The following is a 72,089-nucleotide window of genomic DNA, read 5'->3' on the forward strand; positions in this document are numbered from 1 at the left end:
GTTCTACGTGAAAGTTGTACTCTTGCAGTACTAAACTCCACCGCAGAACTCTGCTGTTGAGGTGTTTTGCTCGAGATAAGTACTGCAACGGTTGGTGATCTGTTTGAACCGTGAAATACGTCCCATATAAAAATATGTGGAACTTTTCCACTGCCCACACCAACGCGAGACACTCCCGCTCGATTGTTGAGTAGTTCTGTTCTCGAGGCAGTAGCTGACGACTGGCGTATTTTACCGGGTATAAAACACCGTCGTTCTCTTGCATAAGGACTGCACCGATGCAAGAATCGGAGGCGTCACTGCGGAGTACAAATCCACGTTTGAGATCCGGAGCCTTTAAAATAGGTCCAGACGCCAGGGCTTGCTTTAGTGTTTCGAAAGCTGTCTCTTCCTCTTCCACTACAATGAAAGATGCGGACTGGGGTGATATTTCTGGAGGACGCTCTTCGTAGCGTTTTAACATGTTTATATGGAACAGCTTGGTAGTATGTCCCATATCCAGCCAGTAGTCAGAGTCACCCTTCTTTCCTGTGACCCTGAAAGGTCCTTTCCAATGCATCATAAGCTTGTTTTCCGTCGTGGGAAGTAGTACGAGGGCGCGGTCTCCAACCTTTAGCCGACGCATCCGACTTCCCCGGTCATAGTATTTCTTCTGCGTTGTTTTAGCTCGTGACAGGTTTTCTTGTGCCAACTGCAATGTTTTTTCTAGGCGATCTCTGAGATCCAGGACATACCCATATGTTGTCTTCACTTCCTCGCTTTGATTGTCTCCGGTCCATAATTCTTTAAGTAGACTGAGAGGTCCTCGAACATTTCTACCGTAGATCAGCTCAAAAGGCGAAAATCCCAAGCTGGCTTGCGGGACTTCCCGGTACGCAAACAGGAGTGGGGCTAATAGTCGGTCCCATGTCTTGGGCTCCTCTTGGCACAATTTACGCAACATTTGCTTTAGTGTGCCATTAAATCTCTCCACTAAGCCATTACACATGGGATGATAGGGTGTGGAGCTGAGATGCTTGATCGCCAACAAGTCATTGACCTCTCTCATTAGCTCCGATGTAAAGCATGATGCCTGATCACAAAGTACCTCACGCGGGAACCCGATTCGAGAAAACATCTCTACCAGTGCCTCGGCTACTGTGGCTGAATCGATGGATGGCAGGGCTATTGCATCTGGGTATCTAGTAGCGAAGTCCACTAGTGTTAGTATATATCGATTACCCATGTGTGATATTGGCTTTAAAGGCCCGATAATGTCCACTGCCACTCTTTCGAATGGGGTGTCTATCAAAGGCATTCGACCTAGTGGTGCCTTACCAACTCTGCTCTTGGGGTAGGTTCGTTGGCATGCGTCACAAGAGCGCACGTATCTCCTCACTGCCTCTTGAACTCCTGGCCAGTAAAATGATTGTAGAACACGATCAATCGTTCTTTTTATTCCTTGATGCCCCGACATCAGGGTTTCGTGCGCCAAAGTAAGCACTTGGCTGCGCAATCTTTGGGGCACTACTACTTGTTGAATCACCTTACCAGATGGTAGGTGATAGTAGCGGTATAGCAGCCCCTTTTCTATCTCGAACGAATAGGACTTTGATCCTCCCTGTAGCCCTTGACCTACTTTACTCCTGCAAGAATCTAGGGTCTTGTCCTGTTTTTGAGCGGCACTAAGATCCTTTCGGGTCGTCTTCAAGGTGGGTACATCGATTTCAGATGAGATTGACCGTTGCTCTCGGATTTTGATACCAACCACTGAAGACTTCAGGGTACCATCCTCTCTATCTGCTCCTTTTCCACTCGCTATATAGTTGGGGTAGGTTTTTACCGGAATCCTTTCCTCCCACTTGGTATCGGGGTCATGGACTTCACGTGAACCTGGTACATTTCCGACGATAAGGTCGTAGAGTGGGTTTGTCATGCATTTGACAATAGATGTACCAGAAAAATAAGGTGAATGAATTTCCACCTCCGCCTCAGGAACGATGATGCTACTGCCATCGGCTAAGAATAGCGTAGCGGTAGTACCTATGAGGGCTTCATCGGGTACCAGAGAACGACGCACCACCAGTGTATTGCTACCCGTATCCCGCAACACTGAGACGGTTCGGCCAAAGATTCGGCCCTGTAACACGGGCATTTTGTGTGTGGCAAACTTCGGGTGAGTATTCACGGCGCCCGCCATGTCCTCTTCTTTGTCCGGTGAAAGCTTCACTTCCGTTGAGTGCTCCTCTGGCGACAAAAGACATGACGTCTTGTTGGCTGAACCGTTCTTCTTTGAGCAAGTTTTGGAATCATGCCCCGCCTTCTGACAATATCCACAGAAAGGTTGTTTTGGCCTTGATCGGCACTCCGATGCCCTGTGACCCATTTTGCCACATACAAAACAACGTACTGCTCCTCTCTCCGAGTAACTACCACTTTTTTCCGTATTGCTTTTAGATTCCACTTTTTCTCGGAAAACTAACAGGTTGACTTGCCTCTGAGCTTCTAAAAAGTTATCTGAGGCCTCGGCCATGTCCTCTAGCTTGTTGAAGTTCTTTTCTCGCAGGAAAAGTGCCAAACGGTGATGACAGTTTCTTAAGAACTGTTCTGTAACTATCAAGTTACGAAGAGCCGAATATTCTTTTCCGGTCCTCGACATTTCGACCCAACGATCGAAAAAACTCAGTAGCCTAGTTGCGTACTGCTTGCCTGTTTCGCCGTCCTGTGGCTTGCTTTGTCGGAACTTTTCCCGATACCCTTCGGCCGTAAAACGGAAACGCTGGAGCAACGCCAACTTGGCTTTATCATAATCGAGTGAATCCTCCGGCGAAAGTCTTCCAAACACCTTTAAGGCTTCTCCGCTCAAACATAAACTTAAAGCTGTGGCCCATTTGTCCCTAGGCCATTCTTGACCGATGGCGACTCTCTCGAACCTTTTTAAATAGGCGTCCAAGTCGTCCCGGCTTTCATTAAATCCCGGTATCAACTTATGAGGATTCACGCTGCATGAAACACTCCTTTCTTGTGCTGAGCCTGGTGCTGAGTCAACAGTTCTTGTCTCTACACGGCTATTCTCAGCTTCGGCAAGTCTAAGACGCAGTTGCAGGTTTTGGTTCTCTAATTCCAGCTGCTCCTTCTTTGCGCGTGTCTCCAGTTCGAGCTGTTTTTCTTTTTCGCGCGTCTCGAGCTCAAGCTGCTCCTTCTTGGCCTGCGTCTCCCGTTCCAACTGTTCCTTTCGAGCTTCTCGTTCCGCAGCCCGTTCCTCTCGTGCTCGTGCCTCCTTCTCCTCGTACCATGCTTTAAAATCCGCCCCATCAATTCCCATGCGATCCGCCAAGGCCATTAGCTCTCGCATATTCGACATGATGTCAACCGCGTCAATAAATGAAGGTGTCAAACCAACGGCTTTGTCCTGTCGCGGACGCCAGTTTGTGATGCGGGTTCTTGTTGCTGATTTGTTTCTCCTGGTTGAGCCCCGGAGAGTTTTTCTAATAAGGACAAAGCCGTTTGCTTAACAAACAACACCTAAACATTTACTGCAGAACTGAAGCAAAACTCAAACACAAACTACAAGAAATGAGTAGCTGGCTAAAAGCGGGTTTTAGAAGGAAAACAAACATCTAAAGTCCCGAAACTGCCGACGGAAAGTCACAGCTACATGATGCAGTTCTGACGCGGTGATTCGGCGGTGCAGGGAAGAGAGCAAGTTCGATCTCACCAAAACGTTGCTGCTGTAATGGTGGCGACGGCGTGTACCGATGCTCGCTGGCGGCGACGATGGAACGGGACTCGCTCGGTGATGCCTGTGGCGGCCCAGATTCGCCCGATGAGGTGGCTGGTTGCAAGGCTCAGGCCCGTGACCCGAACTGCCGTTGCTGCACCCGCACCGGAATCTGCAGGCCTTGGTCTCGACCGTTGAGGCAGCTCGCCGTCCTTGGAAGGCGTTGTCCGGAGGTCCAGACCGGGTGAAGTCCAGAAGGCTCAGGTCTGCCACCCGACTGCCTGTCTTCAGCTCCCAGCTGTGACCTTCCTCTTGCCTCGTTCACCTCGAACTCCTAGCTCTTTTGCCCTTCAGGATTGGCTTCCTCTGGGGCACACTTGTCTCGTCCCGATTGGCCTTTCAAAACTCCGTGGTGATCAGCCATTGGCCCTTGTTTGCTTTATGGTCTTGGATGCTTGCGCTCCACGCTCTCACGTGTACCGGTCCTCGGCGTCGTCGTTGTTCAGGCGACCCAGCACGTGCACTCGGTCATCCTTTAATTTCGCGCACTTTTCAATCATTCACAATTACGCGCACCAGTCGCATCACCATCGCATCACAATGCGTGTGTATGTATGTATGTGTGTATGTATGTATGTATGTATGTATGTATATATGTATGTATGTATGTATGTATGCATGCATGTGTGCGTGTGTATGTATGAATGGATGCATGCATGTATGCGTGTGTATGTATTTATGTATGTAATGTATGTGCACTCGGGTGAAGATAAGGACACACAACGCACACGCACGAAGAAAGAAAGAGAGAAGGAAGCGAATTATTCTAGGTTTTGCGTGCCACAAATGCGATCATTGACGCCTCAGTGGAAGGCTCTGGAAATTTCGTACATCTTGCGTTCTTAACCCTGCTCTGTTGTCGCTCAGTACACCGCCCTTTGCCATTTAGCCTCTGTCTTAAACGCGACCGCCGCGGCTGGCATGGAAATCACGTCCTTTGTAGCAGAAGTCGAGCGTCGTATAACGGACCACCGTAAATGAACAAGAAAGGAACAAGGAAATTCTCTCCTGTGCACCAAGTACGCGTTTACCTATTACTGACCTTGTTAATTCGAGAACAGGCTCTTTCGCGCGTTCGTTAGCATCGGACAGCAATTGCATGTCTTGATTGTTACAGTTTTCCCAGCCTTTGTAAAGAAAATAAAAAACTACTACAAACGAATGAAAAAAAAAAAACCTTGCTTGGCTGAACCTTCGGCACGCAATTCCTTGCTTCGGTTGAACGCAGGTTGCAGTAATGACGTGGTCGCTGGTCTGTATGCATCGCTTTTTCATTTGGCAAAAGTAGATTGGAATCAGCGTTGTGGGATATGCGCCGAAATCGCTAGCGTCCACGTGTTTATAGTTAATTCGCCTGTACACTTTTTTCATAGACACATTTCACCCCGCCTTGGTGGTCTAGTGGCTAAGGTACTCGGCTGCTGACCCGCAGGTCGCGGGATCGAATCCCGCCTGCGGCGGCTGCATTTACGATGGAGGCGGAAACGGTGTAGGCCCGTGTGCTCAGAGTCGGGTGTATATTAAAGAACCCCAGGTGGTCAAAATTTCCGGAGCCCTCCACTACGGCATCTTATTACGACAGATTAGATTCCCGAGGACATATGATGGAACGTAAAACACTAGGGCCTTACATAGGGCAATGTAGCTCGAAAAGCGCTGTACACGGTTGGTTGTTCGCTTTGTTTTGAACACTCCTGGAGATGTGAGTTACTTGCGCTTTTGTTTCTGACGCTCTCTATCGCGCTTGTAAGGCTTAAAATATGATTACAAGTATGTGAGCGTCGTTTTACATTGGTTATAACGACGGTTTCTCAGTGCTCGAAAACTATTTGATTCAACATGCTTCTTGGCTCTCTTTCCATTCGAATTTAGTTCGGCCTCGAAGATTAGTATTCAGAGCTATATATGTTTTACTCGCCATAACCACAGTTTCACTGTAACAGCAAAAAAAAAAAAACCAATTTAGTACGTGAAGCAAGTTTTTCTTTTGTCTAGGCACGGTCCCCCTTTTAATGGTAAAACGAAATAAAACTAAAAGAAAACAAATCTTATGCCACACGTCACACCGAAAAAGCCGATAACGCAGAAAAGAGACACGGGCTTAATTGTTGTTTTTCGAACAACGAACGCAATACTTGTGCTAAAAAACAACAAAACAAGCGTACAAACAATTTACTGTGTATACACATGCCATCCCCGGCCTACGCACTGAGATTGGCTGGGTGTGTGGGCTTCCATATTTACTCGGCACTCGGTAGACTTCTCTGCTAACTTGAGCGTCCCCGGTAAGATGAACTGATCTTGAAGGAAAAGAAAACAACAAAAATAAACAACAACAACAACAACAACAACAACAACAACAACAAAAAGACCAAGGAAAAATAAATAAACGGGAAGCCCTCGCGGTGCCGCTGCTGTCGAGTTCTCTCGTGTCGCTCGCCATTCCGTTGTCCGGGCCTTTCGCGGAATCGTCGTTGTGGAAACGACGCTACCGGACGCCGACATCCCGTAACGGGAGATTGGTGATTTAGGGATTGGCGCGGGAGCATGTGATAATATGAAGCCGCTGTGACACTCGCTTGGGCGGACAGTTATAAGGCTCGGGAACATGTGCTTGCGGCTCTTTTGAGAATGCGTATTTGCAGCAGCTAAGTTGTGTTCGTCTTCCAGGATGTTTACATATGTATGCATCGTCGGCGCCCTGATTCCGCAGTGTCTGCATGACTGCTGACGTCTCTACTGAATCGAATGCCGTCTCGTAATCTACGAAGGCTATGTGTAGTGTCTGGGGGTATTCTGAGCGTTTCTCTATCACCTGATTGATGCCATGAATGTGGTCGATTGTTGAGCAGCCTGTTCGAAATCCCGTTTGATCCGCGCCTTTTTTTTTCGACACACTAACTTCCGGACACGGTTGAGTGGCTCAGTGTAAGCGGTCGATCAATCAATCAGTTTATTATTATCATGTCATAAAAGGATGTTACAGGGAGTAAAATATACAGACGAGGGTCTCAAAGTACAAGACTGCAACGGGACCCTCGTTGCAGTCTTGTACTTTGCAGTTTTGTACTTGCAAAAGGGTCTCAACCGACGGCAACACGGCAGCGGATTCGGACAAGAGGAACTAACACTGCCACTGTAAGAACGATAACGCGTGGGAATATACACAAAGCTGGAACGGATCGCGCGTATATAAAAAGAAAGGCAAGCACCGGAAGGAGTTCTCTTGTGGAGTGTTCTCTTTTGAGAACGGGGCAAAGGGCGAGCGCTGAGGTTCTGTCGTTGGGAGACCATTGTGTGAGTTTTGCGCTCTTTAATCGATGCGACTGCCGAGTGCGCCTCCCATGTATACATTACCCTCGGCCCAGGAAGACCCATTAACGCTGCCGTATGGTCAACACTTTGGTCTCGTTTATTGTTCTCTTTTTCTGACTCGTTTCGGCCACCTTTCGGTCCATTCATTCTGCCCCACTTTGTGAGGTTCCCAACCAAAACGACACTCCTGTTAATCTTCTTGAAGGGAAGCTGCAGCACTGAAAAAAAAGACTTAGGAGCGTGTAAGGACAGTTTGATCCCTGCTGATTTCGAAAAGCAATGTGATAATTCTCAAACGTGAACGCCAAGACCACTTTTTGGTGAAAAAGCAGTGGCTGTGGCCGCCGGGCTTCTTGATTCGCCTATGAACACGGTGACGTCATTTTCGGTATGCCGTGTCGTCTGCAACAGCACAACTGCTTAAGTGTGGCCTCTTCGATTAGTTCCGACAACGGCACGTCATGGGTTAGTCACGGAGGCCGTGGTAGAAGACAAGAAAGAACACTTGCTCCGGGCCAGAGGAAACGAAGATGACGTATGTTTCCACGCCCACACTTTCAGCGCACTCGTGGGGGCGGAGCAAGGCAAGCTTTTATTTCGCCTGTTCTAAAGCTCCTGCTGCCCCTCCGCGATGGTCTAGTGGCTAAAGTACTGGGTTGCTGACCTGCAGGTCGCGGGATCGAATCCCGGCTGCAGCGGCTGCATTTACGATGGAGGCGGAAATGTTGTAGGCCTGTGTGCTCAGATTTGGGTGCACGTTAAAGAACCCCAGGTGGTCACAATATCCGGAGCCCTCCACTACGGCGTCTCTCATACTCATATGGTGGTTTTGGGACGTTTAACACCACATATCAATAATCAAATAAAGCTCCTGCTGCTACAACCGTGAAACCAATTATGACACCGTCAACAATAATGATGCTCCTTCCTAAATACGAAGTTTGATTCAACTATAGAATCCCTTCAGCTTCCCTTTAAGGCAGTCTCCCTTATTGCAAGGCTTACTCCACAGATCAGATCATCGGCAGGGTGCTGTGTTTGACGGCGACGACGTTCCGTTGGTGCACTTTTTGAGGAGTCGAATATCTTAATTAAATCGAGTATACCGATCTCACAATGTAGGTACGTAGGTGTCCCGAACACCTGCTGCCCTTAACGCGTTCTCATTCATTGACTGAATTGAATGAGCAGACGGTAAACCCCGATTCAGAAACGATAAAGCCCAGTTCAGTATGACGTTTAACATACATCTGTATAAGTGCTCAAATTTTTTTGACACGAGGCTTTCACGACTCGCGGATTTCGGTGGCGGCGTCAGACACGCGAAAACCCGGGCTCCGGCGATCGCACAGAAATGCGGCCTTCGAAGGTGCGCCGGTCGCGCGCGCACTTGTATGCGCCGTTTTCCGATGATTGGTGCTGTATCGATTGACGGCCTGATGGAAATCAGTCGTTTCTACTACGGAAATCTGACCATTTAACGAGGTGATCTGTAATTCACGTTGCCGGAATGCGTTGTTGTCTGGATATGAATGCGTGTCCTTGTTGGCTTGAAGTATATAGGGAAAGTATACGGGATTATGGGAAGGTAGGCTACGTTAGAACCCGGAATCCCAACATTGTGGTAGTAACGTACAAAATACACGCACAGGTACAAAAAAATAAAAATAAGAGAAGAGAAAAAGAATTCGGCATATCCCACGTACCATGGGGAATCAGTGTTATGCGAAGCGTGTGGAGGGAGCGTGACTGTGTGTGTTTTTTTTTTATTGCGCGGAAGGTTAGGAAATGACGCCAACGACATGTACAAATCCTTTACGCACAAACATATGTTAAACAGTCGCATGTTTACTGTTGCGTAACGATGCCCACAGCGACATGGGTATTAGCAACACCAGAAGCGGTAAGCCGGTGTGTAGCTCTTGTGCCAGCGAGGATGGCGGCCCTGGACTCTGCTAGATAAGTGAACTTCAGTGGATGGCACTTCACTACTATATGTTAACTCGGCGTGATGACCGTACGATATGGGTACGTATCCACTGTTCGTAAAATTGGAGAGCCAGCACTGCAACCACAACTGACGTCTCGCGAACATCATGGTCTACTTGAAAAGCAGTTCCGAGACCTGACGTGGCAGAACTTCTGATTGACACTCGGCTCCTGCGTTGGTCCTGATATTTATTCTACGCGTTCATTGGATCAATGCTGCCGATATCAGCTTTTTCCTAACGCTCACGCGTTAAAATTAACCATGTGTGTTCTCGCCGTTACTGCGCCGATCACACCTGGGTGTGAGTCACCTGTGGCCCATACCCGCGTGCCAGGGACACATACCCACCCGCGGGTATGTGTCACTTTCTGCCGGAAACTGCTTTTGACAACGTACGTGACGGGATTGGGACAATATTCATGCCATGACCAGCGATTCGTGTTCTTCAAAGCATCTTACTCTCGCATACTAATAAAGAGTTGAATGCGATAGCGATATTCGCGATCGCCACACACACGCACGCACGCACGCACGCACACACACACACACACACACGCACGCACGCACCACACACACACACACACGCACACACACACGCACACACACACACACACACGTACACACACACACACACACGCACGCACCACACACGCACACACGCACGCACGCACGCACACACACACGCACACGCACACACACACACACACACACCTGTCTCCGCCAAGGCTCAGTTATGGGGAAGAAGCGCTCCCTCTTCCCCCCGCCTCCCCCGGTTCGTTCTCCTAGATTCAATAGCGATGACCGCAAGTAAACACATTTGGTCCGGAAAAGCGGAGTTGATACGGCATTGAATTGACATTGGTGGGCGCGGTGATATTGTCCGTGACATTGCGGCAGCAGCGATGGTCATCATTATGTTCGTCATTCTACGCACGTTTGATCTGCAGGACCGCTTGCTTTGTTAGTCTTGGGCACGGAGCGCGGGGCACGGCGACCATTCGTAAACAATGCGCTCTTCAGTAGCGAGGATGCGCTTTGCGATTGCTGCATTGGGTGAGTGCGGTCTTTCGTAGCTGAGTAATCGGCCATCGCCCATACCGCCGTCTTTCCATCGCTTGCGTGCTTCATACAGAGCATCGGGTGTGTCCTTCCGAACTCGGCTTTCGGCATAGTACACATTCAGGACTGACAACGAGACCGCAGAGTCTCGCTTTGTGCCGTATTTGCACTCCAGGCAGCGGAGCTAACGACGGCGCGGATCAGTTGGTGATCTTAGAACAACACCACGGTGCGGCGACAGTGATGACGTCTGTTGGCGTTTGACGTCCCAAAACACCGATACGATTAGGAAATAAGCCGCAGTGGAAGGTTCCGGAAAATTCGAACACCTGCGGTTCTTTAACGTAAACGGGCCTTAACATTTCGCCTCAATCGAAATGCAGTCGCCATGACCGTTGTTCGATCCTGCAACCTCAGGGTCAGGTGACTACTACTACTACTACTACTACTACTACTACTACTACTACTACTACTACTACTACTACTACTACTACTACTACTACTACTACTAATAATAATAATAATAATAATACTTTATTGTACACATCCATAAGAAATACAAAGAAACGGGCCTGTCTAAGTCCCCAAAACTTGTGTGACTAGGCCCGGCAGAGTACAGCGATGTGGATACAAGGTAACAAAACTATTGTTGTTTCAACGAACAGACAAACGATTGACACCATTACTTTTTTACAGGCAGTAAATAAATAAAAGGAACAAAGGAGGTACACAGAGCATACGTGACATACAAATAGACCATGTTATTTTACAGCTCAGCGAGTAATTTCTTTAATTGCTTTTTGAATTTGCCGAAAAAATTTCGGCATAAAAAATTTTTGGAATGTACACACTTCTAACGCTTTTCCATATCTGGTAGAGAACCGGGGCATTATAAAACGCTTTTTGTCTCTCAGGGGTCGACGCGTTACATATGGCACTTTAATGTCATCACACCAATTGTATCTTAGAACAACTGTCTTAATAAACAAATCCTGGAATACACAAAAGCCCAAATCCCAAAAAATAGTACTGGCATCTATCTTACTACCGTAATAATAATAATAATAATAATAATAATAATAATAATAATAATAATAATAATAATAATAATAATAATAATAATAATAATAATAATAATAATAATAATAATAATAATAATAATAATAATAATAATAATAATAATGCTATATTTTATATGCCGTGCAGGATGATGGCCTCTCTGAGCGATCTCAAATACACCCTGTCTTGTGCGGGTTTAATTTATTTTATTTGTGGGGACTTCTTAATTTCAGCACACCACTTAATCATATATGCCCCAACACAATGTTGAATATGGAACTTCAATAGCGCTGGCGCACCTTGCTACAAATGCGGATCAATGAAAACGTATTCTTTAAACATACCCACCCTACAGGTATGCACGTAGTAAAGTGGTACAAGCAGACACGGCGTTTTAAAGCGAGACTTGTCATAACTCACAGATATTGGTGGCAGAGTCGCGCTCTTAAAGACCGGGCGCATCGAGCTTAACGAAACGCTCCGCAGGTGCACCGGTCACCTACGTATTTGTGTAGGCCGTTCCCTATACTAATAGAGGCTCTCTCGATATAGAGATTGTCGGAGCTTAGCCGTTGCGGATACGGCAGTCTGTTTCTTTTTTTGACCGCGCTGAATTGGCCATTGTGCTTTGCCGCGTTTTAATCTTGCCTAGCGTTGAACGCATGGCTGTCGGTTGTTGCTTTAGCAACTGAAGTGTCGCGCTGCCAAGCACGCGGATGAAGGGCCAATTCACGACGCGGAGGAGGAGTACAGTTGGGAAGGAGCATTGCACAGTACTAAGAAAAGAAGGAAGGAAAGGAGAAATAGGGAAGGAAATAAACAAAGAAAAAGAGAAGAAAGAAGAAAATAAAGAAAGAGATAAGAACCTAAAGAAAAAGATAAAAAGAAAGAGTGAAAGGACATCAAGAAAGAAAAAGAGAAGATAAGAAGGAAAGAGAAAAAAATGTAAGAAAAAAAGAAAGAAAAGAAAAGAAGGTAAGAAGGAAAAAGAGAAATAAAAAAGTAACTAGAAGGAGTAAAAGAAAGTAGCAGAGAAAGAAGAAAGAAAGAAAGTAAAAAGAAATAGAGAAAAAAAGAGAGAAGACAGAGAGAAAGAATGAAAGAGGGAGAAAGGGAAGTGCTACGCCAGACAAGCACACGCCATGCTCCGCTCTTTCTCATTGTCCCGATTCGGTTGGGGGCTTCTTAATTTTTCAGAGCCCTCGCGATAGGGTTGCGTGAATAGTAAATATTAAAACCGAATCGAATAGTGATGACTACGAATCTAGCACGAATACAAATTGAATGCCATTTGTAGTGGTTTTCGAATATCGGGAGAGCAGTTTTCAGAACTTTTCTACAATCCGTGAACGATATTTTATTTGAGAAAAAAAATGGTCACAAAAATGAACGGAGGAACATTGCGATGGACCTTAACCGTCAAGAACGTCACAGCACTATAAGCTGTGGCAAGCTCTCATAAAAAATGACGGCGAGGCATTCTGTAACACTACAATCCTTTGGAATTCTAAAGTGACTTCATAATTCAAGGCTACTTTGGAATTCAAGGCGGCACTTCGCCATCAGCTTTTGAATAAAGCCGCGGCGCAGCTGGCCTGGAGGCGCTCGCTGGCTCTTTCTCCTTAATAGTAATAATGAAAAAAAGCAATCCGTTTCATAAATCAACTTCATGAGTTTCATGACAAACGTGGCGCGGTACGCTTTCGCCTCGGTGACACTATACTTTTAAATAGAAGCACCTCTATCAGTGACCAGCACAGCGTCGATAGTACCGCAAAAGGTTGGGCTGTTTCTATTTTGGCAATACAATCAATAAAACAAGAAAACCACTCCTTCGATTTCCTGATTTTTTTTTTTTTGGTACCCATCAGGGGTTTTCGTCGGCAATGATAAATAATCGAAAAGTTTTCAAATAATATTCCGTATTTCGAATATGTGCTATTTGGTTCGAGTGCCACGTTGAATGGAACGCTGTTCGATTCACTATTTGAGATCTTCGAACATTCAAGCACTCGTGCTTTCACGCTCTTTCGCGTGTTATGTTCAAGGACGAACACGGACTCGAAGAGAACGATAAAATCTACAGCAAAGAACAGGCAGCTCGAGGGAGAGAGATGTATAGATACAAGTAATATGGACAGATGTACGGGCGAAAGGACAAGCATACGGACCTGCAATGCCGAATCGGCGTGCTTGCAAACGGAGGGTAAACGGAAGGAGGACAGACAGATGGAAGAACAGACATAGAACACACAATCTGTGCTGCTGCTTTTGTATAGTGTTAATTGGTGGGGTTTATTCGGGTTCAATAACCACGATACAATTATCAGAGACTGGTCGGCACAGTGCCGGCGCTCTGAAATTTCGACTACTTGAAGATCTTTCACGTGCACTTAAACTGAATTGTGGTTTTGTCACTCACGAAATAAAAACAGACGTGCATACAGAAGGACAAACGTGCCTGTAAACAGACGTGCAGATTGACGGGTTGACGCCGTGGTGTACGCTTTTTTGACGGCTTGGTGTACAAATAGTCGAAAGAAAGAAACAAATAGATATAAAAAACAGAGCGCACAAACTCGAATAACGTAGAGAACAAGAAAGAAAGAAAGTTTATTTTTACCCCTGCCGTAGAGGTGTCTCGTCGGGCGTACTAACGAGTGTACGTGATAAACGCCTGACAAACCTAGTTTGACATCAGTGTGTGTGCGGGCAACTTGACAGACTCAGGGTGCGGAGAACCACAAAAGTATTCGGTGTGCGGCTTGGAGTTGCGTCGTGTTCTGCCATACATGTCGCATCATCCATTCGCTTGTCTGGCTCTGGTGTATTTGCAGCGAACATTCACCTTTATTCGCGGATCGCGTCGCCATTGTATGTTCACCGCAGTGGTGACTGTTCTGATTAAGCTGAAAATACCGAGACTGCGCTGGGAAGAGTTTCGTTGAAGCGCTGCAATTTTTCGAGGCACCGACTCGGGTCGTATCTCTTGAATGCCTCGGGACGTTTACTGATGTAATAATGGTCTGGAAGACCGTGTTTTTACTGTAACGAAACAATTTATTTATTTGATTTATTGTATCCTATGAGTGAACTTCTAGGTATAACGTGATTTGACCACACATGGACATGGAGAATGTCTTAGAATGATTGAGAACTTCGAAACTAACTTAAAACTCCAGGTGTTTGATTGTTAGCTTGTAAGCATGAAAACATGTTTGTGTAGAGGGATATAGCATGAAAAAAAAAACAACTAAATGCATAGCTGCATTAAAATTTCTTTATCTGTTTTATCATGACAACATTAACATCAACAAACACGAGTACTTGAAACCACCATATCAACGCTCCGCCAGAACAAACCACGACAAGAGTATCAGGCCTTTCATCTCCCGTTGCAATTCATTTAAGTATTCCTGCTTTCCGTCAGTAATAGAAATATGGAATAACCTGCCACGTGAAATAGTGTCCTCAGAATCTCTCGAATCATTCACTACCAATCTTGAAAAGTTTTTGGATCAGTAAGTTGCTGCGTTGTAGAATAATGGCGCAACTTTTCATTGAATGTACGTTTTCATTTGTATGCCACTCGATGTTTCAATTCTCAGATCTGTGTCTAATATGAACTCTTCCCTGTTAGCCTGTGGTGTTTTTATTCTGTTTTAATTCTTGGTTCTTCGACTAGATGCACAGTTGTAATTTGTAATTGTTTAGAGTAGTCTGTACTGTTCATTCTTATTTTTTTCCCGTGTTCATTTTTTTTACTATTTTTTGTTCTGTGGTCTAATGTGAAGATGACAATCTGTATAATTTCTTCCCACTCCTGTATGAGCCTGTTAAGGCTTACAGTATCAATGAAATAAAATAAATAAAATAAAATAAATCGCAGTCGTCCGCACGCATTTTCGTAAGCACCTTGGTACATGTGCGACACACACTTACCTGGGCTAATGCGCACATACACTAAACATTCAGAACACGACAAATCATGTGTGTGTGCGTCCGAGCATACATACATATACATACATACGTACATACATGTAATAATACAGCTGCAGATTCTGGCTTTGACTAGTTTGTCTGGAGCCTGCCATTTATTAGATCTAAAGCCTCATTCTGTATGTTTTACCAATCAATCAATCAATCAGTCAATCAATCTTTAGTCGTAACACAACCCATAGAATCCACCTACACAACACTCAATACGTAAGCCAATTATGTGCGGATTGCAATAGCTATCTTTGGTAGTCTTTGCGAACGTTCTTCTGTTTTTAAACTTGGTGCAGTGGGGACTCTTATGAGGATCACCTCGCATGCCAAAAACAACACCAAAGAGAACAATCATTTCAATCGCTAACTTACCGCGAAATACGCCTTGACAGTAATGGCCTGAATCGCAGTACCAGTCATCATCATCATCATCATCATCATCATCATCATCATCATCATCATCATCATCATCATCATCATCATCATCATCAGCCTGACTACGTCCACTGCAGGACAAAGGCCCCTCCCATGTTTTGCCAGTTAACCCGGCCCTGTACTTGCTGCTGCCAATTTATACCCGCAAACTTCTTAATCTCATCTGCCCACCTAACCTTCTGTCTGCTCCTGACCCGCTTGCCTTCTCTGGGAATCCAGTTAGTTACCCTTAATGACCAGCGGTTATCCTGTCTACGCGCTACATGCCCGGCCCATGTCCATTTCTTCTTCTTGATTTCAGCTATGATATCCTTAACCCCCGTTTGTTCCCTAATCCACTCTGCTCTCTTCTTGTCTCTTAAGGTTACACCTACCATTTTTCTTTCCATTGCTCTCTGCGTCGTCCTCAGTTTAAGCTGAACCCTCTTTGCAAGTCTCCAGGTTTCTGCTCCATAGCTAAGTACTGGCAAGGTACAGCTGTTATATACCTTCCTCTTGAGGGATAGTGGCAATCTAGCTGTCATAATTTGAGAGTGCTTGCCAAATGTGCTCCACCCCATTCTTATTTTTCTAGTTACTTCAATCTCATGGTTCGGCTCCGCGGTTATTACCTGCCCTAAGTAGACATAGTCTTTTACAACTTGAAGTGCAGTATTACCTATCTCGAAGCGCTGCTCTTTTCCGAGGTTGCTACTTTCGTTTTCTGCAGATTCATTTTAAGACCCACCTTTCTGCTGTCCTTGTCTAACTCCGTAATCATGAGTTGCAATTCGTCCCCTGAGTTACTCACCAATGCAATGTAATCGGCGAAGCGCAGGTTACTAAGGTACTCTCCATTAATTCTTATCCCTAACTGTTCCCATTCTAGGCTTCTGAAAACCTTCTGTAAGCATGCGGTAAATAGCATTGGGGAGATTGTGTTCCCCTGCCTTACACCCTTCTTGATTGGTATTCTGTTGCTTTCATTATGAAGCACTATGGTAGCAGTTGATCCCCTGTAGATTTCTTCCAGGATATTTATATATACTTCAGGGCAGTACCAGCATATCACTCTTAAACCACATGCTTATAACAGAAAAACGTTAAATGTGAACCTTTCTTAGTCCCTGAGCTCGCTTTTTTTAATGATGCGCGAGTTTGTCTTGTATCTTTATTTGCGTTGTTTTGTTTTATAACTCTCGTTTTCAAGATCACTCGGCTTCGTGTTACTTTATTTTCTCCTCTTCTGTTTTTCTCAGCGAGCAGTAGCCTGTTATTATCTCTCCTTACCGCAATGAATGATCCTTTAGGAAGAAAACGATGATGGTGTATAAGAAACAGGCGTCATCTTTCTATGGATATACCACAGAGACCGCGCCCGTTCCCGGTCCTCTTTACGATTCTCCTTTTGCCCCTGTAGAGGGTGCATTGCTGCAGTTTGCTTGTTTATGCGGCGAAGCAAACTTTTTCGCAATGCACGCGCAAATTTGTGGCAGCACGCCGGAAGAGGGCACTCATGAGTGCAAACGTCCTCCAGGCAGGAATTTACGCGCAGCATAATCACGTACACACCAAAATCAAAGCACGTACGTGTAAGGACAGACGCAAATCTCACGTAGCAGGATCGGGCGGTCCGTTTTAAAACTTGTGAGAAATTATGGACCACGTCTCCGAAGGGAACCCTGATGGGATGCGAAGCAACAACGGTGCGTACGGTGTTGACCCGATGTAAACGGGCGTCGACGCAGGTGCTGGAAGAACGGTTTTAATCGAAACTCTGTGTAGCGTTTACTCGAGTAAACGTTTGCTTGAAACGCGAAGACACGGGAGGCGGGTTGGGTTTCATGTAAGTTAAATTAAAGCGTTCGGCAAGACTCCGTAGTCGTCATTTCTTCAGAGTAGAGACACAGGTACTGGACCGGAGCAGGCACACGTTTTGCCTTGATCTCCACAGCCTTGTGATCGGTGAAATGCACGCTGAGAGGTTCCTGCAGACACGTGACGTCGAAGTAGCAGCAGCGGCCGCTGCGGCGAGCGTGCTGCGATTGAGGAAGAGAGTGAAGTTAGCGCCCACCTGCGAGAGGAAAAGTGCGAGGGGAGTGTTACGTCAACGCGCAGTGGTGGCGTGACCTACTTGGCACTGCTCCAACACCTGCGGCGAGGGGAACGTGTTGTGGAACGTTTGTAGGACGTTACATACGTGAGTCAGAGCTACTTCGCATTGACAAGAGGGAGACTGTTTCTTTTTGCATACAACAACGAGCTATGAAAAACAACTGGAGTAGATAGCAAGCATGTGCCTGTCTCATTCTCACAAGAGAATAAACAAACGAATCCAGAGGGAGGGGAAACAAATGTCGGAAAGTTTGCGACCTTGGAAAACGAGTGCACACACACACACACACACACACACACACACACACACACACACACACACACACACACACACACACACACACACACACATATATATATATATATATATATATATATATATATATATATATATATATATATATATATATATATATATATATATATATATATATATTGTGAGCGCTGATTGTGTTGCTTATCATTTTCACTTTCACCTGCGCATACAAAGCACCGTGATCATCATCATCGTAGCGGCTCGCTGCTTGTTCGGTTGCTGGCTCGCGCGTCTGGGTTGACAATAAAACGGTCGCTCCTTCGTACCTGACGTCGTCTCACAAGTGGTGGAGCGTGCTGTGATTCCCAAGTCCTGGTGCACTACCGGTCACCCCTGGAGCTCCGATCAGGTCGACGGCTGTGCTTGCCAACAGTGATGGCGCAAAACGACCCACCCCCTACCGCCTTCTTCGCACCACCCGCTCAGCCTGCTGGGCCTCACCACACCGTGAGTACCTCGCAACGAGACCCTCCAGTGTTTTCTGGCCTTCGCGGTGAGGACGTAGAAGAATGGCTGGACAGTTACGACCGTACCAGTGCTTGCAATTACTGGGATGAGGCACATAAGCTGCGCTATGTACCCTTTTATCTGAAGGAGGTTGCTAAGACGTGGTATCATAACCACGAACGCGACTTTCCTGATTGGTCAGCATTCACGGTGCAGCTGCGTCAAATATTCGGCACTTCTACAGGACGCTCTGAGGTAGCTAAACAGAAGCTCGCTACCCGCATCCAGGGGCCTGACGAATCGTACACATCGTACATTGAAGACGTTCTGGCCCTCTGCCGCCGCGCCCAAAAGGACATGCCGGAGGCCGATCGTATTCGGCAAGTAATGAAAGGCATCAACTCCGTCGCCTTTAATGCTCTTGTCATGCAGAGCCCGACAACAGTTCAGGACATTATTACCACCTGCCAGCGCCTGGACGCACTTTACTCAATGCGCCTTCCACACGCCTCCTATGACACTCGTCTTACTGGCGAGCATGAGCTGCGAGCTCTAATTCGCACCATAGTGAGAGAGGAACTTCACAGCCTTGTTCCTGCCAGCGCACCGACTTCACCTGCCCGCTCACCCCCTCCTAACCTGCGGGAAATTATAAAGGACGAATTGGCGTCGATGACGAGCGTCGCACGTGCCCCGCCGCCTGTGCCCTTACATGTGCCTACGTATGCCGAAGTCGTGTCACGGCCTCCTCCACCTACTCCACCTGTAACTACGGACGTCGTATACGACCATTTGGCTGCGATGGCAGCCAAGGCACCACCACAACCACACTTCCCTGCCTGGCGCCCTACGCGCCCCGTCTGTTACTACTGTGGCATAAGAGGACATATCTCCCGCTTTTGCCGTCGGCGCCAGCAAGATGAACGACGAGGTTATTCTTCGTACGAGAGTGACCGGGCTGCGCGGTCTGACCCCTACGTTCCAGGAACCTACATTCCCTCGTCACGACGTTCGCCTTCGCCTCCTTTGTCCCACGGTGAACCTCGTTCTTCCCGCTCACCCCGCCGTCGTTCACCATCGCCCTTCCGCCGTACTACTTCGCCTTTACGTTCTGCCCTGATGCCCCTCGACAGCCACTCGGAAAACTAGCAGCTGCAGTTTTTGGAGGAGAAACTGCCTGTCGTCGAATTGTCCCAATTCCTCCTGCGCGCCCTGCAAATTTACTAACTGTTTGTGTAGAAGGCATTTCGGTTGACGCACTCGTGGACACTGGAGCAGCCATTTCGGTCATTGATCGCGAACTATGTCATCGTCTACGAAAAGTGCAAACTCCATATGTTGGTCCGGTGTTATGTGGTGCTAATGAAAATAGAATTTACCCTATTGGACAATGCACTGTTCGTGTTCTGATCGACGGAATTCGTCACCATATACAATTGGCTGTGCTTTCTTCATGTGCTCATCCGATTATATTGGGCTGGGACTTCCTGTCAGCCGCTTCCGCTGTCATTTCGTGTGGTCCGCCCGTTATTCGCATTACGGACACTGAAAATTCTAGTGCTTACGATTTTTCGTCGCCTCACCTTGTTGCAGCTGCAGACTTTGTACTGCCCCCGGCCCAAGAACGTATCCTCACCATTAGATCCAGCGATACCATTGACGGTGACGCAGTGGTTGTCCCCGATCAGCGCTGCATTTTCCGAGGAATCGCCATCGCATGTTGTCTAGTGCGGTTTTCGCGTGGTCATGCCAGTCTCACCGCCTACAACACGACAACAGAGCCACAACTACTGCCAGAGGGGTCCACTGTTGCCAGCCTTATCGACATAGCACCGGTATGTGTCGTCACTGTATCGTCTCCGCCATCAGTCGCTAAGTGTACGCCACCAGGAGGCTCATCTAATGCGCTTAAAGCCACTTTGAGTCCATATCTCACTCCAACGCAAACTAATGACTTAATGGCCCTTTTAACAAAACACAAGACTTGTTTTGACGTTTGTTCGGATGGCTTAGGTCAAACTACGGTGACCTCTCATCACATCGCCACAGACGGTTCTCGTATTATCCGCCGTCGCCCTTACCGCGTGTCGTCTTCAGAACGCAAGGTCATCGAGGAACAAGTCAATGACATGCTCGCACGCAACGTTATCAGACCTTCCACAAGCCCTTGGTCTTCTCCTGTTGTCCTAGTTAAGAAAAGGGACGGATCAGTGCGATTTTGCGTTGATTACAGGGCACTAAACAAAATTACGCGCAAGGATGTATATCCTATGCCTCGAATTGACGATGCACTTGACACCTTACAGGGTGCAGAATATTTCTCAAGTCTCGACCTACGATCTGGGTATTGGCAGATCCCGATGCATGAGTCTGATAAAGAGAAGACAGCGTTTGCTACTCCTGATGGTCTCTTCGAATTCAATGTGATGCCTTTTGGGCTCTGCAATGCCCCAGCCACATTTGAGCGGAGGATCGATACGGTGCTGCGTGGCCTAAAATGGAAGACCTGTCTTTGTTACCTGGATGACATCGTCATCTTTTCATCCAGCTTCTCGCAACACCTAGAACGTCTAGACGAGGTGCTCACATGTCTAGCCAAAGCCGGTCTCCAGCTAAATACCAAGAAGTGTCGGTTTGCGAGCCGCAGCATCAAAGTGTTAGGCCACGTTGTCAGCAAGCTTGGCATCGAACCTGATCCCGACAAAGTGGCCGCTGTGCTGCACTTTCCTAAGCCCATCACGCTCAAAGACCTTCGCAGCTTCCTCGGCTTAGCCTCTTACTTCCGCCGTTTTGTCCGTGATTTTGCCACTATCGCGGCTCCTCTTCACAAACTCCTGACCACAAGTGCATCATTTCTTTGGACAGATGACTGTGAAGCTGCTTTCCAGACCCTGAAGCGATGCCTCACGTCAGGGCCAGTTCTTCGCCATTTTGATCCCACAGCCCCTACTATATTACACACTGACGCAAGTGGGCACGGAATCGGCGCTGTTCTGCTGCAGCGTGACCAGGCTTCACAAGAGCAAGTCGTGGCTTACGCGAGCCGTACTCTCTCCCCAGCGGAACGCAATTACAGCATCACTGAACAGGAATGTCTCGCTATCGTATGGTCCGTGCAAAAATTTCGCCCCTATTTGTATGGCCGCCGCTTCACGATCGTCACGGATCATCATGCGCTCTGTTGGTTGTCATCATTAAAAAACTTGTCAGGACGCCTCGGTCGTTGGGTGCTCCGACTGCAGGAGTATGACTACAGTGTCACATACCGGTCGGGCCGCAAACACCAAGATGCCGACGCTTTGTCACGCTGTCCGCTGTTGCAAAATCATGACGCATCTACCTGCTGCGCAGCACCTCCCAGCCAAGAGACCACGCAGATGACCAGTCTTAGTCCCATCGAGCCCACTGCACCGGATGACTTCCTTCAATCCGCAGACCTCACCTCGCTCCAACGTGCAGACACATACTGCCGTACAATCATCGATCGGCTCACCGGCTCATCTCGTGCTCCCAACAGCCGCTTGCGACGACAACTCACGCGTTTCAAACTTCATGACGGAACGCTACTTCGACAAACTTACCATCCTCTCGGTAGCCGATGGGTCCCGGTCATACCTCGCTCACTTCGACTCCAAGTCTTAGAAGCCTTTCATGACGACCCGACGGCTGGCCACTTGGGTTTTCATAAAACCTACGATCGCATTAAGACTCGCTGCTTCTGGCCTGGCCTCTCCACTAGTGTTTCCAGGTACGTCACTTCCTGTTCATCATGTCAGCACCGAAAACGTTCGACATCTCTTCCCGCCGGCCCTCTACAGCCTCTCCCGTGCCCATCCGCTCCCTTCGAGTTCGTCGGCATAGACTTATACGGACCCCTTCCGCTTACCGCCGCCGGTCACCGCTGGATTGTTACTGCCGTAGACCATCTTACTCGCTACGCTGAGACGGCAGCTCTTCCTACTGGAGCTGCCAGCGAAGTAGCCGACTTTGTTCTGCGTGCCATTATCCTGCGCCACGGCGCCCCTCGTGTTCTCCTGAGTGACCGTGGCAAGACATTTCTTTCTCGTGTGCTCGCTGAAGTTTTACAGGCCTCTGACACAATCCATAAGACCACCTCGGCATATCATCCGCAAACCAATGGTCTTACTGAGCGTTTTCATAGAACCTTGTCAGACATGATCTCTATGTATGTCCAACCCGATCACAAGAACTGGGACACAATACTACCTTTCGTCACGTTTGCCTATAACACTGCCATACAACGCACTACAAGTTACAGCCCGTTTTTTCTTGTGTATGGCCGTGCACCATCTTTTGTTCTAGACACCAGCTTTTTGTCCACGCCTTCTGTCCCATCTGCGTCCCTTCCGGAAGAATTCGCTGCCCGTGTCAACCACTGCCGCACAATCGCCCGCGCCAACACCTCTACCATTCAGGCCCAGCGAAAAGTTCGTTGTGATGCGACACGTCGAGTTGTGTCATTCTACCCAGGCGACGAAGTGCTCCTCTGGACACCTGTTCGCACACCCGGCCTCTGTGAAAAATTCATTCACAGATACCTGGGTCCTTACACCGTGCTTGAACGAACATCGGCCGTAAATTATCGCGTCGCGCCGGTTACTTCGGCTTCTGATCGCCGTCGTCGCGGGACCGAGATCGTCCATGTGTCTCGCCTGAAACCTTATATCCAGCGCTCATACACTTACTAAATGAACGTCTTGCAGACCGCTTTCGTGTAGGGGGGAAATAGTGTGAGCGCTGATTGTGTTGCTTATCATTTTCACTTTCACCTGCGCATACAAAGCACCGTGATCATCATCATCGTAGCGGCTCGCTGCTTGTTCGGTTGCTGGCTCGCGCGTCTGGGTTGACAATAAAACGGTCGCTCCTTCGTACCTGACGTCGTCTCACAATATATATATATATATATATATATATATATATTGCTCTGAATGTTTACACACAGGCTGGTGGACATGAAGTGTGTAGCCGGAATTTTGTGCAGAAGAATATGAAATAAAGAAAGAAATTAAAATAGTGCACGTGACAGAGCTCCCATGGAGCCGTGCTGGTTTGTCTTTCGGCGTCGCCCCGTTTGTAGCGCAATTTCTTCTCAAACCCTCTGCAGCTGTGGCATACATAGTGAAAATCTCTCAACAATGGTTGCTATACGCACACTATATAAAAATGCATTTCACCTGCGGATGTGGACCAAAGGCGCTTTGTGCCGGAAATGGGTATGCGTTGCACACGAAGCTGTGGCAGGCAATGGTTGTATTTTGTCAATATTGGATTGAGCAGACAACAAAGCTGTTTCACAGACGCGCCATGCTTCGACGCCTTTCCGTTTATTCGTCAGCAATGCGCATCAATAACACATTCTAACAAAAAGTAAAGGAACCTGATCGAACCCTCCACTGCTCGCGTTATTTCAGCTGCAGACTTACGGCGAGCTCGATTTTCTGTGATCGTAGTTGTCAGCTTTGGTGGCAGTTTTGTGCATCCCTAGAACATTTAAGCTTTTAAGACTGCAGGTTTTCTTGTTTTTTATTGATATATGATATATAAAGATATGGTTAGCGCACAATTAAGGCGTCGGCTACTCCTTAGCCTTTGATCGAATGTTTAACACAATCATCTTATAGCCAAAAATGAAGAGCAGTACATGGAAAATAGAACACGCGAGCACACATATGCAAAAACACACTGATATGCATATATAACTACACCAACACAAAGACAAGGGAATGTTCGAAAGTCGATGAGTAATGTATCTGATAATGTCTCCAGTTAACATTCAATCCATACAGCACGAAATACCAGTGTGCACGTCTGGTTTTCATGAGGACGTATTCGTTTATGTGTACATAACCGTCGACACGTCATGCACTTCAGCACACACATACGAGTATGATGGGTGTCATACGAGTGGGATTCGTACCACGCATAATAAGTAGGGCATGTGTTATGCACATGAAAGTTATTTATTTCTTAGTACTTGTCAGCGACTCCGCTGTCTTCTAAAAACTCTTTAACGCTTTTAAAGCAAACGTCTACAAAGCTCCGGTTGTACATGTGCCCGAAAGTTTCTCGATACTTAACTGTGTGCGTTCTAATGCCAGCGGTTTCGACTTAAGGTGGCGTCTCATGATGTAGGCAGTCTAGAAAAATTAGACACACGTCTTCACCTACAAGTCCACGTTTTAATAGGTAGTTTCTACTACTCGATGCCACCCTCGGCCGTTTCTATGTAAAAAAAAATCACTGCATTTCAAGCTGCTTGAAGATAACTATGGGGCGAAGTTTTCGGAGGTGATTATTGTGATTAAAGTTGAGACAGTACTGAGACTGATTGTGGTTGTGATACTTATAATTTTTTTTATTCAAAGAGATAGTGCTGAGACCGATTGTGATACAGCGGTGATTCTTCTTTATAGCTGATATGAGGTTCCGAGTTCCGGGTTACGTTTTGACTTCATAATCACATCTTCATTAGCTGTCGTCTCTGGTGTAGAAGTTTCTTGTCGGTATTGCCGCCTTGCATCCGCTTCAAGTTGTCTCAACTGCGCGTCAGCTCGGCGTTCTTCCCGCTTAGCCTTTGCTTCCATAGCCCTAGTCTGTGGTGTAGAACTTGGTTGTCGCCGTCGCCGCTTTGCATCCGCTTCCTTCTCTTTTGTCTCCGCGGTAGCTTGCCATCGACGGCGACGCTGGTACTCAGCACGTCGCGCTTTCCTGCGTTCGTCTTCGTCCACATGAGAGAAGAGAATGTGTGGTATGGAACGTGGTTCTAGATATACTGCGTTGACAGCAGCGCCATCACATCTACAATTAACCACAGCGCCTTCTGTTGCTTATAAGTTGAAGGTTACATGGTGTTACGGACAGACGGGAAACGGCGGACATCGTGAGGTCTTAAGGAGCTTCGCCCCTAAAAATGATTTGTGCATGTGGTGCCTAGCCATAAGTGGCGAATAAGTGTATGTGTTTCCATGCTTCTATCTAGTGCTAGCGTAATTTTCAATTCAATGAATGAATCAATATATTATAAATCACAGCTCTTTGTACTTTGGTCAAACCAATCATTTTTTTTTCTTATTCGGAAAGTTGTAGCCTTTATAACACTACGCAATTCATTTTTCGAGATTGGTAAAGAAAGAGTAACATATTTACCATGTGCTTGTCGTGCCGCTTCAACGGCAGCTGTGTTACCAGGAATTCTGCAATGGCCAAGTATCCACTGGAATTCGATCTCATGTTGCGCCTGCCTTGCTTTGGTGAGCTCTTTAAGCCTTTAGTATGTCACACTATCATTAATTACGCTTCTGTTTGTACTGAAGAGTGAAGCACATGAATCGCTTAAAAGTACCCATTTTTGCGTCTGCTGCGAGTTTATAAACTTGATAACATGCAGAATAGCGAAAAATTCGGAAGATCCCACGTACCTGAGAATAGACGTTATGCGAAGCATGCGGAGTGAAGGTGACCGTGTTGCAGTTTTATTATGGAGCGACAGGCCATGATATGACGCTAAATATATGCACAAATGTTGCACGGACAGACATACGCTGAAGAGTTGCAGGTGTTTAAATAACCATTTGTTTGCACTCGCGCAACGGTGTCAACTGGAACATGCGTATTAGCAACACCAGAAGCTGATATGAAGTGCTGATGCTCGCGAAGATGCTTGCCCTGGACACTGCTACATGAATCAATTTCAGCGCATGACAACTAACCACAATTGACGTTGACCCGAAGTGACGGCTCTATTAAAGGAGTACATTGGTAATGTTTATAAAATTGGGCAGGCAGTACTACAACCACTACTGACGTTTCACGAAGATTAGCGTCCATTTGAAAAGTAATTCCGAGACCTGGCGTATCTCTGTGGTAAATTGCTTTATTGCCATGCAGAATGCTTGAATTTGATTCCAGCTGGAACCCGGGCATTTATTCTTTGCATTCGTCGGGTAGACGCTACCGACATCGGGTATTTCTTAATGCTCGCGCATTAAAATTGCCCATGTGTGTTCTCATTGTTCCTGGCTAGGTACCGAGTTCAATCACCTGTGGCACATACCCGCCATTTGGAATGTGCTGCTGTCTGACGGGAACTGGGAAGATAGATAGATAGATAGATAGATAGATAGATAGATAGATAGATAGATAGATAGATAGATAGATAGATAGATAGATAGATAGATAGATAGATAGATAGATAGATAGATAGATAGATAGATAGATAGATAGATAGATAGATAGATAGATAGATAGATAGATAGATAGATAGATAGATAGATAGATAGATAGATAGATAGATAGATAGATAGATAGATAGATATGCTCAAAGTCGCCGAAGTTCGTTAAGAAATGCTTCGCATTTAAAAACTCAGATGTTCCAGATGATGCCGTGCAACAGAATTTAAACGATTCCTGAGTATTATGTTGTCGTGTAATAAATGCTGATGTTGAAGACTATGGAATACTTGAGCCCTCTGTGTAAACATGTATGTATCCTGAATACCACCTGTGTACGTGATAAAGAGCTAGTTGTTGAGTGACTTAAATGAACATGTCTCTCCTTCTGATCATACCATGTAGCGACAATTCGATGATTTGTATTCTAAGCAGCGACAGAGGATAGTCAACATCAAAGCTCCAAAATTTATTGCTTGGTAATATATGGAGATTATTCTGTATTTTTTCATTAGCATTGCTTATTTTACATAATTGGGACGCGGGTGATGTGCCTTTGTCTTGAATGTCGGCACTCGCAAATGCTTTCCCGCGATATTGTTATTGCTTCTAAATGTGCTCGAGAAACTAACTCCTTTCCAGACCTTCTCTCAGAATGTCTAGAATGTCGAGAGAAGTTTACTTCAAGAACAGGGAGTAATACTGCTATAGCAGAGGAATAAAAAATGAATTTGGTCAGCCAGTGAGACAAAATTTACAATGTTCGGATAGCGCGAAGTATTTAGGAACATTATAATTTGCGAAGCACTGCAAAATGCGCTTTTATATCGTGTGGTGTATTATGCAGTGAGTCGCTGTATAAGGACCTCAGACGTCAACTGTAAACCTAATTACATTTCAGAAAAAGAAAATATCTCGACGAAATTTACGAGCCTGAGCATCGCTCGCACTTTAGAAGCTTACTAAAAAGGATCAGGTTAAGTCTCGTTTGCGTTGTGAGCGAGACTCACTATTGTTCGCGTTGGCTGCTTTTTTCGGTAGTTATTTAGCGTTGTGTAATTGTATCTAGAATGAATGCCAGTTGGGAATCTAGGTATGAGTTCTTGATGAAACAAGCGCCAAAAAGTACAAACACTCAGAAAGAACACAGGACGAGCGCTTACTAGCAACTGAAAATTTTCATTTCGAAACGAACACTTATGTATGCATAACACACATATACTGCCGTGAGTGCCTTTAACTTGAACGCTCTGACGCGTGGCCTCGGCTCGCTTGGACTGAGGCCTGCGCCACCAAGCGTTGAAAATTATACGCTTGCTATAGTTAAGGATAGACGTAGCATGCGTCGGTTTCCTGAGTAAATTTCTGTTTCCAGCAGGTTACAGAACCCGGGGAGGTCGAAATTTCCGGAGCCCTCCTCTACGGCGTCTCTCATGATCATGTGGTGGTTTTTGGGACGTTAAACCCCGCATATCAATCACATTTCTGTTTTCGGTCTGCCTGAACCGCCGGTCGGATACACTTTCTTCGCATCCCGTTTTTGCCGCGTTTCGCTCGTGGCTACAATATCGCGCGCGTCTATGGCGTTCGTTGTTGTATGCTTATCTGGACAATGAACCGTTGCGTGCGAGCGCTTACGCACCTTTCGTGTTTGAATTCGCAGCTGCAGCTCAAAACAAATCACACGTATAAGAAGCAGAGCAAACGCACGTTCGAGGCGTTTGTAAAAGTGGCACAATAAATCTGAAATGCAGCGGCGTTTTTCACGTTCTGATTGAATAATTTTCGGACAGCGTGAATCAAAATGTTTACGCAATTAGGTGTGCGCCTCTCTGCTCGGCTCGTGCTTCACGGAATTCGTGTGAGGCTTCGAAACGGTTAAATACCGGAGGTAACTGATCGTATTGGGTATGGGGTGTTTTCTAAGTGATATTTACAGAAACACACAGTACAATTTTATGCATCGTTTTATACAGCAATACTGTAACATGTTAATCAATGCAGATTTTCACAGGAAGGATATTAAGTAATGGGTATGCCCCTGTAATTGAATCGGTCCGTTTCGGGAAGAGAATCGCTCGCAGCGCTGTGTTCTGTGCTCCGATAATTGACTGCAGTAAAGTGGTTGGGTATGCGTGTCTGTATCTAGTAATGGCGTATGTAAATCGTGAATGTATGAAGCTGATACAAAAAGTGCGAAGGGTGTGCACAAAAAAAAAACGTAACGCAATTTATACAATATTGGTATTTTATTATAGATAGCTACTGTTGTTTCATGTATATGTTTATGCGAGTTTAACTGACTGTCGAGATAGGTGAACACCAAGAAATTCCGTGTGGTTAACTCGTTGCGAAGAAAGGCCATTGAAGTTCAACAATGTAGCGTTGATTAGTCGGGGATTCTTGCAATGAATTCATCGCCAAAATTCAAAAAGAAAATATCAGAGTAGGTAGGCATGGAACTCCTCCTCTTCGTCATTATTGATTGACTCTGCTGCCAAAAAAATCATTACAGCAAGAGCAATTGCGGCTCTCTTCGTTCCACTCATCACGCAACATTGTATAAACATTTGAAAAAAAAAATGTTAGTTGGTGACCAGCCATGCTTTGTTCGATCTTACGTGGAATCACCCATGGGATTCTCCTACGTGATGAACCGTAAGATAAAAAAAAGAGAAAAAGAAAGAAAAAATCACAAAAGGAAGAGAAATGACGCGAATAGAGCACAGTTAATTCCGTCCCGTCAGTGCGCTTCAGCTGCCTTGACGAAACTTATTTTTATGTTGCACATTGGACGACGTGGTCGAAAACCAGCCGCACTCGGCATCGGAGCGACCGCGTCGGTCACGTCCGGTGGTCTCACAGGCAAGTTGCAAAAACGAAGCTGGAACTTGATTCTGAGGATCTCGACGACCTCCAATGATTGCGAAGAGCCTTTATTGAAGTTCGAAGTTCGAAGTTTATTCAACATCGACAATATTAGTTCACGGAAAAATGTGTACGAGATTGGTAATACTCAAGGAGCCTCAAAGTTAAAAACTGTCGGGGGGCCCCAATGCATGATGTGAACGAAAAAAAAAGATATACATAATTCAGTGGTTATAGTATTTCAGTGATAAAAGAAACGAACAGTGCAAAACTAAATACAAAAGCAAAAATATTTATATCTTTAATAGACAAAAATGAAAAGGTGACACGAAAAAAAGCAGAAAATTACAATACAAAACAAAAGAGTAATATACAGTGTACCAAAAAATAAATTGCTAGGATGAAGATAGTTGTTGCAAAACGTATTTTTTTACCTGGTTTTTGAATGCGTGTTCCCTGTCTGATGATCTTCTTTCCTCTTTCTCCCCTCTAACCTTTGTTTCCTCCCTCCTCCCGAAAGAGTGAGCTGGCGTTGTGCCCCTCCAGGTGGCAGTTGCCAGCTTGCTCTCTCCCTCTTTCCTCTGTATCTTTGTGTATCTGTGTATGCAAATTAAATAATAATAATAATTTAATGATTTAAAGAAGGGAATCCCACAGCTTGATTCCCATAAAGGTGGTGGTGAACTTGCCTCACTTCGTGCGAATCTCAGGCAGAAGACGATTATCCAGCTCAGAGAACCTGGTAACGTTGTTAGTTACGACGTCATCTACGATAATGTCATAAATATGTACAAGACCACGAAAAAGTCAGTACATAACGATGTATAACTTCAGCTGAAATAGTTCATGAAGAGGATGGACATTTAAATTTCGATAAAGTGGCGCTGCATTGGTTGAAAAATGGCTAAATATCATGAGACGAAGTGCTCGATTTTGCATGCGTTGTAGTTTGTTGAGGTGGGCGATGTGTTTCCCCAGGCGGATATGTGATAAGATGGATGGCTGTGAATATGTGCGTGACAAAGGGAATGGATACTATGTGGTTGAAATTATGCACGAGTTTTGATTATGGCGTGCATTCCGAAGGTTACAATCTTGCGAATGAGTGATTTCGCATGAGGATTCAACCTCATATGCCTGTCGAGGACTATACCCCAAGAAACTTTGTGCGATCAGACATTAATATTAGGTTATCATCCAAACATACAGATATAGATTTTGAAAGTACTGTCGGCAGGGAATGGGAAGCCATAAAAACCGTTTTGGGTGGATTACTGTTTGACACGCTCTTTTGACACCATGAACCTATATTATGTAGATGAACATTAATTTTTCGTTGTAGATTGTCGATGTTTTTAGTGCAAAGAAAAATGGTCGTGCCATCTGCATACAAGGTACAGTCTGTACTACTCATAGTATTAGGCAAATCATTAATTAATAATAGCAAGAAAAACCAAGGGTCAAGGGTTGACTCCCGAGGAAGATCTTAGTTTACTTTTTTAGCAGCTGACACTTTGCCATCAATTTGAACAACTTAAGTGTGGTTAGACAAGTAGCTTCAAATAAATTGAAATGTCGGACCAGTTGTGGCGTACGACTCAAGTTTGTGTGTTAGAATGTAGTGATCAATTGCGTCAGATGCTTTTGTTGAATCTATAAATGCACCACCAACCAGAAAGCCTTCGTTGATTGCCTTTTCTATTTTATCGCTAAAGGTTAGAAGCGCAAGCCCAGTGGAGTAACCAGGCCTAAGGCAATACTGTTTAGATAATAATATATTAAAGTTCATTAGACGGTATACTACTATGTATGCATAAGACGCTCAATTATCTTGCTAATTAGCGGTAGAATACAAATAGCTCTCCATGCAGTTACTGAGAACGCATGACTTATTGATTGATTTGTGGGGTTTAACGTCCCAAAACCACTATATGATTATGAGAGACGCCGTAGTGGAGGGCTCCGGAAATTTTGACCACCTGGGGTTCTTTAACGTGCACCCAAATCTGAGTACACGGGCCTACAACATTTCCGCCTCCATCGGAAATGCAGCCGCCACAGCCGGGATTCGAACCCGCGACCTGCGGGTCAGCAGCCGAGTACCTTAGCCACTAGACCACCGTGGCGGGGCAACGCATGACTTATAAGGCATGAGACTGTGCTCATACGTTATACGCCGTATAGTGCACATGGTACCTTTTTTTCCTAATCTGTCGTATCCTTGTGTGTGTCTTATATTACTACGGGGATGTTGAAGCACTGCAAAGCCCGCTAAAAGCAGAGGCTCCCGAGAAGTGGCAGCAGCGGTCTTTGTCATCGTCTTCCGCCCGCGCGTACCCATTGGTGTATACCTGTTCGATTACAGGATGAGTATGTTCATTGCTACTAATCGCTTCAACAACTCGTTTGCCAGGGTGAAGAAGCTGCCCTGAGCTGATTGTTATGTTTACTGTTGCTCCTCCTTTCTTTTATTTTCTTTGTCCGTTGCCAGGAATGATATATTTTTTTTTGTGGAAGAGCCAGAGCAACAAAGTTAGAGATAGCAGTATAAAAAAAGAAAAAAATATGCATTTCTGCGTAATATAGGACTGCCTTTGAACGCGATGGCTTGCTCAAGCTATTCAAAGCTCACAGAAGGTGGAAACTGCATTTGCATTTGAGGCTCATGCATGCACTGGAAGCTGCGATGGGTGACACAAAGGGAGCGTCACTATAAAGAAGGGTAAATATTCAAGGTGTCATTGTGTTGCGAACTCTTTACCGGATTGGAAGCCGCAGTATCGACCACGACTGATTGATAGAAATTGACACTGCGCGCGCAACTCACTACTGTTCTCGCTGCTGGCATTATTACTGATAGCACTTTCGATTGCTTGGCAGGTGATTAGGCCTGCGAGAACTCATGGCTGGGCTAGCTTGTAGAGAGTGCTCGCCTCTTTTAATTGTTTCTCGCTTGGGTCGTTGTGCCTCTCCGCTACCTGCTTTAAAATGATTAGGCTACAAATTTCACCGGTTCTACAGTAGTCTCATAGTCAAGTTACCCTGTAGGGTAGGACATACATGGCGCCAATCGAATTATATCACTCACTCACTCACTCACTCGCTCAATCACGCAATCAATATATCAATCAACCATTCAATCAATCGATAAATAAATAAATAAACAAATATATATATATATGTAAATAAATAAATAAATAAATGTATGGTTCAGCTACTCACAGCCCGATCATCCTTTTAAATCAAGCTCCACTCCAGGAAGCTCCCGTCGTATATACGCGGTGGCCTTCAGACGATTCAACAGCGCTCTCCGAGAGACGCATCAGCAACTCCCATAGCGGAGGAAGAGAAAGATGCCCGCATCTCGGGCTCTCCCATTTGCACCGCACAGGTCATCGCAGCTCGTCGCCGCAGAACCCGCCGCGTCGTTTTTCATTTTCTTTTTTTCTTTTCCCGGCTGCATCGTCCATTCATCCGATCACTCTCTGACGGCGCGGGAAATTGCGGTCTCCCGGCTTCCATCACCTGCTGCTGCTCCTTGCGTTCGCGTGCTCCTCCTGCCGCCGTACTACACGTGACCTTTGCAGCACGGTTATCGAGTAGCGCATCGTTTCCTTTCTCTACACTGTGTATACTCTTGTTTACTTCTTTCACAGCTCCCTTCCCTTGGACTAGCGTAGCTCTTGCGCGCGTGCACCTTCACTATACCTCATTCACTTACCGCAAGCACTTCCCGTCTAACGCTTTCACTTTGCTCAGCCTCCCTGCGCGGTGATTGTCGCTGTGGCAACTTCGCCCTGCGTCGATGGCAGTTCGCGAGCGCGCGCGCGCCTTTGCTATATTGGCACGCATCCCCAACGAGGCCACGCAAAGGCCGAAAGTGGACTTCCATTACGGGGATCGCCGCGCTGCGTAGTAGATTGAAGCTTCCTATTTTATTTTATTTTCTTCTCATCTTTGCTCGAGTGCAGCTAGCCGTTCGGACGCATCACCGGTCATCTCCTCCTTTTCTTTTTTTTTTGTTTGCCCCCAAACTTCGGCAACCGTTGATCCGCAAAATCGAGCCGCTGCCACTCTGTGTACATCCACAACCACGTGCTCCTCCTCCCTCTCTCGCCTTGATCGCGCGTCCGTCTATTTATCTGTCCATCGCGTGAAAAGCATGAAAAATGCATGACCTGCCGCCGCCGAGCGCGCAAGGCGGCCATTCTGTTTGGCAAAGCCAGAGGCTCGGGCGAAACGGCTTTGGGCTCACACTGGCTGACAAATGTTGCGGCCCCTCTGTGACAGTGGATCTCGGCGGGCATGCTCATTGAAAGTCCACAACGGAGCAATATTTATTTTTTTTCCTCTCTCTTTTCCGTTTCTATCGGTGAGGGCGTTGAGCGCCATTTGGTGGATAGGTATATAACGTACTACCGTTCGACATTCTTCCTCCGTCATGCAGCTTAAAAGCTATACTCCTCGTCCCTCTAATCTCCTCCTGTCCTTTCTTTCCACTCTCAGATTTTTTCTGTATTGATCCCACTAATTTCTCTTTCTTCTATTGGACATATGCCCCGGGATGGCTTAGCTATCCTTTTCTCACGTCGTCCGCCTTTCTACTTTCTTCCGCAGAAGTTTCCTAAAGTTCTCGGATGAGTCCGTCCTCGACGTGGCGTGACCCAGGGAGCCAGAAATGGGGCTTCGTGTCTTTTGTTTCATCATTCCGCATTATTTTTTTCCCGATTGATTCTCATTGCCTTCGCAGTATCTCTATTTATCAGCGGCCTTAACGAAAAACGCGAGATCCTGGCTTTTCGTCTTACTTCAGCGGTTGATTCGCTATATGCTGTCGATAATCCTGCGTGCGTTCGTCAAAGCAATAGTGGACGATGTTCTTCCCCGGCTGATGTTCTGCCATTCGTTGCCACCTAATCACTGTCAAAGAAAGCGTGTAAAAAAACGAATGTTTGGAGACAGTCGTAAAGTGTGTCGGCGCTAGTAGCTACGTTTTAGCAGATGCATAAACGCAAAACAAACTAACCCAGCTCTCTTCTTTGGTTGCTCTCCGCCATATTCCTCTGTCGTCCTCAAACCAACTGGCATCCTGTTAATACGAGCTCTCGGCCACTGATTTGATGAGCACTTATATCTCAGCACAGCGTGTGAACTCGAATACTAGCAGCAGTGTATGGCGCTGGCTAATACTGGCGAAATATTTCCCAGTCTCGGCTAACTTCGCGTATACTATGGCTAATAGAAGGTAAATATGGCTATAGTATTATTGATAACGTTGCCGCGTTGTTGGTAAACGTAGACCTATGTGTTGGTTTACTTTCGGCCAATGTCGGCCAGTGTTGGCCAATATGGCCTAAATAATTTTCTTTTCTGGCTAATGCTGGCGAATGTCGTGTAATGATTCGTCCGTTGGTGGATAATAACTATTAACTGCATAACTGAATAATTGATTAGAAGAGTTGCTGGTTAGGCAAGTTGGTACATACGTAGTAAACTACAAAAACCACAAAACGCCGAAATCGTAAAAAACCAGGGGAGTAAAAAACCAGACAGAGACGTGGCACAAACAACTGACGTTTATTTTGGAACAAACTTTCTCCCAAGTCCGTACAATGCGTGCGCAGATAACATACTAAATCCTCCCGGCGAGCTAATCTAAGTAAATCACCTTCGTGCTAAAAACAAACATTATTTCCTGGTGAGATAAACTGAGGCTGCGCTAACACGTTTGTCAGGACCCAGCTTCCAGATGTGAAATGCCTCAATAATCTCCCGTTTACGCTGCGTCTTGTGGCGGCGTTTTGTGGCTTTTGCAGTTTACTAATGAATAATTGATGACTTAAACTTACTAGCGACAAAATTTTGTCATTGTTGGCTTATCTGCTGCTATCGGCTAGTTTGTAATAATGTTGCCTAAATAGTGTTTTTTTTTTTCTGGCCAACGCTGGCGAACGTTTGCTAAACCTGGTGTCCAATAATGACTAACTGTATGGCTAAATAATTGATGATGTCGACTTAATAACACAGTGACTTACTAAGAGCCATTGCCTACGTGGCCAATGTAGGTTAATGTCGGCTGATAATATTCACATCGTGTCTAATGACTAAGTAACTAAAGAGTGAGTGATGATGTCGACCTAATATCGCCTAGCGTTTGTCAGTGTTGGTTAAATGATCATTACAAATATTAGCCAACGTTGTTTACCAGCTGCTGTAACTGCGATGCATGGTGTGTTTCAATACTTACCGTAGATGGCTAAATAGACATATAGAAGCATGACATCACCTGATGGAAAATGCCTCGTCCTGTTATCTCTCAGGTATTCGGTGAAATAGATGACTTCGAGAAGACTGCATCAAAGGCAAATACGACGTGGGCTACTTTGCTGTCCGAACAAGATGGTGGTGCAGAGGAATGCTCGGATAGACCAAATCATTCTGTAATGGTTGTCTGCACAAAAGTAGGTGTTTTTCAAGACGCCCAGTGTAGGCTACGTTCACTTTTAGAACGCGGATCTTAGGCCCGTATCCTGTTTGAACGGCGTAGCCGTAGTAGAGTCCGTCGCCGTCACCGGCGTGGCCGATAAACATGAAAAATGGTTTTAAACTACACCGAGGGCCGAAGGGGACTTGAACAAGCCCTTTCTGCGTAGAAGTCGAGTATTATACCACGTAACAACACTGGTGCTTAAAACTAACTGAGTAGTACTGAAAATTGGGCATGTTGGTAACGATTAATTTTAAGTTGAAAGTCAGCGGTTGTCCTGTGTCTTCCTATTTCTCTATCTTTGTTTTTCACGCAGTTTACCTTAAAAAATGCTTTAAACTCACTTGCAGGAAGAATCTCTACAGGTGCCGTGTCAGAAAAAGAAATCGTGTTAACCTATGTAATATAGCGTGGGAGGAGAGTAAAATAAGAACCACCCATCTCGCGATGCTAATTGCGCAATGAGTGCATGGTTTAATGGTTCCCACCTACTGAAAAGTGTTCAGCCATGATTCTTCGTCGTCACCACCTACATGCCGCACCAACGAAGTGCGCATGATACCTTACAGATGTGTAGTGGGTACCTCGCTTATCCGAAGAAGAGAGACGAATAATACTCTAATGGGTGCTGTGCTATTTCAAAATTTCAAAAAAAAAAAAGAATCCCGCACATCCACGAAGTGAATGATGATGGAGGAGCTTGCTCCAGAGGTTAAACTCGATAGAGAGAGAGAGAAATAAATAAAAGGAAGAGACAGGGATAAACCGAGATCATCTGTACATATGCTCAATCTTATCATATAATGAAGTAACACGAGGGTTATTGTGGTGTGATTGTATATACACGTTATATACACAATGTTTATTATTCACATGCCAATATAGTATATACGGATGTTTACATACTGATGCAGTACATACATTTCGTTCAAGAGCTCATTTACGAATCACATAAGGTCGGAGGAACGTTTTCCTTTTAGTATAACGGCTTTGTTGTGCTTAAAGTACAAAGCCAGAGGATGTTGAGATGCAGGATGTAGTGGAAAGTTTGAAAAGGGTCCTAACGGCGAGCCCACGCTTCAGCCGCATTGCGTGCCCTCCGCGCCGTCACCTTGGCTTCTGTGGTGTTCATAGTGGGCAGCGGTATCGACGCGCGCTCAGTGATGTGCGGCGAAAGAGAAAGGAAGCGCGCCGAGAGCGAGCGGCGCGGCCACCTAGCGGTCTCCTACCAAACTAGTGCACGCGCCGAGAGTGGAGCGAGCGTCGCCTGAGCGGCGGCGCGCCATCTAGTGAGCGCTCTTGAAACGAAAAGCACAGCTGTCCCTCTAGCGGGAGCAACGAGCACTAGCGTACACACCGACGCAACGACGAGAGACACCCCCCCCCCCCCCCCTCCTCCAGCAAAAGGTGCAAACTCTTAAAATTATGATTTATGGCGTTGTGGATACCCTTCAAAAAGCCGGAAGTTCAAACACAAGTTTGCTTTTCCCCAACACGAAACTGCGTTCATAATTCCCATCAGGTAGTATCGCAATCGTCGGGAATTTTTTAAGGAGTGAAGCCCCGTAGGCCCGCACTCCGCCGTCGAAGCTCCCGGCGCCGGAGAAGTGCGCCGAGCGGAACAACAGGTGTGCGCTTCCGGTAGATGGCTCTAGCTGTGCCGCGCGCGCCGCACACTCACTTGTTTAGTCGTTCTCACTGCCGAACGCAGCAGACGCTCTCCCGACCATCTACCCACCTTTCTAAAGAGCTTCGCTCATCGTTTGTAGTTATACACGGGACAACTGCTAGTTTTATTCCCTAGATTTGAACGCGAAAGAAGTAAAAAAAAAACAAGTCCGCTTTTTGTCAGCTTTTCTTCTCAACGTGAGGTGCGTCGCCTGCTGGTGGCACTGATGCATTCAATCACGTGATCCATTACTGCGACGACTCCGACGCGATCTCGTCTTCTCAGCTGTCAGCGTATACGGTCTACGTCTGTCCAGAATGCGAACACAGGCACTGCCTAGATTTGTATCTCATTGCGACGATATCTTTCTCGCTCTCGTATATGCGTGGACAACAGCATCGAATCGAAGCAGGACGGCTCTAAAAAAAGCCACAACAAACGATGGTCGCTATAACCTCGTACGTGACTGGCGACCCGGAGGCCTTCTTATACCCTCGTGCTGAAGCGGTAGCGAACGTCTATTTAGTCGGAAATGGCTCCCAATTTTCATGTTATTTTTCCGTCTACAGAAAGCTGAATGGAGAAACATTCGGGGAAACTGTTTTCAACGGACCAACCGGAAGCTTCGTGGTTGTGCGGCGTATTGTTGACGTCTCTCTGGCGCGACGAGGGTGAATAAACTCGCCTGTTGATAGGAAGCGGCGTTTTCTCGGAAACGAGGGTGGTGGTTCTGGGGAGGAGGGAAGGTGGGCGGTGGTTCCCGCCGGAAAGGCGTAAATTTTGTATGAACGAAGCCAAAGTTGAGGGGTGAGAATGGACTGGCGCAAGGAACGTCCCATTGAAGGAACTATTCGAGAAAACTAACTTAAATAAAAAATGAAACGTCTTTTTCTGACTGATTTTTCGTCCGGTCTCCTGAGCGGAAAGAATGGACTTGCAATGATTTGCGGCACTTCAAGAGACAAATCAATGATGCTTTGGCACAGGAGATTCAAAGCGTAGCGTAGTAGCCCAAAGTGGCCTCAGCAAACATGCATGTGTAATTACCAGGCAAATCTATTTCTCGCTTTAGTTATCACGATCACTCGGTGGCTACAGTGCTCGGCCGCTGACCTGAAGGTCGCGGGTTCGATTCTGGCCGTGGCAATTGCCTTTTGATGGAGGTGATATGGTAGAGGCTCGTGTACTCTGCAATGCTAGTGCACGGTAAAGAACACCACATGGTCAAAATATCCGGAGCCTACCACTACGACGTCTCTTATAATCATATCGTTGTTTTGATACGTAAGGCACCATATATTTTAACGCACAGCAGTGTTTATGAAGTAGCGTCTTGGCTGATCTAGTCGGCAATACTAGACGTTGAAGACGGCAAGTGCACTATAACGGCGACAACAAAACATGACACATCTTCTATCTCTGCAGTTTTCGATATGTGATCTATATATTCAAGATCTCGTCAGAAGTATCACGTAAATATTGAGCAGTACTTTGGTGAAAGGAGGGAGGTTGCATCCATTTTACATTTACGGTGTGCTATCACATTGTAGCAGTGTATGTAGTTGTTTTAACATCAGGCCCTGTGGACGTATCGCTTTGTTTGTAAATATCGAAACCTGGTATGCATGCTTATCTTAACAGCGACAACAACAACAACAACAACAACAACAACAACAACAACAACAACAACAACAACAACAACAACAACAACAACAACAACAACAACAACAACAACAACAACAACAACAACAACAACAACAACAGCAACAACAACAACGATAATAATAATAATAATAATAATAATAATAATAATAATAATAATAATAATAATAATAATAATATATCTGAGGTTTAGCGTCCCAGAACCACCATATGATTATGAGAGACGCCTTAGTGGAGGGTTCCGGAAATTTAGCCCTCCTGCGGTTCTTTAACGTGCGTCTAAATCTGAGTACATGGGCCTCAAACATTTTGGCCTTTATTGAATATGCGGCCGCTGCGACCGGGATTCGAACCCGCCACCTTTGGGGTAAACGTGGGGAGCCATGATCACTAGAGCGCCGCGGAGGCGCCAGTAATGTGGAGTAGATGGGTTGGTGGATGAACAGGAAGAGCAGGAGAGATGTCTTGGTCTGACTCACCTAACCATACTAGTAACGTCAAACCATTCACCTACCACACAAAGCCGACTCCTGTTTAAGCGATCGTATTGCCTAATGCCTGATCTACCATGTCGCTTTTAGTGAAGGCGTATGCTTCTTTTTATGTTGTTGAAATAACCATTTGCTTCGAGATGATAAGCCATTTGGAAGAGGACACTTGTCCAAAAAAAAAAAAAGAAATATATATCCACACGAACGCATAATCCGAAGTTGCAAGGCCAGTGCGTACGATGTCTGTCACGTTCAGCTTCTACTAATTACCCGTTCTATTTCTTTCCTTCTGCTGGTATCTTTCTCACTAAAATTTAAGGTTACAATGTTTTAATATCGTTGGATAGACCTTCCTGCTGAGTGAGTGGGTTCACACCTGGTAGGTAACCATGTTTGCGCTCTTAGAAGAACACAAAGGCATCACAGACACGATTGAGTGCAACATCATCCAAAAATGTCACTGTCATCAATGTCAATATCGCCAATCGGGAGATTTCATTATAAACATCTACGTCTTCGAATAGGTGACTTATTTTTTTTGTTTTTTAATCACTGGCGCTGTTTACGTTGTCTTCCTCGGTAGTTCTGCCGGCTTGTTTTTGTGTTTTCAGTGTTCCCGCGTTCACGCAGAAGCTTATCGCGATGTTACGACTCACAGATTTCTGTGGCGTGGCCTTACGCGAAAATTTAGGCCCCTATGAGCGTATACGTAAATGCTGCCCACCTATAACGTGCGCCCGTCAGCTGGTATGCGCACTTGTGTGGGCCGTATTCGAATAACTTCATGCCCAATCGATCGCGGGCTTTTCGGCGATCAGCCGTCTCTGATACGGCAGTGTGATATTGTATGGAGGCGAATCGTCTTTCCACGTTGCCGCATTTTATTGATTTCTGGACGGGAACACTTGAGCGTCGTATAGTTGTCCGTAGCGCACTCAATGTTGCGCTGCTGAGTTCGTGGATGAAGGGCCTATTTTCGAAATGCAGGGTAAAAAAGAAGCAATAAAGAAAGAAAAAAAAGGAAGAGAAAAAAAATAGGATGGAGAATGCCAACGCACGCTAAGCTTGGCTGGCGCCATTTTCTCCATCGGGGCAAGGTCTCTGATTTCTTTTCTTTTTTTTTTCCCCGTTGCCTTATGTTAGATTTACAAACATGGGAGAATTCCGGTTAAGGCATCTGTCTATCGCTTCGTTTACTGTACTCAAGAGAGAAAAATGAATTTAAAGCGTAACGATATAAAAACGAAATGGCAGGAGAAGCACGAACGGAGACCCACCAAACGGAATCTGGCAAGAGTGTTTTCTCTGCTGGCTGCCTCTGTTGTCTTTGCAATCACGGATACCGGCGAGTGAGCCGGTCTGCCGCAGAAGCTGCGTTGCCGACGTGTGTATTCGTCACGCTTTTGTTCGCAGCTGTTTCGATCGTCCTTTGCGTGTAGTAACGGCTGCAGATCGAGATCCTTATTACGTGGCGTTATTGTTTCTGGCACTCGAGACCTTCTGCAGTCACTGATGTACTGGGAGATATCATCGCTTAATCGGTGAGGGAAGAAGACAGACTGAATCACGTACTCGTTGCTGCATATGAACACACACAGACGATCCGTGCCCCGCCGCGGTGGTCTAGTGGCTAAGGTACCCAGCTGCTGACCCGCAGGTCCCGGGTTCGAATCCCAGCTGCGGTGGCTGCATTTCCGATGGAGGCAGAAATGTTGTAGGCCCGTGTGCTCACATTGGGTGCACGTTAAAGAACCCCAGGTGGTATAAATTTCCGGAGCCCTCCACCACGGCGTTTCTCATAATCATACGGTCGTTTTTGGACGTTAGACCCCACATATAAATCAATCAATCAATCAATCAATCAAAAGATGATCCCTAAACTTTTTTTGAAAATTGAGCGGCACTAAATTCATTTAGATAAGACGACTTGGAAGTAGAATTCAACTTCTTTTTCTTCTTCCTATTGCATTTATCACCCCCCCCCCCGCCCCCTTCCGTCGAAGCCTTTTCGGACCCAGCGTGGTTTTGCGTGGCCTCCGGCATTGGAGGCATTCGAAAGTTTGTGTGCTTCGCGTGTATTCGCATTGCCTCCGTAATCGGTGCACCTCTGACCAGGCGATGATGTCATGTGATGACGTCATCATGAGACTTCACGTAATGAGAGGTTATGATGACGTCACATATTTCATAGACAGGAAAATTTATGCGCGATGTGGTTTTTTACCCTGCTTTGACGTCACCGGTGACGCACGGTGCATCTCGCATTGTTTCGGGTTCCGAAGTTCGCGAACAGCCACGCACATAAACATACCACCCGTGTGTGCCGTATACAAGTCGCGCTGTTCTAGAACCAACTGAACCTTCCTATTATCTTCCAAGCTGAGAAATTTCTGCGCTCCTCATTCAAAAATATTCGTCATGGTGAGTCAAACGAAAAAAAAAATTCTGCTACTTGATGCAGAAATTATGTAATGAAGTGATAGCTGCTACCGTTAATTTTTTTCTTGTTCGTCGAAAGCTACTGTGACTGTCCCTAACGTTGGCTCCACGTAAGTGTATTTATTTATTTTTGTAGAATAAACATGGGCAAGGGGGTGCCTCCTTCTAGTCAGCAGTTATTTTGCCATTGATTCATTTCCACACGATGTGGCAATGTCCGAGTGAAAATATCATATATATCTGCATACTACAAGGGCGACAATATTCATACGAACGCGATATTGGATCGTTCTCAGAGAACGTGCCATCTGGGTTCTAACATCGCTCTCATATTTCGGGCTTGTGCCTTTCCAGTTTACGAGGGCTTTCCTGTTTACCGAACACACAAGTTCTCTCTTTCTCCGTTCTAGAAAACGACACATCTCTGTCGTCTTCGGGGAGCGTGCATCTCGTTATGCAGCGACGAAAGGCAATCTTCAAAGACGGCAGCAGCTGTTACGGCGGCACAGCCGCGCCATATCGCACAAATACGTGTGTATACACTATTCACCTCGAGTCGAGCTAGCCAGGCGTGCATAGCGCCTACAACGCAAACGCCCCGAGCAGCACGTGCAGGCCTGCCGTCGAACGCCAATATGAACGGCGCATTTCAGCCGGAACGGCGAAGGTCCTAACTCCTTCCTGTCCGCCTCATCTCTCTTGCTCATTTTTCCGACAGCATGTATACGGACTACAACATCGATAGTAGTGGGATTGAAGCCTGGAATCCCGTGCGACTCGCATAACGTCTTCGGACGTGTATACTTCAAATAACGCCTGCTTGTTCAGTCCTCGTCGTTACTTCTTACTTGTTTGCACGCATGCCGAAAACGAGTGTGCTACATACTTACACGGGCCCTGCCTGACCTCTCGCGATTCGCCCACGCACCGCGTCGATCTCTCTCTGCCTCTAAGACTGGCCGGGTCCCCGAAGGGTCTCCACTCTAGTCGTGCTCTCGGACTTCTCGAGCAAGGACCTCGCTGCGAGACCGGAATGCTTTTTTGCCGCTTGCAACGGGAGAGCAAATAAGTGCGAACGAGAGTGGAGCCAATTTCCTGGGGCACCTACCTACGTATATACCTTGTTCCCTTCGTTTTGCTGGCCCGTCTGGTCTCCCCCACCCTTTCCTACACTCCCCTTTTCTCGTCATAAAGCACTCGTTCCACTGCAGAGATGTTTAGTCTGAGAAGGCTGCTGCCCACTCGGTGCGTTGCTACCGGGCCTCATATATATACGTCTTCGAGTATGTCCGCTAGTCTCTTACCTCCCGTTGCTCCTACATGTTCGGTATGCGTCGGACGCGGTGCTGGGCGTGCGTCGGTTACCTTCATCTTGGGGTCGTACGCGATGATTGCGTCGTGTACAACACTCGTCCCTCTTTCTCGTGCTCCTCCCCATCCTCGCTCTCTTCGATGGCACATTACTGCGTTGCCATCAGCCTGGTTTAACGGGACGGTGCCCGCTGTAGCTCCTCCCGAATCCTTCTGTCTTTCGGATGCAGGTGCGAGCGCTCAGCAGACACTCGTGTATGCGCGCTAAAAGCGTCGCGAAAAGCCTTACTACCCGATTACGCGCTCGCAAACTCGCGCAGAAAGGTGAAAGTGCGTGCTATAGGCACCCGGCAATGCATTTGAAGAGATCTGATGGTACCGCCAAAACACACAGCCTAGCGAGTAGGCGCAGCGAAACCGAGTATTCCAATGCGTAGCCTGGCGAGTAGACGCAGCAAAACCGAATTGGAACGTGTATATCATTTTCTTTTTTAGTTGTGAGCAAGGGAGTCACAGCTGATTATGTAAGCGCCCAGAAAGCGTTCTTTGAAAACGTGCCCAAAAGGGCACCGACACTTCAGCGTGTCACTGTGTGCAGTGAGCGTTCCATTTTTTTTTATAGTATCCCTGGTGGTCGGTACCAACAATGCTGAGGTGGCCCAAAGAGCTTCGTCGCGCCCTCTGGTCCACTGTCGGGTGCCTATAGCTCCACGTGTGAAGACGTACAGATGTCCCCCGACGCTTCAAATGAGAGAAGTGTACTCAAACGTACGTCTGCCCTTCCCCCTTCACCCTCATTCCTTTCGTTCGCGCACGGTCACACGCAACGCACAGTTAACAGTAACACGTGTAAGAGTAACACCTGTACTGCAGTTCGCCCCTACACTTACTGGAACTGTCGCTGTCTGACAAGACACGCGTACAAAAATACACACGCATGCAAGCACACCACTCGCATACGCAACATTCACGCGCTCTCACGTGCACATATGCGCGAATAAGAGCGCACCTATGTTGTACGCACGAACATGCAAATGCAAGCGCAATATGCGTTGGGAAACAATGGCAGGACGCCATCGCAACGGACGTTACCTTTGCGTGCCGCTCTGGTTTATACGTGCTTGGCACTGTGTCTTTACATTAACGTAATACCGTCTGGTGGACCAGACTTTGTCAAAGGCTTTGTTGCTCCTGACTTTGACAAAGTGTGGTCCACCCAAAGAAACGTTAGGGAAAATATTTGTTAGATATGCAGATGCTCTGTGGCCTACGTGCCAAACTGTATTTAGTAGCAGAGGCGCTTTGTCAGGCTGTATAGCTTTTAGTCTCAGCTCCTGCAAGTTTTTTCGGGACAAATAAACTTTCAATTCAATTCAATATATAGTGACAAACGAACGAAATCCTTTATTCCCTATTTCATATATATATATATATAACCTCGCACCCTTTCTTTTGTTGCCCTTAGTACGATCTCGACATCGGCAACTGCGCCCAGCAAGAGGAGGCGTATTCGAGCACTGCTCCCCGTCCAAGCTACGGCAAGATTAATTTCTCTCGCCTCCCCGCTGACGCCTCCTCTCCCCGAAAAGTCGCGGAATCGGGAGGCTCAAGAGCCTCCCGTCCGACCTGACATCGGGAAACCGGACGCGCCTCCCCTGCGTCTCCGCCGGTCGTCTTTAGCGAGCCCTCTCGTCGACCCTGATGAGCGTTGCGTCCTATACGGAACCCCGGCACTTCTTACCGAGAGAAACGCACAGACATACAGCACACCTTTATTACGTTCCGCGAGCTTTCCGTCTGCTCGTGCACGTAATGGTTTATTATTACCGTTCTGTCGGAACGCTTCCTGTTGCGACGCGCCAACGGTAAAAATGGACGAAGGGCAGCCCTACGGTCAAGTTCTGCGTTCTTCTTCCCGCGTCCTAGCCGAGTCGAGCCGAAAAGGAAAAAATGCGTGCAAAAACAGACGAGAATGAGGCAGTGAGGGCCTTGTGTTCCTACTGTTTTTTCTGTGGCCAGGGAAGAAAGAGAGACGGTAAAACAGGGTTTTTAGCTATTCCGTAGACCATTCCTATATATGTCTTTCAAGCCGAGGTTCCCGAGTCCTTCAAGATGGCAGAAAAAACAACAACGAATAAATGCAGTTGTTGCTGGGCCAGTTTATTCGTATTTCAAGAGTAAATCGGTGCGCATAGAATGAATACAAGGACACGGTTCGCGGTTTTTTTTTTCTCTTTCCGTGTCTTTGTGTGCACTCGCGCGTGCCAAATTACCCTTCAATCAAAGTAAAAAAATAAACAGGGTACGAATAAGGTAGCTCACGACGATTCTCAATTTTTCTTTTAGTTCGAGTGTTCTAGGTAAAGTCTTTCTCGGGTGTGCTCAAATTTGGGTGCACGTTAAAGAACCCCAGCTGGTCGAAATTTCCGGAGTCTTCCACTACGGCGTCTCTCATAATCATATGGTGGTTTTGGAACGTTAAACCGCACATATAAATCAAAGTCTTTGTCGGAACTCCTGATAGCACACTGACATTTGGCGTATTAAGTGTGACGAGAGATGTCACCTAAACGCGCTCGACATTGAACAAGGGAACAGCAGCTCTCACATGCGCACGACTGTCGTGAATACAGGCGCAAGTGCGCATGCGCGAATGTACAATATGCTCGGTGCGAAATTATACGCTTAAGGGTCGAAAATGATCTAAATGAATAAGTTGGGTGCTTATTAGTTTACTTGGAATTCTAATTAGTGCTTCATTTCATCCACGAAATTTCTGCTCGCCTGCATTTAGTGCGACTATCCAGATTTGACGTGTCGAGATTGATGTTTACTCTGGGCTGGTTTACCCACCACGTTGGTCTAGTGGCTAAGGCATTCGGCTGCTGACCCGCAGGTCGCGGGATCGAATCTGGCCCACGGGGGCCGCATTTTTGATGGAAGCGGAAATGTTTGAGGCCCATCTGCTTAGGTTTAGTTGCACGTGGAAGAACCCCGGGAAGCCGTAATTCCCGGAGCCCTCCCCTATGACGTCTCTCATAACCATATCGTGATTTTGAGACGTTATACCCAGCAATTATTATTATTATTATCTGGAACGGCTTAGAGTCATGGCGGCTAGATCAACTACATCGATATATCCCGTTACTACTCTTAACGCGCGTTCCGATCGGCCTTTTGCTTGCGTTTAATTTTACGATGACGTGCTTCCCCTCTGCCGCCCAACCGACACACACGCGCGCGCGCAAGGTCACGCAAGGTCACACTAACTCACACTCTTATACGCGCACACCTGCGTACACAGGGGCACACACTTTCGAATTTCCTGGCAGCAGCAGTTCAAACGCCATAAAGAGAGGAACATAAATTACATGTTTCTGTTTAAGAGTTTCGGCTCACTGTAGGCGCTCGGCGGGCTTTCATACCGTATACTATACTACCGTGCATAAATCTCTGTAGGAGAGAAAAAAAACAGAGCCTCTCACATTGAGTTAAGCGAGGCTCCACGCGCAGTCTCGAAAGCGAACGGCGGCAGCCAAAAACTTTCCGCGCAAACTTGCCTACATCAAAAGACAATGAGATTTTCTTTCTTTTTTTCGAAGTGCAATAGAGGGGAAGTAAGGGTAGTAAAGTCACGTTGTTCTTTTTCTAGTAGCTGCCCTTTGCATTGGCTTTAACGGTTTCGTATTCAGGCAGTCTATATAGCCCTATATGGTTCCGATACGAATGTGATTTCGGCGCCAGACGTGGCTGACCATTTAAGATGAAACGAACAGCTCCCATTCTTTCCCTCCGGGCGCCTGCTTTTTTTAGGTGTCGAGTGCTCTGTGCGAAAGGCAGTAAGGTGACCCCCAGAAGGCGCACGGAGAAATCGATGTATTGAACTCGCTATGCCGTATTCGACATACTGTACTCCTCGTTTCTTGGTTTCCTCCGTGATATATAACGCAATGTACGACATATACGACTTTCCTGTGTTCTTTTGTTTTTCTTTCCAGCTCTCAAGGCTCTCTTCGTACTGTCAAAAGCAAGAGCATGTTGTGGATTTTTTTCGCGCGTACCATGGCGGAGTAAGACCATGGGAAGATTTGGAAAACGTAGACGTTTTCCTGTACGACATATTTGCTTTGTATTCACTACGTATTTCATATTCGAGATACGAGCAGTAGCAGTGTTCTCTTAAGAATCATTCCTAGGTTCAACTTTGTTCCTTATCCTTGTACACGACACCTCGAAAGAAACTTTCAAATTTAATATATGCTTGACGTTCATGTTTCGCTGATCGGCTGGCTAGCAGTACAGGGATGTCATCTTTGACTGGTTGTTTCGGAGTGCTGCAGAGCCCTCTCGCGAGAGGCATTGTGTTCGGCTGGTTGAAAGAAAGCGCTCGCCTCGCGTTCACCTGGTTCTTTTCGATCGTTCTCCTCTCTCGTCCAGTGCTCGGAGCTGCTCCGAGCATTTCCAATGGAGCAGTGCGAGCGTTTACGGTCATGTGATCACAATCATCGTAGTGGTTATGGTGGTGCCATATCAAGAGACCACGTCGTGTGGTATCTGTGCAATTTTGAGCTCGACCCTTCACTACAACTCCGGCCTCCACCCGGCCTACATCGACGTGCAGCTTCGCTTCTTTATTGCCTTTGGCTGGGAGTTGCTTTCACAAAAGCTTATACCACGTTAATCGGAATTACTGACAGTGCGGCGTGCGATGTTTGCGGCACCGACGAAAGTATTGAACACCTGCTGTGCCATTGTCCTCGATTTACCACACATAGACAAGTACTTGTCAACGCAATGCGGCGACTGGATGATCGGCCTCTTTCTGTACAGGTGCTATTACAGCAACGTCCACATGCCTCGACAGCCCACAAGGCAGAGAAAGCCCTGTTGTGTTTCCTGAGAAAGACAGGCTTGTGTGAACGCCTATGACATGCGGTAGAGTTTTACACGCTGCAGTGAAATTACTGTCAGTCTCTCCCTCACCCTTTTTTCCCTCTCTTCCCTCTTTCTCGTCTTTCTTGTCCCCTTTCCTAATCCCCCAGTGTAGGGTAGCCAACCGGATGTCTTTCTGGTTAACCTCCCTGCCTTCTCCCTTTTGTTGCTTCCTTCCTTCCTTCCTTCCTTGTCAGCGTGTCACACAGCGCATGTTTAAGTGCTGAGCTGATGCTGTGTTGTTTTGTCAACCTACCCGGAGACCAGTGGCGAAAGATAGGACGGTGATGACGACGTAAGCTGTGCCTACGACCAGGAATTCGCCTAGCTGAGCGTTCCCTTGTTGACGGATTGTTTCATCCGCATGTAGGACATTTTGTTTGAAAGAGCGGGATGCTTCGGCTTGGCTTTAACACGGCTTCTACTAGAAAACTAACCTTTATTGTAGGCACGTGCTTTCTTTAGTTCGGGTTTTCCTCCGGCAACGAGTTTGACGTTCGGCTCGAGCGTTTGTGCTCTGCCTCAGAGTACGAGCAATGCCGGACCCACTGACCGGAAGGCACAGGCGACCAGTTGAAGATACCAGGAGAAAGCGAAAAGAGGGAAGAGGGGGAGTTTATTTCGACTGAAGTCATATTTGTTACCATTCACAGGGGTGATTGGATGGGTGGTAGAAAGTGCATGAGAGAGTGCTCTCTTGCATTCGATTGGGGAATCATGGTGCTTTGGCCGAGCCGTTTTAATCACGGAAGCGCTGAAAACACTGTATTAAGAGATTAAAGCTTCGTACCAATTTCCTAGTCTTTCTACTAGAGGTTCCGAGTGGTAACTGAGATATACACATCAGGAGTCGTAGTGCAAGTTTAAGGCAGCCTTAAGAAACTTTCTTTAAGAAAGGTGGTAATAAAGGCATGCATAGCACGCTGACGTGCCCGTAGGTTGAATTTTGCATTTCTTTGCGTACTGCAGACACTTTAAGCATCTATCTATCTATCTATCTATCTATCTATCTATCTATCTATCTATCTATCTATCTATCTATCTATCTATCTATCTATCTATCTATCTATCTATCTATCTATCTATCTATCTATCTATCTATCTATCTATCTATCTATCTATCTATCTATCTATCTATCTATCTATCTATCTATCTATCTATCTATCTATCTATCTATCTATCTATCTATCTGTCTATCTATCTATCTGTCTGTCTGTCTGTCTGTCTGTCTGTCTGTCTGTCTGTCTGTCTGTCTGTCTGTCTGTCTGTCTGTCTGTCTGTCTGTCTGTCTTCTCTGTCTGTCTATAATTAGGGGGTAAACCGAAGTTAGTATGGAAAGGTAAGATGGTTTAACGAATATGACTCGCTGGTCATCACGTGAATAATGCCACAACCCTATTACGTACGTCATCCAACCCGTTTCGCCAGACGCGCGGCGCATACAAGCGGACAGGTATGCGCCACAGGTATGCGCCACAGGTATGCAGGTACGTGCCAGATGTGATTGACGCTTCATTTCAACTCAGGAACGGCGAGAGCAGACATCGGTGACTTCAACGCGTGCACGTTAAGAAAAAAGCTGACATTGGCACCATTGACCCCGCGAATGGAAATAATAAATGTCAGGGTCCCAGCGAGAATGAAATCCTAGTATTCTGCGAGGCAATTAAGCATTCTACAACAGAGCCACACCAGGTCTCGCAACTATTTTTCAAATAGACACTAATGTTCGTGAAACACCAATTCTGGTTGTTGTTGTTCTGGCAACCCAATTTTATAAGCAGTACATATGCACTCCCATGACGCATAAGTCACGTAGGATCAACCTCGATTGTAGTTACGTGCCATCTGCTTAAGTTGGGTTATGTAGCAATGTCCAGGTCTACCATCCTCGCGAACACAAAGCGCTTCATATAAGCTTGCTGCTTCTGATGTTGATGATATCCATGTGATTGTTGACATTGTTATTAACTCTAAACAACTGATTATATAAATCATATGCACTGCTTAACGTTTATACGTGCGTGTATTTGTACATATATTTAGTGCCACTTCGTAACGTTTCACTGAATAAAAAAATTACAACACAGTCACCTTCCTTTCGCACGCTTCGCATAACATCGATTCTCAAAGTACGTGGAAACTTCCGAATCTCTTGTCGAAACATCTTGTGTACACTACCTAAAGTGTGGTGCAATAAGTACATGCATGTCCCACCTTGCACGGAGGCTTGCAGTGATGCCTTGCATCACACGATAGGGATCGTCCGCCTCGGTGGATTAGTGGCTAGGGTGTTCGACTGCTGCACCGAAGGTCGCGGGCTCGATCCCGGCTGTGGCGGTTACATTTCTATGGAGGCTAAATGGTAGAAGCCCGTGTACTGCTCGATGTGAGTGCACGTAAAAGAACACCAGATGTTCAAAATTTCTGGAGCCCTCCATTGCGACGTTTCTAATGATCATATCATGGTTTTCGGGCGTGAAACCCCAGACACTATTATTGCACCATCGGGATCGCTGTGGCAGCTTAGCGAAGGAAAACGCCAGAACCTTTGATATTATAGGGCGAAGCTCCTTAGGATATGGGTCTGTCCTTCCTCCGATGTTGATGTACGTAGCCACCTGTAGATTTAAGAAGTGTTCAACAGATGGTGTAAGAATCGTTCTCTCTGTAAAACTGCATATAATGTCACTAGATGGTGCTAATGTTAGGGGTAGACAGAAGGAAGAGAAAGACAGACGGGTGGATCGACAGACAGACAGACGGACAGAAGCACAGAGACAGACAGACAGACAGATGGGTGGATGGACAGACAGACGAACGGACGGATAGATAGATATATAGATAGATAGATAGATAGATAGATAGATAGATAGATAGATAGATAGATAGATAGATAGATAGATAGATAGATAGATAGATAGATAAGCAGGCGGATGGGCAATGAGACAGACAGTCAGACAGCCATCCATCTTGATGACCTATATTATCTAGGATTGCTTGCAGTCAAGTGTTATGTGGAGTTGGGGCAATACGACCAGCACGAAAGTTGCCTTGCATACGGGCGAGTTGGCTCTGCGGTTACTTGCCAATGATTGTTCTTTGTATGTAAAAAGGACCAGTTAATCCTGCCGTGTGCATTGTCAGACAGGCGATGTAAGCGACGCACATACTGTGAACACAATTTACAAACACTGACTTGTTGCTACGATTATGTCCTTGATCAAAGCGGTTTAAAATGTGTGAGTCCTATATAAAGCTATCAAATCATACTTGAGCACTGGCATAGTCAAGGGGTGGGGTGGGGTGTAAGTTGTAGGATTATAGTAATTCTCAGAACACGAAACACCGCGGCTATTAAAGCAGGTTGCTTCCCTTAGGTCTCTTCAGAGGAAATATTAGCGTGTGATTGTGATGACTAGTGAGAAGAACCAGCGTGATTAGTGAGGCTGCTTGTAAAGTCTAACAGTTCAAATGTGCGTTCCCTGCTAGAGATATGTCCTATTATGCTTTCATTAAAGCTTTTAACTAAGGTAATTTAATTTCAGTGTGATACATTTTCGGGAGGTACAACATGTGCAATAGTGGCGCAACAAATGCAATGATAGAGTTGCGAAAGCTAGTCTCTCTTGGCGAACGCCTCATATACTTCATCTGGAATATATCGTATTCAATTATACAATTACCGAACACGGAGTGTTGCCACCAGTGTATACGGCCACCACGATGCTAATTGCTTCGTGAGTGGCCGCTCTAAAAATTCAGGTCTAGTTCCCTAAAACGCTATTTTCTCTTAGTTTGCTACCGCCAAAAAGCGCGAATTGTGACCATCACTATGTATATTATTGTGATGTGTTAATGTTATATTCTAGCAGCATGGAATATAAAATGTTGCATTTCATCCTGCTTCGTGCCATCTCACTGGTACATTCACCGGGGCTGTGCAGTTAGATTGGATTAAAAAGCAGATTAAAGAATGATCTTTAGAATGGCCCTTTTTCATGGGAAAACGGTATCAAGGATAAATAAGTCCCAAACTTTATGAACTAGGCTTGCAGTGGCCATCGGAATACTAAAAAAAAAAACAAGGCAAAAGAACACGGTATTACTAGCTCTTGCTTACAGTGTGGGAATGAGAATAAAAAAGGCACGGAGTGTCTCGGGTAACAAATATGTGCGGAAACGTACAAGTCCATATGCCCCAAAGAAAAAAAAAAACTTTTTTTTCATAAGAGATAGTATGCAAGAAATATTAGGCTAGGAATCTTTTTTTCTTTTTTTTTTCGTTTCGCATTACAAAGGGTAGTTGTGTTTCTCCGCATGAATGCGTACATATAAAGATTAGCGAGCGCTATCATATGCTTAATCGAACCATCGTGTTGCTTAATCTCAGAAAATAAAGAAAGCGCGCACATTAAAATCGTATTAATGTGCGCTTTCAGAAAGAAACGACTCTCGCAAAGCGGCTTATACCGAATGGGCGAAATGGCGTTTCATAACTGCAGCATGTATTAGCGCCTATCGGTTGCTTCGCGTGCTTCGTGGTCTCATCTGCGTCGCTGTAATGCACGCCGGTGCTTATAAAATACCCACTTAGAGCTTAGAGGCGGCCTGAATTCATTTCACAAATGGTGGCCGGGGTGTTACGAAAGTACGAGACATAAGGCACTTTTGCCAACCAATGCAGAATATTTCGAGCAAAGATCCTAAGCCTTTGTATCAACTTTTTTTCTTAGTTCGTTTCTTCACTTACATTTTTTTCTTTTTTATTGGTTTGTTCATAAACAGTAACAGACGGGCACTGTTGTTTTTGTAATGTGTATTGGGCCATTGCTATGGATTGCTGTTGCTTATTAAATCAAGCAATGCATCTCTTTATTGTATTATAAGCATCAATCTACGATCATCTCTTGATGATATTACGTCAAAATATGCTTGAAGAGATGACTGAACCGCCAGTCTTGCGAGCATCGCGCCGCAAAGAAACACGAAGAGCTACTCAAGCGGCCTCTTTCACAGCCTTCTTAAAACACTCTTTGGGCAACTTAGACAAGCGCACTTGCATGGCACCCTCTATGCCATAAATCATCGTAATTTGCGTGTAGTGGAGAAACTTCCGCTATGCACATTATTCGTTATTCCTCGGAAAAGCCCGCTACAAACTTGTAAAGCGTTATTTGCACTTTGTTGATGCTGTGGCTGAAGACGATGAATTATGAGTGAGGTTTTTGTTATACGAGTTGCACCATTCATACAAACCACGCGTTACGCGATTCGCATTGTGTGACACCTGCTTGTTATTTTTACTCTTCTGAAACTCTTTATTACAGATGATTACGTCATTCCTTACCCGACGTGCAGCTCACATAGGGTCGGTCAGCTACGACGTATCAAGTACCACCGTATGTCACTAGCAGAGTACTGGGCTTTGAAGCAGTGGATTCGGGTTCGACTCCGAATCTGTCCTCAATATTTGTTTATTATTTATAATGATGGTTACGGACACCATGGGCAGCTGACAACTATACAGCACCAGAATGGGCCCTTGTGGTTATCTCATGATATCTTCCGCTGCGAAAGCTCTCGATCATAAAGAGTCACTAGAGTGAACGTTTCGATAAGGCTTTGGTGCTGATTACTCTAACGAAAACAAAAGAGGATAATAAATTTTTATCAATTTTTTGAAATGTGTGAAAAAATGGGTAGTATCGATGATCTACAAGCTGCATGCACAAACATCACTCTGCATCACACAAACGGGAAAGAATCTGTATGGGTATAATCAAAGAAATACCTGATTGTTTGACATACATGCGGGGTTTAACGTTCAAAACCACCATATGATTATTATAAACGCCGTAGTGGAAGGCTCCAGAAATTTTGACCACCTGGGGTTCTCGAACGTGCACCCGAATCTGAACACATGGGCCTACAGCATTTCCGCCTCCATCGAAAATGCAGCCGCCGCAGCCGGGATTGGATCCCGCGAGCTGCGGGTCAGCAGCCGAGTACCTTAGCCGCTAGAACACCGCGGCGGGCCATCTAGGAAACACTTAGGTCACAAAGCCAAACAAACAGCAAGATGGAATAATTTTCCCGAGCATACTGGGCCATCGCAGCATTCCTGGCAACATAGAAGCCGATGAACCAGCGCGAAAAGCGCACCGCGAAAATGCTCTAGTTTCTATTGCAATATTGAAGAAATGAATGGGCTAGCATTTTTAGGGCAAGTTCTTTTAATATGTGTAGATACACACGTTTTTTTTTCTAAAATTAGGAAAGCTCTGATTTATATCAGACAGATCTACTTACTGAATGTAAGTTCCGGCATCTTTGGACAGATATATGAAAACTCTTGTTCACCGACTAAAGCTAGACAGTGCCTGCACCAACTACTAAATGTGACTGTGAACTTGCACATGAAGACGTACAGTACTCACACATTGAACATAGACATCAATTTTATTCGTATAGCGACTGGTAGGCACGATCGCTCAAGATAGCAATGCCATGTCGGTACAAATCTGGTCTCCACAGGTAATGTTGGCGCTGATTACGTGTTCGAATCGAAATTACGCTGAGGTGACGTGAACTTAAGATGGTAGAAACAAAATAGTGCGCCTTACTTAGCCCTAAATTGTCCCGTTTCAATCCGTGAATATTCTACATCACCTCCTTCAAGAATTTCCCTAATATGACACACCAAAATAACTAGATAAAGCAACCGTTAATGGCTTCAGACTGCGTACCACTGAGTAAGCGATTGGGCTCGTTGCGTACTCGGCATTTGAAGGAGAGCGCTTTCGTATTATTCAAAACTTTTCTTGAATGTAATGTCATTCTCGGCCGCTACTAACGCATTTGGGCTTTGTTTAGTTTTAGTGTCAATTTTGATGTTGTGTAATTCTTCGCTATGTCTGTCTTTTAATGATATGTTATGTATGTTAAATTTTACACTAAATTCACTGCGTTGAAGATTTTGATTGATGTTGGTGATTTTTGACGTCTCAAAACTATCACACGATTATGAGATACGCCGTAGTGGAAAACTCCAGAAGTTTCGACCACCTGGGATTTTTTAGCGTAAATTTACTGCATGTACACATACGTATGATTCTTATTTATTGTGTTGTCTTGAGTACCATGGTATGTCATCACGTGACAATTACTCTACATGATGCTTGAGTTCAGATCTTCATAAAGGGATTCTTCTTTTTTTTATTTTTGAGACGTTATAGTGGTATGGAGTTCTTCATGTTGGATATCTTATATGCGCGGATTGATTGAGTTTGGAACTTTTGCAACCTCCATGCTCCATGTTCGAGCGCTACGAGAGACTAAATGTGGCCGGCTCGGTATTTGTGCGCCAAGATTCCCTTACATCATGTCAATTAAAAAAAGAAGGCAAGGTAAAGTGCGTAGTTGCGTTTTCCTCCTTTTTTTGGTGCCAGGGAAAGGTACGCACATACCCACGCTGAGTGAGGCATTTACAGCCTTCAAGAAGACATGGCCGCTTGTCGAAGCGGTCGCTCCAACGACCCCTTGCGTTCAAGTATTTTATCGTAAGAATGTTAAAGAGCTCGTGTACCTGCCGCGCCGTCGTCGGTGCTGTCCGTGAACGAAAATTTGAAATAGATGCAAATAATTTAATAATGAGAATGCTTCCTGCGGAAGAGAGTATAACCCAGGCCGTCAGCGTGGCAAGCGGGTTTTCTACCATGGAGTCACGCCAATACGTCATGCTGTCTTAAAAAAACAAAAAAACACCCGAAGCAATTTGTATTTTAAGAAGTGGTAGGAGCCTCCCTAAAAAACGTAGTACTGAGTTGTAGAATCGTGGAATCATTCCAGACGTCGGAACATTGAATCATATTACGAGTGGGTGGTCTGAAGCTGCCCACCCCTTTAAGGTGTGTAGCTTGCGCAGGTGCGCCGTTGTCATCACCAGTTATGCGAAAAATCATCATTGTTGCGTTATTTTGCCACCATATGACGTCATCGTAAAGTCCCAACTATTCAAATATTGTGACGTCATCTTGACGTCATTATGACTTTAGATAAACACGACATCGTCTCCTGGAGAGCGTTGGGCTGTACCAGAAGTCACTGCGAAACAACCAGAGCTGCGGAGAGCTCCCAATGATTCAATACCGTGGTAGGTGTAAAACCATGTCCGGTGGAAAAGGGTTTCGAGAGGTTATCGATACAATCGATGGGTAATAAAAAGAATATGGCTGATCTCGCACTCGATTCATGTAAGGAAACTGCGTAAGGAACCCGTGTGGTTTTCATAACCTTAGAGAAGAAATTGCAACAGATGGCGACAAAAGCTCTGTTGAAATTCCTACGTGACACGGAGTTAAACAAGCGGCTATAACAGCAAAGTCTCACACCGCGAAAGACAAGACTGGACTATGACTGAGTGTGCGCGCGTGTGCTGCCGAATGTGCTCTGTTTATCTCTCTTTCCTATCTGCTCTCTATCTTTCATCTCCCCCATCTCCCTCCCATGCGCAGGGTAGCTAACCGGCTACCTATAGGCTGGTTAACCTCCCTGCCGTTCTTTTCCTCATATTTTCCTTCCTTCGTAACCTTCATCCTTTCATCTTATTCTCCTGTAAAGAATGCACTGCCGCAATATTAGTGTGTATGTGGCAAAGCCATTTGACGTACTGCCAGGTTCCTCGAGGCGAAAGTCGTGCGCATGCCTCGTCTGCCCAGCTCAAAGTGAAATAGTTCCTAAAGCTTATGCATTCATAAACACTGCGCTTTCATATACGATAAATTACCTTGTGATGCATATCAGCAAGAGTGAATACTTGATTACTTTCTGGCGTGGAAAAAGCTGGACCCTTCATTAAATAATGGATTTACTTAGAAGTACAGTGGTAGCTTTCAGTCAAATAAAATAAATAACTGACTGATTTATGTACTACTGACAAATATTTCGATACTATATCGTCGTTAAAAGCTCCTGTGGCGCACTGATAAACGCTTTTGCAAAAAAAAAATAATTTTCTACCCTCTGAAATCTTTCGTGTTGTTACGCAGCCTACGAACAGCCTTTGACGCGTCTTTTTACCTCGAATATTGAAATGTGACTCGCACGTACATCAATCTTTGCGTTAATTGTTTCGAAGCTAATTTAAAATAATATCTCTAGTCGGGAAACAAGAACAGAGGTTTTTGAAAATTATTAAAGTCACAAGGTCCTTCAAGTGTTCACCTTCGACGACTGAAATGTGAAAGCTATCCGGTGTTTGTACTACCGTTCACTTGGTAAATTACTCATTTTGTTTCAGTCAGTCATTCACTATTGTGTCTTGTGCTCTACAGATTACTTTCAGTTTAGCCCTAATTACTCCTGATTACCTCCACTTATTTTCTGTTTACTCCTGATTACCTTCACTTGAATTCAGTTTATTCGCGGTTCGTCCGCCGCGGTGGAACAGTGGCTAAGGTGCTTGGCTGCCGACCCGAAAGTCGCATGTTCAATCCTGGTTATGGCGGCTGCATTTCGATGGAGGCAAAATGGTTGATTGAGATGTGGGTTTTAACGTCTCGAAACCACCATATGATTGCGGGAGACGCCGTAGTGGAGGGCTCCGGAAATTTCGACCACCTGGGGTTCTTGAACGTGCACCCAAATCTGAGTACACGGGCCTACAACATTTCCGCCTCCATCGGAAATGCAGCCACCAAATATGGGATTCAATCCCGCGACCTGCGGGTCAGCAGCCGAGCACCTTAGCCACTAGACTACCGCGGCGGGGCGACAAAGCGGTGGAGCCCCGTGTATTTTGCGGTGTGCGCGCACGTTAACGAACACCAGATGGTCGAAATTTGCGGAGTCCTCCACTGCGGCGTCTCTCATAATCATATCTTGCTTTAGGGACGCAAAACCCCAGATAATATTATTGATATTTATTTGTAATAACACGCGACTGACATTAAATAACCGGAATCCAGTGCTCATTTCCGTACCGTGCCTTCTTTGGCATTGGGTTACTGGTATGAAGTCGTAAAATTTTTGAAGCTACTTGTCTTGTTTTTTCATTTGATGACGTATATAAGCCTTTTGCCTGAAAAAAAATTTGCATGTATTCACCGAGTTATTTACTGAACGTTTATTTAACTGAGCCAAGGTATAGAACGGTGGTTGTATAGCCGACAGAGGAGATTGGGGGGGAGGGAGATGGGGGGAGGCAAAAGCAAAAGGGTACTTCCGCGAGAAAAAAAAAAACTAAATTATTACAGATGCGGTGCTCCGAAAACTTTTCCAGGAATACACGAACGCGGCAGCGTCCCGAGAAGTCGCTTTCACGCAATCGAATTTTTGTGCTGCATTAAGCATGCGCTATTGGTTTTTACGACTGCGTTGACGCGCTTGACAGCGCAATAGCTACGCAGCCGGCTGGTCCCACGAATAGCGTGCGGTTCCGGGAGGACGCCAAAGATCAAAAGTCGGCCTTGCGAATATTTGGTAAAGGGGATAGAGTGGAGCGGCGGGTTTATAGAAGGATGGATTGCTTAGCGAGTCGGTGACGGATCGAATTAGTATAAGTGTTGAAAAAAAAAAAGTGAGCGACAAAAGGTAAGCAGGCGCTCATCTTGCCTCTTTCCTGTCTATCTTTTTTGCTTCTTTTTTCTGTTTAGTGCTCCTTCATATATCAATATGTACTGTAGTAGAGTTTTAGATGCACTGTCTGTGCTAGATTCTTCACTTCAATGTGACCAAGTTTATGAAATGATTCCGCACAATGCTAGTTTAGATACTAGGTATCTTTCGAATAGGGTAACAAATTGTTTTGGGACCCCGAAAATAGCGTGGATGCCTTCTCGCATGTACGGCACTCAAACAGGGTTTGGGATTTGCGTTGAAGACGCTACTTGCCAAATTTAGCGCGAGCTGCAAAACCTGCCCCAAAAGCTCTGCGTCAAAAAAAAATGTGATGGCACCGCTGAAAAGACTGCCTTCGGCTAACACTAACATGACATAGAATAGAAGGAATGCCCAATGTGCCGGGGGCCCTATTCGAAACCTCTTAGCACCTGCTTGACCCAAAACGTGCGTACGCAAAAGGATTTTGGGGCGCCGAACTTAGGGAACGCGATAGGGATATCCTGTCCCTAGTGCGTACTTCAAGTACTAGGTGCATAATCTTGTATGACGTTAGTGAAGAAGTATATATTGTAGATGACTACGATGTGGTGGCTTGTGTCAGTGGCCTGCGTCAGTGAAGCTTTTGCATATGCTTGCATTCCGTGTAATTGGTAGCACGCTTTAAACAACACGCGATTATGTGCGTGAAACGTTTTCGAATTCGCTATGCACCCAATATGTCTTCGTTAGATAATACGTGCAATAACATGTGTGCCTTTTGTAATGGGTGGCTGCTTTTAAATCAGCAAGTCATTATGATAATCACATGTGGTGACGGCCAAAGGCATTGCACGCTTGTACCAAGCAATATTGCTTTGATATCACGTGATGCATTTCGAAGCCCGTATACAGGGACGCGTAGCGTTTGTAAAGCATGAACGCTATTTTTCCTGCATTTTTCAAGCCAAGCAAGTTATTATAAATAACTACATCTCGAAGCAGAAGCGGTGCTGTGACGTAGACCACCTGTTTCTTCACACACACGGCCCGAGTTCGATTCGCACTCGGACTCGTAAATTATTGCTATTTATTTTATTTGCATCTTTCTCGTTTCTTCGGTCACGCACAAGATTATTTTTTTTCCTCGCGACCAACGACACTAATGCCGGAATGTCTGCAAAACAAGCTCTTTAACGCTATGGCATGAAATAAAAAAAAACATCATTGTGTGAACATGTCACCCCATTTCATTGCCTCTCACCGAAATTTCTTACGCCATAAAGACGTCACTATGAATTCAGAGGGTGACTTGACCACATGGGATCGCCGCTTGGTGAAAGGTTCGTCGATCTCGGAGGCCTTGCGAAACCACGTGGAAGGTAGAAAGCTTCCAATGCCCCCGAACTCAGAGCCAGTGCAAGGACTCTTTGAGTGCACAAAGCCTTCCGGGTGGAGTGTGTGTGTGTGTGCAATCAATACAATCGACTAGGAAGAAAAAAATAAGTGGTTTTCGCTTTCCAGTCGTTTGAGGCAAATGCATATCAGATGGCATAAAATTTTGTGATCTCTTTTGTGCGACTGTATTGCCTTTGTCTCAGGAGGGAGTACGCTTTCCTCATTTTTCCCTCGAGACCTCCTCCCGCAGCTGGTCCCTTGGTGAAAGAAGCCAGCCCCGAAACCCCGACATCAAGACGGAAACATCGACAGCTGTCAGGAACCGCAATGGATTCGCGCTCTTAAATTATGCTGAAATGCGTCGTTTGAGAAAATGCGGTAGGGTGGTGGAGTTTCGACGAACTTACCGGTTTTTCACGTTTGTCTAGTGCTGTTTGTACTGCGCCGTCCGTTTTTATTACATACTTTGGGGTCTCGCTGTGTGAGCAACTATTAATTAATCACGCTGATTGTAGTTTTATTGACTATTCTTTCTTTACTTCATATTAATAACGAGTGGGGCGCTTCACGTCCCAAAACCGTGATTTGATTAGGAGACGCCTTTCAACGTAAGGTGTCAGTGTGTTGAAGGAGCTTTATTTTTTTTTACCTGGCGTTGTCGTCCTGTGCCGGTTCTAATACTGAATGTAAATGAAACTCCAGGTTTAACGACGAGGAGCGTATTTTTCTTTAGAATGAAAAATTATGTAGGTCTTGCCACATTTTGGAACCAGTTACTTCAATCTGAAATGGCACAAAACATTGTTGACCCAGCGCCCGGTAAGCTATAAGTCACCTACTTAGTGTGGTCTTGGTTCGAACGCTTAAAATTTAGGCAAGTAACGACGATATAGACCTAATGTTTCTGGTAACTTTGCTAAACGCTTTAAACGTTCTCTTCTTATAAGCGTGAATAACGTTGCTCACTGATTGATACTTAAAATAATGTATTAATATTAGCCAACGTTCGAGAGTGGTAGCTGCACGCTTCAGTGAGATTACGCTATATGTTTTTTGTGTGTCTGTGTGTGGAATTCGTGCTCTGAGCAGCGGTGATAGTTTAGTGTGACATGATTTCGCATTGGGCAAACACTCTCTGAAATCACTTTTATTGCTTTGTGTTCTTGTTTTGTTATTTGTGACCGCATTCTGTACAAGCTGATATTTAAAATTCTTTCGGCTGCTCCTTTGTGGCGGGAATGAAACCCGTGGCGCGCTTTATTTCAGTTTTTTTTTTCACTTATCTTGAGTTTCAGTGAGCACAAACGATGGTCGAACAAACTTGTACTCTTTTCAGTTAGGAATAAGTGCATCGTAAGGAATAATAGTATGGTAAAATTAATTCGGAGCATCCCGCTAAGCCACCTTTCATATTCCGCGTGTCTAATAGGCTCGCTAGACTCGTTCCAATGAGAACACTATCGGTCACTTGATTCCGGAATTCCCTCATTTTTTAAAACTTTGGTCGAAAGCACACCTTGTCTATTAAGTGCGCCGTAGTAGGATTCTACAAATCATATTTGATCCCCTCTGGTTCAGGCACATATAGGTAACACGCAAAATGTAACACATACGGCACGCACAGCACACAGTATAACGTGCACAAAGATATCAAGGAATGAGTGTTACAGCGTCGCACACTACTCGTAACGCATTCACTGCGGCCATGGAACGTGCAACTTCACCTTCAGCAGTGTAGATCAGCGCAGCATGATATTGTTCAGAGAGGTGCTGAGGCGGTTAGGGTGCTCGGCTGCTGACCAGAAGGTCGCGGGTTCTATACCGACCGCGGTGGTCAATACTATAGACCCGTGTGCTCTGCGTTGTCAGTGCTCGTTAAAAACATCTGATGGTCGAAATTTCCGGAGCCCTACACTACGACGTCCCTCACAATGAGATCATGGTACTTTTCTTTTGGACTGTCAGACCCCAGATATAATTAACGCAGCGCGATAGACCCTTAGGCATCGGCAGCCTATTCATAATTTCTCTAACACCAAAATGTTTTATGCCGGGGTCTACCATGGCTACTCTGACGTATTTCCATCACGGATATGAGTTTCTGTCGCACCTGGACGGGGCAAGCCCGGTCTGACGAGGTCAGCATGATGTCGAACAGTCAGCACCGCATGCGTGCGGGGTTTTCTTCCTAACACCACAGAGAGATGTTGCTTCGCGGTCGTCGCACCCAGCCCAGGAATGTCGCTTTGCGTAGAACAACGACAGCCGTCGGTGGCCGGCAGGGTAGTGGCATAACATCGCCTCTCGCGTTTCGGAGAGCACCGCCTCCACGGAGCGTGGTCTCTCCTGCGCGCGCTCTCATTAGACTCGTGCTTAGAGAGAGTGCAAATGTCACATCTCTCGCTGCCGCGGCCGCATTTGTGAAAGGAGCACGCTGCTCACACACGAAGAAGTAGGAATTGTGACAGTTGTTCGCGCTTGTACTGTGCATACTTGTGCTCTCGCTTCGTGCGTCTTTCTTTCTGTTTGAACAGCGAGCTTTATGTGTCGAGCTGTGTCAGCTGTTAGTTCACGCTCGTCTTGCGTATGCTGATTTAGTGCGTGCTGCAAGTTTCGAGCGGCTGCTGCTTGCCGTTCTTCGCATGACTTTGCAGTTTGTTGCTGTAGAATTCATTCCTCAGGCCTTGTGGCGAAACAATGCACAAATGACGCTCGACTACCTTTGCGAACATATGTTTCACTTTCGTGTTTTACTGATTTCTAGAAGGTGACATCAGCCGCATGCCATTTAACGCATGCCAAGTTGTCAGCTCAGGCCCACTTATTTGGTACACCGCCCATCGTGAATGCATTTGACGTGGGCTGAACCTATTGCTCATTCCCCTCCTTCCCCTGCCGCAGGTGTCTAGTGGCTGAGGTACTCGGCTGCTGACCCGCAGGTCGCGGGATCGAATCCCGGCTGCGGCGGCTGCATTTCCGATGGAGGCAGAAATGCTGTAGGCCCGTGTGCTCAGATTTGCGTGCACATTAAAGAACCTCAGGTGGTGAAAATTTCCGGAGCACTCCTCTACGGCGTCTCTCATAATCATATGGTGGTTTTGGGACGTTAAACCCCACATATCAAACATATCAGTTATCTCTTCCTTCGCTGATAGCAGTCGGTTTCTCTACCTACAGGGTATGCGTAATGCTTCGTTGTAGGCTTAACGACAGCGCTGAACGGGTGAGAACTGAGAATCACGACACGTCTCGCGACTGTCCTTTTCCTTCGTTTCCGTCCAGTGCGTTAGCTTTTCGGTTATGTTTTACCTATAACCCGGCCGACTTATACCTCTGGCTAGGCTCCGTCCTAAACGTCAGTCTCTTCGACAGTTACGAAGCTAACGCTGCAGTACACACGCCCTGGTACGACTTCGCGCCTCATAAAGGTCGTTGGCGTTACACTGGTCGCACGTTATGTCGTCACAACGCCTATTTACTCTATACGTAGTAGTTCTAGCGGTAGCTGAGTGCAAGGTTTATTTTTGTCGCACATTATACGGATGCCGTCAGGAGTGTGAAAACCGACCGCGGCACTCTAGTTGCTGATTACCCATCCCCTCCTGTTATGCCTCCCATAGCTATACGCAACGGTTGCTTAGAAGCCGCGCCGGCGTGCCTGAAATTGATCCATATATAGCGCCAAGGCGAAAAGGAAACCTGCCAGTGCCGCATAGTTCACACAGGGTTATGACCGTATAGCTTCGATACGCCCACACAGTTTTTATGCGCGATGGAGCGCGCGCGTAAAGGAATGTGCTTTTTGGGGCCGCCGTGGCAGTTGAGTGCCGCGGTAACAAAGTTTTATCGGCTGCGTGTATGCGGGGAAAGCAGCCGCGTATGAGTGCGAGGCGCAGATCAGTTTATCCCGGGGCTTCAATAAGCAACTGCGCAGACATGCCGCGTAGGTGCCTATACGGCATTTAGAGGCTCCTTTCTTTGCGGGATATCTATGCGCCGCGGCTGATAAAAGTCTCGGGCTCAGGAGTGGTTGGTCGTCCCTGGTATTCAAACCGAGGGAGGGTTCTTGAGCGATCGTGCTCCCACCGTCTGCGAGTGAACGCGAATGCATGCCTCGCTATGCGCGATCCCGCCAGTATGGTATGTGGCGCGAGACGCGACGCAAACTCAATTTCGAGACTCTATCGAGGTTTCAGCTTGGTTTTAGTATTTTCGGTCCTGCCCTTTTTCCGTCGCGCGATGTTGAGCGTCGGAGGCCACTTTGCATCCCGTTCGCGCAGCGAACGGTGCGGGCGAAATGGTGCGACGTTGGAGTGAATATTCGGTGGTAGCCGGGCATCATTGGAGCGCGCGCACTTACCGACCTCACCGCCACAGGGCAACCCTATCTTGCTGAGTTAGATACCAATCGGGATGCACCAATTACGTACAATGAGCATTTTTACCTGGAACGCCGCATTTTTCCACCCCCACATCCGAAACATAACCGACCGCAGGCATTAACCCTACGCCTATTACAGACACACACGTACCCAAACCTTGCCACGCTTCACGTTTATTATCCCGATGCATACCCCAGCGACAAATGCCCATCATGTGGACACACAGTGACACTCGCACACAGGCTCTGGGAGTGTAGAACAACTCCTCCCGACTCTACCTCAAACAAGTGGTCCCTCAGGAGCTCACTTCTCGCCGACCAGCAATGGGCCGTCCAGCAGGCCCACGAAGCGGCCGCCAGGTACTCCTTGTCGGTCCCTACGTGGGAGACGCCCGCTACGCGCTAAGCGCGTCCTGAAGGACTGAAATAAAGTTCCTTCATTCCATTCATTCCAAAGCTAGAGTTGAAAGGTGAACGATGAAAGTCAATAGCATTGTAAAGTCAGGTTGTACGAGACGGCACGCAGTGCACCGGAAGTGGCAAGCGTGAAAGAGGCGAAGGAGAAACAGAGAGGAGAGCAGAACATTGCATAGATTGCTGCTACACGGGTTTTTATGACCGCAGGGTGCGCGGTGGCAGCCGCGTCGCTACAGCATAATAGCTTTCGAATCTCTTGAGGAATCCTTTAACGCTATACTGTTAAGGAGCTCGCTTCGTAAAAATTCCGGCGTTGGCAGTTGTGAGCGATAAGTCATCACCTGATGCGTGATCGAAAAATCGGGAACGATACGAATACAATAAATAATAAAAAGTCATGTGTCAGAGTGGCGATCGAACCGGCGTAGTTTGGGTTCGAGGGGGGATCCAAGCCGGGTTGTTTAGTGGCAAGTGGGTGTTCTACAACACAGCCACGTCCCTGAAGCATGACTGCGTAGTAGAACATCCACAGTGAAAGTAACTCCTACCCACTTCCAAGCATTGGAAATAACCATAGAGCTTCCCAAAATTAACTAGAGGGGACTCTGTCACTTCGATCGTTCAGCGATCATGGGAATGATGGGTAGTGCACACATTTGCCTAGTCTTCGTACTTGTGGGTGGCGAATCGTACTTGCGGCTTCGTTTATTGCTGTCTTTTGGTTTTGTTTTGAAAGGAAGATTCAATTCTTTCGAACTTCGTGAGCCAATTTCAAAAGGTAAGTCTCAAAGAATAGGGTGGTGAAGCGCAACCCCTGAACATTTGCTCATTTTTGTTTCGTGAAAAAAAAAACCAGCTTCAAGCCACATGAACGCACATGAAGTCAAAAGCAGGCCAAAAGTACGAAGTTTAGATAAATATGTGTACTACCCATCATTCCCATGCTCGCTGAAGCGCCGTGCGTTGCAGCTCCCATAGACACTAGCGCCAGAGTTCCCTCTAGTTGATATTAGGAAACTCTATGGAAATAACTCCCTCTGCTTGGGAATTCAGTGAAAGTAACTTTCATGCTTTGCAAACACACGCGTCTCGTATACATTCTTCACAATACGGCAAGAAATATTGCAGTAATAAGAAGTGGAAAAAGCTTACATTGTCATCGAGCGTCAAAACATGCGATTATAGTAATAACATCATGGTTTAAAGCCGTTCACCCACTGGAAACAACGGCCCACACCTTAATGCGCCTATTCCTATAAGGCCACGTAGTGGGTGCACAGAAGTTCTAAAAGAATTCCTGCACTAAGGCCCGTAAACACAAACCAACCTCAGCCTTACCTCACGTTTCCCTTAACTTCCTGTGCTCTCTACATGCGTTATAAATACACAGAAATAGTAACGGGACGAAAAAAAATGAGGACAATATTGTTTAATGTATACTGGTCCAATTCGTTTATCATGCGAAATAAAGGTTAAAAAATTGATAAGGAAAACTCGAGCGAAGTATGAGGTTGGTTTGTGAATACGGACCTGAGTGTTTAAAAGCAATAGGGACAGGATATCGCTGTCACGTTCAACTCTTGAAGGCGAAGGGTAAAAGTCCCGCATTTTTTTTTCTTTTTTACTGTGGCAGGGTATGTGACGTCCCATCAAGAACTCCGCGAGTTGGTGGCGAAATGGTTGGCAACTGACGCCCGCCCCCCCGCGCCCCTTTTTTGTACGTTGTGGAGCATCGCTTTAACGCTTACAACGAGCGCCGGTGTAATCACTTAGAAGCCTCAACGGAAGGAACGTGTGAAGAGCTTGAGAGCTGCACTTTACTAATGAACCATGCGTTAACGTGACCCGCGTAACGTGGAGCGTTACTTCTTGTAATGTTCTTACATCCCCGATTTGTCAGGTGTTTGAATAAATGCGGCGATTATATATGCCTTACAATCTGTGCTGCGTAAGTGACACCGAAGCGGCAACACGAAGTAAATTTATGTTCGCGCCTAAATTAAGCGATACCTTTCGGTTGGGCTCGCATGTCCCGCTTGTAAAGAAGGAGCGCAGTTGTAATGTTACTATTATAGACAAGCCTCTTTGTAAGTTGTAGTAACCAGATTGCGCCAGAACATTGCAGACTTAGTCAGACTTATTACACTTAGCAAAAGAAAGATACAGCTTAACGCTGGAAATTAATTGAGATTGGCTTGAGAAATAAGCAATTAGCGCAAAAGCGACATGGTTGAGAAAACAGAAAGAAGGCTGCGCGAACTTTTATATTTGCTCGAAAAACAAGCAAGGAAAGAAAAAATTAAATTCACGGGATGCACAGAAACCTGTCCAACAAAGGAAAATATTCGTTCTAGAAACGCTCCCTATAATCACCATCAATTATGCAATTCTTACGACATACTCATGCAGCGTCTGACTAACTAGTTCAATGAGCATGAGAGAGAGAGAATAAAGTGAGGGAAAGGCCGGGAGCTTAACCAGAAAATGGAGCATCCGGTTTGCTACCCTGCACTAAGGGAAGGGGGAATAGGGAAGAAAGATGGCAAAGAAAGTGAAGAGGGAAATAGACGCGCGAAAAAAAAGGGGGGGGGGAGCTGAGGTGCTACAATAGGCCACTGTCACGCAAAAAGTTCAGTAAGGCCTTCACTGATTTTCTGTGAGCGCACAAATCATGTCGTCTTTCCAGCACTGATTGTTCAGACAAATGTCTGTCGTCAAGGCGAGCTAACGCAGCAGCTAGTTGCCGTCCTTGCACGCTGTAACGAGGGCAGTGACAGAGAACGTGCTCTATAGTTTCATCACTGCCGCAATGCCCGCAAGCAGCACTGTCTTCCATGCCGATTCGGAAGGCGAAAGCTTTGGTGAAGGCGACACCAAGCCATAGTCGGCAAAGCACCGTTGTCTCGAGTCGAGAGAGTCCAGACGGAGGCCGGAGTCGACGAGACGTGTCCAGTTTGTGCAGTCGCGTTTGCCGTAAGCACTCGGCGTCGCACAGGGATTTTAATTCTGCATTAGCGTTTTTTCGGATTGTCATTGCAGCATCAGTCCTTGAAAATGGTATAGATTCTTCTTCATCATCTTCGTCAGCAGATCGAGCAGCTGCATAATTATTTGAAAAGTAGGCGCATTCTTTAATCAGTGAGAGACAGTGATAGAACCCGATTTTACTATGCAATATTCATCTAGTATTGCCCAGTCTGAAATATTCCAAGATAATTAACAAGATCTATGTTTTCACACATTTTCTTCGTACGCTTGCGTCGTTAATCTCACTTCTATTCTTTTTTTATTTCGTCACACCTCTATTCTGCTTTTCAAAGTTGACTCCATGGTGGCATCGATAATGGTTCTACGTCTTTTTAAATTTGTTTAGGGACTTGAAGCATTGGTTCGTTAACTTCGTTTTCTTGTGATTATCGTAACTTTACGGTTCACCGACCTTGCGTCCATTGTTGATGGGCCCGCATGGTTCGCACTCTGAGGCGCGGTCCTAATTACCCGTGAGCCTCACAGCCAGAGGGACCCACATTATTTCACTCTGCGCCGGTGCCTAGCAGATCCATGCATAATTGCGGTGGTGGCGCAAGTCGCTTCGTTAACTTTGCAACAGGAACACCTGTAATGCTTCAAGCTGGTATGAAGTGTATCCGCTGCCTCCAAGAAAGCCTTAATCTCTAAATTGATTAGTATTTTTGCGCAAGCAGGCAGGAGCTTCAATAAAGTCTCAGAAGTTTTTAAAAAAAACTAACGCGTATTTTCTCTTGCTTACACTTTTTATTTTTCTGTATTTTTTGCTTCTGTGTTTAAATTATGGCGTCTCGCCGGTTTTTAATACAACAGGCTTTGCGTGGGTGCTATATTCAGATTGGTGGTGTTGTTACCTTCAAAAACACCCGTCAGGGAATACAACGCCATTTTATGGCTTACGCTATCGCGATTCGATCATAGTTTGATCCTCACTACAAAAAAAGTAATGAAATTATATTATGGGAGCTTTTTAAACCAAGCCTATGTTTATCTTACTTGAGAGGCTTTCAAAAGAAAAATAAATTATGAGGCCAGTGCTTATGTCCAATGTAAATTAGGAAAGGCGACCGATCGGTGACAAAGGGCCAATAAAAAAAATCGACAGATTTCACGTGCCCTGGCAATTGATGTTACGCGAAGCCCGCGTCTGGAACGTGACTGCTTTGTAACATTTATTGAACGAAACGTTACGGAAGTGGTGCTATAGATATGAACAAATGAACGCACAGACATACGTTAAGCAGCCGCACAAGTTTTACATAACCGGTTGTTTGCATTCGTTTAACGATGCTAACACAAACATGGATATTAGCAACACCAGAAGCGTAAGCTGATGTGAAGCGCTGGTGCTCTCGAGTATGGTAGCCCTGGACACTGCTACATTAATCAGCTGTAGCGAATGGCACTAACTACAATTGACATTAACCCGACATGACGGCTGTATCTTAGGAGTACGTGTGTAACGCTTATACAATTGGATAGCCAGCACTGCAACCGCTATCGACGTTTCGTGGACGTCAGAGTTTGTTTGAATAGTAGTTTCGAGACCTGGCGGGGCTTTGTGGTAGAATCCTCAATTGTCACGCGGAATGCTTGGGTTCGATTCTCGCTGGGACGACAAAGCCATCCTAGTCTAAAATTTCAACGCAGAACATATGCGTTTCGAGCACTTTGGTCTATCATGTGAGCTGGACACAAAGCAAGAGATAACAACACGAGGGTGAATTAATGAACAGGTATTGACGTTTCACAAACATTTGAGTCTGTTTGAAAAAATAGAGACCTGACGTCATTCTGTGGTAGAATACTTGATTTTCCCGCATAATGCTGGGGTTAGATTCCTGCTGGGATCCTTACATTTATTCTTCCATACCTCGAGTGAATGCAGTGGATGTGTTGAAATTAAGCACGTCAGTTCTGGCCGTACTTATATGTAAAGTTTCAATCACCCGTGGCACATACCAGCACACCAGTGGCGCGTATATCTGCCTTCGGGTATGTGCCATTGTCTGGATGAAAGTGTTTGATAAGGTACGTGACGGGTTTGGGACTTTATTCATGTCCTGACCAGCGATTCGTATTCGTCAAACGTTCTTACCCTCCCATACTAAATTTGGTTTACCCAAAGTTAACGGGGTGGTCACGAGAGCACACAGACTTGAGCGGATAGATAGATAGATAGATAGATAGATAGATAGATAGATAGATAGATAGATAGATAGATAGATAGATAGATAGATAGATAGATAGATAGATAGATAGATAGATGGATAGATAGATAGATAGATAGATAGATAGATAGATAGATAGATAGATAGATAGATAGATAGATAGATAGATAGATAGATAGATAGATAGATAGATAGATAGATAGATAGATAGATAGATAGATAGATAGATAGATAGATAGATAGATAGATAGATAGATAGATAGATAGATAGATAGATAGATAGATAATGTGTCCGCAGTAGACAAAGAAATGCTCCGCACTAAAAAAAACGCTTGACATATTCGTCAGCAGAATATCAATCTAGGTACTACGTATTTCGACAGATCTGGTTAAATTCAGGTAGCTCTAACATAGTGACCTGCGAACGTGTGACCACTATTCCAAATTCAGCTGTCTTTGAGTTGGACAACATTGGCACAGGCGGCTGCTGAAGAAACGAGTGCGTCGCTCTTAAATCCCGGAGTACGTTTACTGAATCGTATAGTAAAACAGGAACTTTATCTAAACACATGTGACGAAACAGCGTTACTTGCGGAGGATAACTTTCGGCGTCATTCTCGCGGGATTTCGCGGGACTTGAGACGCAGACGTGGTCAAACGTGTGTGCGCTCAACAGTGCTCATAGAAAGGCAGTTTGCTTGCTTGGCACTTTTCCGGTTTCTTTGCTTGCTTGGAACTGTGCGAAAACAACACAACAAATTAACAAACAATTAAGACGTGGATGTATTTTCTTTGAGATTCATGAATAACTGTGCGTCGACAATGTTTTTAATTATTTGACAAACTCATTGCCATAATTACATGATGGTGTTCTCATACGCTGTTTTTCTCTCGTTTTTTTTTTTCTTGTCCCCTTTCTGCTTTGCCAGAAATACGGTAGCCAACGAGAAATTTCCTCCAAGTATTCTCTATATTTTCCTTTTACTTTTTTTTTCGTCTCTCGGCATTATCGTCATTAGCCTGACTTCGCTCACTGCAGGGCAAAGGCTTCTCCCATGATCCGCCAATTAACCCGGTCTCGTGCTTTCTGTTCACGTTATACCTGCGAACTTTTTTAATCTCATCGGCCCACCTAACTTTCTGTCTTCCCTCCGCGCGTTTGCCTTTTCTGGTAATCCAGTCAGTTACCCTTAATGACCAGCGCTTATCCTGCCTATGTGCTACGTGGCCAGCCCATCTCCATTTCGTCTTAATGTCGACTATTCCGGTTCCTTCCAGTTCGTTCCGGTTCGTTTCAGTTCACTCCCTGACCCACTCAGCTCTCTTCTTGTCTGTTTAGGTTACACCTATCATTTTACTTTCCATCGCTCGCAGCGTCGCCCTCAATTTAAGCTGAACCCTGTTTGTAAGCCTCCAGCTTTCTGGTCCGTTGGCAAGTACTGACAAGATGCAGCTGTTATATATATTCCTCTTTGTCTCTCGGCACAGGGCCCAAAAAGCCTTTTATCACAGGCTCGTGTGTAGAAACAGATGCCTACGGCATTACCTATTGTCGCGCCAAATCTCGCTCGGGACGGT

Source organism: Rhipicephalus microplus, chromosome 10 (genome assembly GCF_043290135.1).
Source record: "Rhipicephalus microplus isolate Deutch F79 chromosome 10, USDA_Rmic, whole genome shotgun sequence".
Taxonomy (NCBI): domain Eukaryota; kingdom Metazoa; phylum Arthropoda; class Arachnida; order Ixodida; family Ixodidae; genus Rhipicephalus; species Rhipicephalus microplus.